The sequence below is a fragment of the Myxine glutinosa genome, chromosome 2 (assembly GCF_964187855.1).
Source record: "Myxine glutinosa chromosome 2, kmMyxGlut1.1, whole genome shotgun sequence".
Lineage (NCBI taxonomy): Eukaryota > Metazoa > Chordata > Myxini > Myxiniformes > Myxinidae > Myxine > Myxine glutinosa.
The window spans coordinates 29,869,840-29,937,502 of NC_136262.1; the positions used below are offsets into that span (position 1 = coordinate 29,869,840).

The 67,663-nt window shown below is 43.4% G+C and overlaps 1 protein-coding gene across 1 annotated transcript; it reads right to left on the minus strand.

Annotated features, from left to right (window-relative positions):
* Positions 1–10,540: 10,540 nt before the first annotated feature.
* NPR3 (natriuretic peptide receptor 3) lies at positions 10,541–55,769 on the minus strand. The gene is made up of 8 exons (XM_068108542.2): positions 52,949–55,769; positions 32,466–32,588; positions 25,227–25,390; positions 21,730–21,865; positions 15,156–15,250; positions 12,558–12,690; positions 12,313–12,397; positions 10,541–10,928 (listed from the first exon to the last, which is right to left on the minus strand). The coding sequence occupies exons 1-8, from the start codon at positions 53,610–53,612 to the stop codon at positions 10,817–10,819; spliced, it is 1,512 nt and encodes a 503-aa protein (XP_067964643.2). The 5' UTR covers positions 53,613–55,769; the 3' UTR covers positions 10,541–10,816.
* Positions 55,770–67,663: the final 11,894 nt, after the last annotated feature.

Below are 67,663 nucleotides of genomic sequence, written 5' to 3' on the forward strand. Positions count from 1 at the left end.
ACCCACAGTCATTCTGCAGATTATTTCTTTGCTCACTCACAAGGAACCCCCTCACTCGGAGTATGCAGGTAACGAGCTCATTAATTCCTTGATTGGCAGCCAGGTCTAGGTATAATGAGTTGATACTAATTACCTCCAGTAGGAGTGTCACTCGAAGAATAATTATCTCCTTGGACATCAATCTGAATTTAGATGCCCTCGACAGTGGCACGGACAGTATAATTATGGAGGAAAAGGTCACTGGGAAGGTCCTTAAATTTGCTCCAATCATGTCGCTGCAACCAAGCGTTTGTACATTGTTTTGCACAACAATGGCATCTTTGAAAGCGTATGAGTACGAGATTAAATAGACTTTGTTTTGCGCTCCTTCCTGGAAGTGGGGTGAGTAGTGGGGTAGGGGTGCAAGATAGTCCACTGAATTATGGTCCAAGCACCCCTCACTCACAGCTTGCTGGGTCAAGTCTGAGTGTGACCTTTTCATCTCGCCCCGACGTTAATTGCCTTCCAACAGCGCCTGGGAAAGGATTTGCGGGAGGAGACGAAATTGCAAATATTAACCCTTGCTTCGCCTTCACTCTGTCTTGGGGTTGGGGGCAGAGGGTGGGGAAGGGCCAAGGGTCTTAAACTTTGAAATTCTTTCAAAATTACCATGAAACGAGCTCCAGCTGCCAAAATCTCAGCAGAGCGAGAGGTTTCCTTTGGCTTTACCCAAGGCAGTGTTGAATATCATCTCATGACTGCCAAGGTAGCTCTTTCAACCATGTATGGGTTTGATTGTTGGCCCAGCTATAATCTGTGGGATCGGTGCTTTGCAGATAGCGAGGGCATTGTCGCAGACAACACAAACCGCACCATCCGTCAGATGTACGATAAGCATGGGTACTCGTAGCTGCAAGTATTTTTCTGATGGGCATTAGGTATCCCAAAGTACATATTTATACAAAAAAAGTAGTTGAAGTTATCACCAGCACCTTGGGCCAAAAAAATCAAAATTCCTGCCTTAATGGCTGCCAGTAGAATATGTCAGACTTGGCCAGTGAGTTCAGGAAACACTTGAGCCAATCATGTATTCTCTATCTGCCACCACCCCCACTATGTGGAGTAAGGGGTAAGAAGAGGTTCATTGTGGAAAGAAGGGTTTTAATAATAATCCCATTAGCATGCTTTCAGCAGGATGAATGTGTAAACTCAGAAGTTTCCAGCAGAGGCAACCTGATGCGAGTAGTTCCGGACAAAGCTCCACAGATGATGGCTAAAAAAAACGAGGTAGAATGAATGAATGATCGTTTTTAAGACCATTTTCCCCGTTAGAGCAGGGGTTAGCCTTGCGGGCCCCATGACAATCATGGTTCCCTGTTTGAGGCAATGTTTTATGGCCGGATGCCCTTCCTGACGCCAACCCTTAGTCGCCTCTTACAATGCGCAGGGATACGGTGTACCTATTCTAAATTGGGGTACACACCGGGATCTTTCTTCCCAGCAAGCTGGTACTCAATTTGCCGACCTCGGAAGGATGCACTGGCTGAGTCAACCCCCCCGGCGTTAATTCAACGATCGATCGGGATTCGAACTCAGGATCTTAAGATCCCAAGCCGGCACCCTAACCGCCAAGCCAACACCAGCCCTGGCCAACACCAGCCCTGGCCAACACCAGGTAGAAAAGAACATTATTGACATAATTTCAAAAAAATTAAATATTGCCCGACAGGATGGTGCAGAAGTATGATGCTGATTGTCCAAAAAAAACAACCTATATTATACCTCCACCACCGAAGGTGGAGGAGGTTGTATTTTCACCGCTCTTTGTCTGTCTGTCTATCTGTTTGAGCAGGATATCTCAAAAAGTTGTGGTCGGATTTGGCCGAAACTTGATGGATGAGTTGGGTAGGTGAGAAGGACAAGCCGATTAGATTTTGGTTCAGGTCCGAACCCAGATCCGCCCTATCATGGGATACAAAACACAAACAGTTCAGCATGGCGGAGGTACAGTGCATTCCGAAAGTATTCAGACCCCTTCACTTTTTTCACATTTTGTTACATTGCAGCCTTATGCTGAAATCGTTTATATTCATTTTTTTCCCTCATCAATCTACACTCGATACCCCATAATGACAAAGAGAAAACAGGATTTTAGAAAGTTTTGCAAATTTATTAAAAAGAAAAAACTATGAAATATCACATTGACATAAGTATTCAGACCCTTTGCTATGACACTTTAAATTTAGCTCAGGTGCCTCCCATGTCTCTTGATCATCTTTGAGATGTTTCTACACCTTTATTGGAGTCCACCTGTGGTAAATTCAATTGATTGGACATGATTTGGAAAGGCACACACCTGTCTATATAAGGTCTCACAGCTGACAATGCATATCAGAGCAAAAACCAAGCCATGAGGTCGAAGGAACTGCCTGGAGAGATCAGAGACAGGATTGTGTCGAGGCACAGATCTGGGGAAGCCTACAAAAAAATTTCTGCTGCATTGAATGTTCCCACGAGCACAATGGCCTCCATAATTCTTAAATGGAAGAAGTTTGGAACAACCAGGGCTCTTCCTAGAGCTGGCCGCCTGGCCAAACTGAGCAATCGGGGGAGAAGGGCCTTTGTAAGAGAGGTGACCAGGAACCTGATGGTCACTGGCTGAGCTCCAGAGATCCTGTGTGGAGATGGGAGAAACTTCCAGAAGGACAACCATCACTGCAACACTCCACCGATCTGTGCTTTATGGCAGAGTGGCCAGACGGAAGCCTCTCTTCAGTGAAAGACACATGAAAGCCCGCTTGGAGTTTGCAAAAAAGCACCTAAAGGACTCTCAGACTGTGAGAAACAAGATTCTGTGGTCTGATGAAACCAAGATTGAACTGTTTGGCTTCGTTTAACGCATATACTTTAAGCATATACTTTCGGATAAGCATATACTTTAAGAAGTTTAACGCTAAAAAATGTTTCTTCCCTTTCAGTTTACAGTTAAACAGCAGTAGCAACTGTGTAAAAAGGCAATCACATGTGTTTGAGGTTTATAATATATTTTCCGGGCTTGTTTGATACTGTTAAGTTTGTGGGGTAGTGATATGTAGAGTCAGGTAGATTTGTATAGGTAGGTGCTCCGATGATCGTGATAGGAACCATCACCATGTAATATGTTTTGTTTAGCCAAATGTTCGATTAAGGTGCATCTTCGTCCTCATTACGAGGAGGCGGGGCATGTTATTTTGCTTCGGGAATAAGGATAAATTATCCCTTGTACGTCTCACCCTTGGTGATTTATCCTTTGTCCCTTTTAGCACCACACAATAAACACTAGTTAGAATTGCCCATTAAAACACACATAACAATAAAAACCAACCGGAAGCCAGACAACAACACCAAGGGCTAACAATCACGCCTGGCAGGCACACATCGCTCGGGCAGGCCGAGAGCCAAGCCCAGAAGGAAAGTGATTGTGCGGGAGTTGACCAACAGGAAGGCCGAGGTAAGAAAGGACTCGCTGATTGGCCAGGGTGGAACAAGAAGGCACCGACTGATTGGCAGAGAGAAGGGCGAGCAAGAAGCAGCACGCCGATTGGTGGAGAGCTGAGCAGGCAGTGGTGGCCTGCGGGCTGATTGGTGGAGAAGCACCGATGACATCACGACCCAACGTTAAAAAGAACTCTCGGACCGACATTTTCTCTCTTGCTTTCACTCTTGCCTTCTCTTCTTGTCTCTCTTGTTTTTTTTTGCCCTCGACGACCTCTGGCCCCTTGTTCTTCTCCCTCGCGCTATTGTGCTTGGACCAACCGTGTTCAGAGACGCCATCAGAGATGTACAGAGGCTGCAGAAACAGCCGCGGACCGGGAACTGCGGTTTTCCGTGCGTGGACGAGTGTACGAGCACTGCAGCAGGAAAGGGTGCAACAAGGCTGGTTCCCGCCAACGCGCGAGCTCCGCGAGCAACGCCGGACCCATTCGTAGACCATGATGAGACCTCACCAGTGATCAGAGCTAAGCACACCCACACACAGAATTTATTTTACAGTTCTTCCATCCCTTTTGTCTGTGTTTGGTTATGTGTGCCGGAGCGCTCCATATAGGAAATTGTTTATCGTCGCGCTTTTCTTATCCCGGCATCTGTTTTAATAAACCCTTTTGTTATTTGTCTGTACATTTCTAAACCCGGTTTTTGTTTGAGTTATTTTCTGCAGTTTGAAGACTGCCCAGTGGGATCGCTCAGGTAAGCGCTTCAGCTTCCTCCTCTTTTCCCTTTCTTTCCCTGCATGTATCAAGTCCGCAATTGAACTGAACGCTTCAGAGTTAAAGCTCACTATTGGCCATTCGTGATCCCTGCGGTGTTCACCTGGGGAACCACACGACAATGCTTTAGTTGAAGAGGATAGCACGACCTGGGTGGGGATACCAGTTAGCAAATAATGTAAGTATTAATATTTTTGTGACTTCAGGTATGGACAGCTGGTTCGTGAATGACTTGGGTTAAAAAAAAAAGAAGGTACTGGCAGACGATGAACCAATAAATTCCACCTTCAGTCAAATGTCAGGCATTGACAGCACATTCTCTATATTTTGATTCCAACCAGCATCATTCATCATCCGTATTCGGATCTTCAAAATAGAATCAATTTGTCCTTATCACACACTCAACCAGTCTACTAAGTTTCGTTCAAATCCATCCTTAACTTTTTGAGATATCGTGCTATATATCGGTTTTCACACACACAAACATATATATACGTATATATATATGTATATATATATATATATATATAATTATATATAATAAAATCTAAATCATATCTCATCTATATCTACATCTAATCTACATCTAATCTACATCTAATCTACACCTACACCTACATATACACCTACATCTAATCTACATCTAAATTTACATCTAATCTAAATCTAATCTATATTTCATCTATATCTAATCTATATCTAATCTATATCTAATCTAAATCTAATCTATATCTAATGTACATCTACATCTAATCTAAATCTAATCTAAATCGAATCCAAATCTAATCTAAATCTAATCTCTATCTAATCTATATCCAATCTAAATCTAATCTATATCTAATGTACATCTAATCTATATATAATCTATATCTAATGTACATCTAATGTACATGTAATCGACATCTAATCTACATCTACATCTAATCTAAATACAATCTAAATCTAATCTAAATCTATTCTAAATCTAATCAAAACCATATCTAATCCATATCTAATCTATATCTAATCTACATCTAATTTAATCTAAATCTAATCTAATCTAAATCGAATCTATATCTAATCTCTATCTAATCTATATCCAAGCTAAATCTAATCTAATCTACATCTCATCTAAATCGAATCTAATCTAATCTAAATCGAATTTATATCTAGTCTATATCTAATCTATATCTAATCTATCTATATCTAATCTATATCTAATCGAAATCTAAGCAAAATCCAATCGAAACTAAATCTAATCAAAATCTAATATAATTAAATCTAAATCTAATCTAATCTAAATCTAATCTATATCTAATCTATATCCAATCTAAATCCAATCTAAATCTAATCTAAATCTAATCTACATCTAAATCGAATCTAAATCTAATCTAAATCTATATCTAAGCTAAATCTAATCTAAATCTAATCTAAATCTAATCTATATCTAGTCTATATCTAATCTATATCTCATCTATATCTAATCTATATCTAATCTAAATATATATCTAATCTATATCTAATCTAAGCTAAATCTAATCTAAATCTATATCCAATCTATATCTAATCTAAATCTAATCTATATCTAATCTAAGCTAAATCTAATCTAAATCTATATCCAATCTATATCTAATCTAAATCTAATCTATATCGAATCTAAGCTAAATCTAATCTAATCTAAATCTATATGTAATCTATATCTAATCTAAATCTAATCTAATCTAATCTAATCTAAATCTATATCTAATCTATATCTAATCTAAATCTAATCTAAATCTAATCTAAATCTATATCTAATCTATATCTAATCTAAGCTAAATCTAATCTCAATCTAATCTAAATCTATATGTAATCTATATCTAATCTAAATCTAATCTAAATCTATATCTAATCTAAATCTAATCTAAATCTAATCTAATCTAATCTAAATCTATATCTAATCTAAGCTAAATCTAATCTAAATCTAATCTATATCTAATCTATATCTAATCTAAGCTAAATCTAATCTAAATCTATATGTAATCTATATCTAATCTAAATCTAATCTAAATCTATATCTAATATATATCTAATCTAAATCTAATCTAAATCTAATCTATATCTAATCTAAGCTAAATCTAATCTATATCTAATCTAAATCTATATGTAATCTATATCTAATCTAAATCTAATCTAAATCTATATCTAATCTATATCTAATCTAAATCTATATCTAATCTAATCTAAATCTAATCTAAATCTATATGTAATCTATATCTAATCTAAGCTAAATCTAATCTAAATCTAATCTAAATCTATATGTAATCTATATCTAATCTAAATCTATATCTAATCTAAATCTATATCTAATCTAATCTAAATCTAATCTATATCTAATCTAAGCTAAATCTAATCTATATCTAATCTAAATCTATATGTAATCTATATCTAATCTAAATCTAATCTAAATCTATATCTAATCTATATCTAATCTAAATCTAATCTAAATCTATATCTAATCTAATCTAAATCTAATCTAAATCTATATCTAATCTATATCTATATTCAGTGCTCCCACAAAAATCATCCAACCAGCAGCTAATTGCTGCATTTGCATGAATGAACAAGCCAAATACACCTCCTCGATCGTGTCACTTTGTTCTGAATCAAGATGGATATTGTTTTTAATTTATGAGAGAGTGAGGTACTATAGCTTAAATGTATCAATCCAATAAGCGGTGTATGGGGAGGAGGGGGTTTGACTGGAGGATGTAAAGATAATGCCTTTTTTTACCACACTATAAAGGCAGTGTTTCACTGGAAAGAAGAAAAAAACAGTCAAAGTGTTGCCAGGGATTGCAAATATGTATTCCTGGTGGACGAATGTAAATGAAACACCAGTCAAGCATGAAAAGTGATGAATTACTGGCAATGTAGCACATCAACATCACCCAGACGTCAGAAACTATATGATGTTTTGTTTTTCTCATCAGCACACAATGATGGTTTGTAAAGTATATGCAACACAAGAAAATGTTCTTCTCTTTTGACACAAAGGCGTATAATGAGCGGGCATTTGATAGGCTCCAAATGCGTATGTACGAAGCATTTTTACAGTTTCCCGAGCACATGAGCGCTCGTACAAAATGGGAAATCACGGGACAAATGTTCCCATCTCGTGACATTGTGCTCAATAATCGCCTTGCACGGTCCGGACATACTGTATTATTATTTTTGTGAGCAATTCGCTTTACATCAACAACTGCCTTCATCAACATTCATAATGGACACACGTTCTACATTCGTGGGAATGAGGAGATATCATCGGAGTGGAAAAAGGAAAATTAAAATTAAAAAAATGTCGGGATTAGTACAACCAGGATATCCAAAGTTCATCAATGCCCTCAACAAATGTTACAAGAAAACAATGTTGCGGAACTTTCACCATCTAACAGTCTATTTACACCTATCGCACTGCTCCTTAGAGAACCAGGTAATCCCATGTTCCTTTTAGTATGGGAAATAAAATAATTTAATAGCAGCCATACCTTATAACGGTTTAATTAGAATATTTTATTTATGTCATCAACATATGCCGATGCTACTAAGAATGACGTCATGATCACTAAAACAGTCATAACTTCAAACCGGTGCATACAAACTTGAACATCCCTTTCATTTTCAAGGCAAGTACAAATTAATGAATAAATACGTTTTTTTGTTTGTTTGTTTTTTTTCCTTTTGGTGTGACAAAGGTATTACAAAAATATGTACGCAGGCCTCAAATGTAATTATTTATCAAAGGCTAAAATCCATTGCTGATCAATGAGATGATTCCCACGTACCCCCTAACTCCCACAACCCCCCTTACCCTCACCACACTCTCCTTTTACTGGACAACAAAAAACGTTGAGAGGTGCTTTCTCAAACTTTTCTATTTACTTCATATTCCAGTTCTCCCAAGATGTACGCACAGACATAGACATATATGCCGATAAACTAACAGACAGATACACACACAATCAGACAGAACTAGCCGGCACTCAGTAGTGCGCATATACCTCCGCCAGGTTGAACAGTTTGCGTTTTCTATCCCACTGATAGGCCGGATCTGCATCCAGACATTAAACAAAATCTAATCCCCTTGTTCTTATCACCCACCCAACTCATTCACCTACTTTTGTCATAACTCGTCCACAACTTTTTGAAATATCATGCTATGTATCGTTTTTGGCCCTATCTCCCAATGGTGAAGCATCAATTAAGAAATTAAATAATTCTCATATCCGAATCCATATTCAGATCTTCACCAAAATCGAATCGAATCGTCCTTGTCAGACACCCAACGGGTCCACCATGTTTTGTCCAAATCCGTCCACAACTTTTTGAAATATGCTATATATCGTTTTTGGCCCGATCTCCCAATGGTGAAGCATCAATTAAGAAATTAAATAATTCTCATATCCGAATCCATATTCAGATCTTCACCAAAATCGAATCGAATCGCCCTTGTCAGACACCCAACGGGTCCACCAAGTTTTGTCCAAATCCGTCCACAACTTTTTGAAATATGCTATGTATCGTTTTTGGCCCGATCTCCCAATGGTGAAGCATCAATTAAGAAATTAAAGAATTCTCATATCCGAATCCATATTCAGATCTTCACCAAAATCGAATCGAATCGTTCTTGTCAGACACCCAACCGGTCCACCAAGTTTCGTCTAAATCCGTCCGCAACTTTTTGAAATATCATGCTATGTATCGTTTTTGGCCCCATCTCCCAATGGTGGAGAATCACTTTGACAAATTAGATTAAAAGTTTGCATATCCCAATCTGAATCCAGATTTTCACCAAAATCTAATCAATCCGTCGTTGTCAGACACCCAACCTGTCCACCAGGTTTTGTCCGAATCCACCCATAACTTTTTGAGATATCCTGCTCACAGACAGACAAACAGACAGATTGGGGAACACAACTCGGAAGCTAATATTTGGACATGAGTGACCAAGTGATGTGGCTATCAAGGATATTTTTGATTTATTGATTAATCAATTAATCGATTAATTATTTAATTATTCGATTAATTACTTCGATCACCTTCAGTGGCGGACATAATAACAGACAGACGCACACAAGCAGATTTCCAGACAGACATGCAGACAAAGAAATACGCCCCCCAACTACGCTTCATCCTCTGGACTGCATTCACACCCTCCACACATGAACCTCATGACTCCTCCAAGCGCCATTGATGATAAAATAAGCTGTTAAAATGTAGAACAATACTGGACTTCTTCTTGGTCAGTGTGAGGCTGCATCAGCCGACAATTCCATCGATAGGTTTTATCAGTTAAGAGTCGATGAAAGTTATGCCAGCCGCCATGGGGAGCAAAGTGAAGCTAACGTTTCGGCCATTAGTCCTTCATCTTTCTCGGCTTTACCTTCCTTCCCACAGTGGCGATTGACATACCTTCGTCAGGTCTCGGTTGAAAAACCCTATTGTCGAAAAGCATATATTTTGTGCATTGTAACAATTAATTTCACAATCGCACAAATACGTACAAAGACACACAAGGAAGAGGCGACACAGAATCAGAAAGCACCATTTACATCGCTCGTTTGTCACCCCCATGTGCTAAAAGCGTTTAACGACCATCGTTACATTTGTCATGGCAATAACAACTAGAACGACACTCAGTAGAGAGCATACCTCCACCTGGTTGGCCATATCACTCAATGGTGAAGAATCAAAATTTCGTCAAAAATTAAATAATACTCATATCCGAATCCATATTCAGATCTTCACCAAAATTGAATCGAATCGTCCTTGTCACATACACAACCGGTCCACCAAGTTTCGTCCAAATCCGTCCATAACGTTTTGAGATATCCCGCAATGTATTGTTTTTGGCCCGATCTACCAACGGTGAAGAATCACTTAAGAAATTAAATAATTCTCATATCCGAATCCATATTCAGATCTTCACCAAAATCGAATCGATTCTTCCTTGTCACATACACAACCTGTCCACCAAGTTTCGTCCAAATCCGTCCATAACTCTTTGAGATATCCCGCAATGTATCATTTTTGGCCCTATCTCCCAATGGTGAAGAATCACTTAGAAAATTCTAGTACCCGGATCCGGATCTGGATCTTCAACAAAATGTAATCATTTCGTCCTTGTCACATACGCTACATCTCTGTCAAATTTCATCCGAATCCGTCCACAACCTTTTGAGATATTTTGTTCACAAACGGACAAACAAACAAATGACAGACGGGTGAAAACATAACCTCCATCCACCTTTGGTGGCGGAGGTAATAAATATGAAGGGGGGGGGGGAGAAGGGGGGAGGTACGTACCTAACCGTGTAATTAAAATTTGGTGGAATTTCGAATGGAATGCACGTATGTGGAATCAATGAAAAATTGCCACTATGGCGGCATCCGGATTTTCCCCCAAAAAACATGATAATTACCCAAAATCGATTCAAATTGAAAAGTCACTTAATGTCAGGAAAGCACAGACTGGGTTAATGTCGTGGCTGCGTCTTGCTTTTTCACTGGACAAGCATGACGTCTAAAGTGTTTGCCCTTGCTGTGCCATTTCGAGGTCAACGTTGAGATCCTCAAGCAGTGCTGCAGTTTGATTCGATGGAGTCTTCCCTCAGGTAATGATGTTTCTCTGAGCTCTGTTCGGCCCAATTCTTCTTCTTCACTATAAATACCTTGTACTTCCTCCTAGTATGCAAGGGGAAAACAACAACACCAAATATTAAAGAGTTTAAGTGTAAACATTGGTAGAAGACATGACAAACCCCATTTGTCTTCAAAAAGGAAAAGGTTTATTATTACCTCCCCCACCAAAGGTGGATGGAGGTTATGTTTTCACCCCTGTCTGTTTGTTACTTGCCGGAAAAGATTCCGGCAAGTATGTTGGTTGGTTGGTTTGTCTGTCTGTCTGTCTGTCTGTTTGTGCGCAGTACTACGTCTACATCGTTGTGCATAGCATCGCCATACTTTACACACATATTTGCCTTGCCCTGGAATAGACTGCCCAATTTTTAACTCTCTAGGCCCAAGGTCAAGGTCAAGGTCAAGGTCACCCAAAACGTGAAATCAGGGGGGTCGAGTTTTCATTTAAAATATATTTCAAACCACTATAACTCTGAAAGTACAAGAGATATGCATACACTTACTGTTACTGACATATAGGAAGTCACATACAACATTTCATTTGGCACCATGACCTTTGACCTTGAGTGACCTTGCAAGGTCAAACTCAAGGTCAAAAATTGTTGTTTTTTTTACTAATAACTCTGTCAAACATTATCCGATTCCCTTCTAACCAACACCTCTGAAAAAAAGTACATTCCGGCAAGTCCTCAGTCTCTGACCGATTTCTAATCTGTCCGTCCGTTTGTTTGTTTGTGAACAAGATATCTCAAAAAGTTGTGGACGGATTCGGACGAAATTTGGCAGAGATGTAGCGTATGTGACAAGGACGAAATGATTAGATTTTGGTGAAGATCCAGATTTGTATCCGGCTACTATAATTTTTTAAGCGATTCTTCACCATTGGGAGATAGGGCCAAAAACGATACATTGCGGGATATCTCAAAAAGTTGTGGACGGATTTGGACGAAACGTGTTGGACAGGTTGTTTGTGTGACGTAGACAAATAGATTGGATTTTTGTGAAGATCTGAATATGGATTCGGATATGAGAGTTATTAATTTTTTTAAGTGCTTCTTCACAATTGGGAGAAAGGGCCAAAAACGATACATTGTGGGATATCTCAAAAAGTTATGGATGGACTTGGACGAAACTTGGTAGACAGGTTGTGTGTCTGACAAGGAAGAATCGATTCAATTTTGGTGAAGATCTGAATATGGATTCGGATATGATAATTATTTAATTTTTAAGTGATTCTTCACCATTGAGTGATATGGCCAACCAGGTGGAGGTATGTATGCTCTCTACTGAGTGCCGTTCTAGTTTTATTAAGCAAACAGGGCAAGAGAAGGTCGTTTCAAGTTCACTGCCCTTTGTGCTAAAGTGACACAATTTTGGGGAGTAATTTTGCTACACATGTGCATGGAATAAACTTTTGTTTGAAACTCACAGAAAGAAGAATATTCCAAGGAGTATCAGGCAGAGCAGCAATGTTCCGATCACGATAGCAACCGTCTTCACGTAAGTCAAGCCATCTATGAAGAATAACAAAAAACATTAAACAAAAGCAATAAATTTAATGGTCTGTTCACAGAAAGCTATTTAAGCGACAGTAAATTAATAAGAATATCGGACGTAATGACGTCACCAAATGGTTAACATTGGCGGTACAACAAAGCTGAACTCACGACTAACATGATTGGCACATGGAGCTGGTGTCGGAGACTCCCTGAGGAGTTGTTTTTCTGGAGAGGTTTCGGGGCCACCAGTCTTCCATCCCCGGTGTTTCCTCAAACTTCGCCAAGTGACCATAGTAATTCCCAATGACCTTTAAAAAGTGCATGGATCAGTTTCTAGGATTGCTATGAATTCCTCCAAAACAAGCATCCAGATAAAATACGAATCGTTTATGGGGATTTGAGTTGTTGTCCGAGCTATATGTAAATTTTATTTATAAATATCGAGATAAAAATTTTGCATCAATAGTGGGACGAAAAAGTATGGGGAGTTGACAATTTTTTTTGCTCTTGACAACTTTTATGGTCATAACCTAATTATAGAAATTTTTACATTTTTAAATCCCGACTCGACAAGGTTTGTCTGATCAGAAGGAAATTGCCCTCCGTAGATAGCGTACAGCAAGGCGCATTTACACAAAATTTACATCATACCCCTCCGTGTTAAAGGTCAAGGTCAAATGGTGGTCTGAAAATAATAACACGTTTTTTTGTCATCGCTCAATTTTGTCAACTAGGGCATGCCCGTACTATATCTATATCTAAAATTATATCCCCCCCCTCTATTTACATGAAATGGTTTGGTCCAAAGCGAACGGCTTGCGAGTACGGTGACAATCCCCCCCCTCTATTTACATGAAATGGTTTGGTCCAAAGCGAACGGCTTGCGGAGTTTGGTAAAGAAATCGCCATAGCATGCACAAACGCGCAGGAAAGCGAAAGAATCGCAAATTAGTTTTAATTAGTTTTAAAACATCGTTTAACGCCAACATAGCGGCAACATAGTTTGCCAACGTGAAATAAATGAATACGCTCTCAAATGTGCCGTCCGAGGCAGAGTCTGTTCACCACGTTCGGCACACGTGATAGCTCGCTGCTCTCTGATTGGTTGAATCGTTTTTTGGACATAGCTCGGTAACTACTTCTCCGATTAATATGAAACCTTGAAAAGGCACATCCTCGGGTCCCCAGCAATATACCTGGCAAGTTGCAAGTATATCGGACCGGTAGTTGTCGCGAAACAGCGGTCACAGACAAACACACAGACACACACACAGACACACAGACACACAGAGATTACTGGAATTATAGATAGATGATGAATGTCAAAGACCACTTCCAGGATGTTCTTGCATTATAATAGGGTACCTGCATTGAAGTTGTGCTTGTTGTTTAATGTTCTTGACCTACTTTTCCAGAATGTGACCTAATGAACAAAAACACCTTTTTATGCCTCCGCCGACAATGTTGCCGGAGGCATTATGTTTTCGGGTTGTCCGTCCATCCGTCCATCCGTCCGGGCTAAACCTCGTTTTTCTCAGCAACCATATTTGCAAAGATTGAGCAAAGATTGAGACGAAACTTTAAGGGTAGGAGTGACACCCATCAGAATGTTTTTTATGACAATTGTGACGTCATAGGTCACGTGGTATAGCAGCCATCTTGGATTAAAATCAAATAATTAAATTATTTCTCTGAAACCGCTGAATGGAAAATTTTGAAACTTGGCACAAGTACTCCCAATGGGAAACAAAAGCATGATAATGATGACATCATAGGTGAAGTGTTATACCAGTCAAAATGTTTTCATCGAATTCCTTATCCTAAACATCTGAAATTACATGCACATGATCTATGACCCATTTGTATTGAAATATTAAATTTATGGCATCATAGGTTACATGGTTTGGCAGCCACATTGGATTGAAGGAAAATATTAAATAATTATATCTCTGAATCCGCTCACCCTATCGATGCGAAATTATACAAATGTCATCGAACAGCACTGTTGCATATCGTTTGAAAATGATGATGTCATAGGTCACGTGGTTTGGCAGCCATCTTGGATAGAAAAACGAACCTTATCCGTTCAAACGAAACTTCACAAACGTGATCCCCTACCCATACATATGCCGAGTGATGGCATCTACCCGTTGTGGGACTATGCGGAGGCATATTGGCGACAGTCGCATTGTTCTAGTTTATCATAACTTGAATAATTTTCCACTGATTTTCCTGATGTTGAGTTTTATGGATAGAATGTAGATGGGGACACATTGTTTTCATTTACACTCTTTCCCTACATGTTGAAGGTCAAAAGGTCATGTGGCGGTCCAAAAATAATATGGCCATTATTGGATTGTGGGTGCCGGAGAAGGCTTACCCTTGGCGATAGCTTGGTGATTGCAGATATCTATTTTTTCCTGCCATTTTTGTTTTTTTCCTACAGATTATGTGTTTGGCAGGTCTGAGACCAGAGAGAGATAGAGATATCAAAAAATGTGGGTCATGTTTTTCACCCCAGCACTTGATGCACCTTGGAAGTTCCATATTATTTCTGCAGAAAAAGTTTTGGAATTGTTTTTGGAGAGATAAAATCACAGGTAAATCGTAATGAATCGAGTTATTTGTCGACAGTAACTAGTAGCTTGTATTTATCATTATACAGTTCTATGGCCTTCATGAAGAAATAGACATTTCAGGTTCAGATATAAATTAAATGTCCACAGACGGATGACAGTAATTAATCAATCTGGAATTTGTAATTTTTACATACCTTCTGAGTACCTTTCTCGGTGTCTGTCAAAGCAATGATGGAGTAATCGCCCTCGCTATCTCCATTGGCATCTATAATCACTGTGCCTGCAATACCTGTGACACAAGTATATATCATGTGTCTATTTGTGCTTATTCATTATAAACCAATTGATAAAAAAGGGAAATTGAGGTTGGAAAAGTTATGGGGGGTAGCTGGGGTCGGGAGGAAAAGTGAGGAAAGCAGGAAAAGGATCAATTCCATGTTTGAAGCACAATTTGTAAATAGTTCATAATGAAGAAGATTTAAGATAAACATTTGTTGAATGTGTTTGAATTTCAGCTGTATCTGTGTGCTGAAAATTAATGATACAAATCGAAGGTACCGTAAAATGGGGTGAATAGGAACAGCAAGGTGAATAGGGACACAAACTGAAAAAAAGTTCGGAAACCTTTTTCGCTAAAAATTGATAACCATACTGATTTGTTGATATTTGGGTTGAAAGTGTTCTCTTGTTTTTTTAAAAAGCAACTTATAGTCCCTATTAACCCCATATATGGGTTAAATAGGAATAAATAGGATTTTTTATGGCTGTCCCTATTCACCCCGTTTTACGGGTGAATAGGGACAGTCACTAATACAAAAAAATAGGAATATTTTTAGGATAGGAATAAAAAATAGGAATAAAAAATAGGAAAATAGAAAAATAGGAATAGGAAAAATAGGAAAAATAGGAATAAAATAGAAAAATAGGAAAAAATAGGAAAAAATAGGAACAAAAAAATAGGAAAAAAATAGGAAAATAGAAAAAATAGAAAAATAGGAAACGTGATTGAGTTTCCGTTTCCGGTCCCTGGAGCAAGGAAGCGTCTTCGATCTCTGCACGGCAGCAAAAGTTATAGTATTTTTTCCATTCGTGTCTTCGTCAATTTCTACTCGCTTTTTATTGTGCATGTGTTGCAGTGTGTTTTCCAGTTGGTGTTGATTTGCAATTCTTGCAAACTTTTGTATAATTTAATCGTTTTCTGTCCCACCGCGTGCGCGGCCTGGTTTCTCTCGGCTTCCCTACCCCCATAGGTGTTCTGTGAATTTAAGTTCTTTCCTTCGCTGTATTGCTTATTTCTTAGATTTTCTCTTCTCCCCCTAACTTCCCCGAAGATCGACCACTTGTCTAACGTTTTAAATCTCTTCAAAGTCTCTTCACGTCTCTTCTCGTCACGTCACGTCACGTCTCTTCAAAGCTGTCCATGCGCGCACGCTTTCGAAGTTAAGTAACTTTTCACAATTGTGTTTTTGTCGAAACTGTATCTTTCTTTCGGTGTGCGTAACTTTTGGTGTGTCTTTAATAGGATTCTTGGTGTTGGTTTTTCATACCTGTGTACAGAATCGTCGGTTAGTTCGTGTCGTGTATTCTGACGCCTAGTGTAGTACAAGTAGGCTACCGTGTCTGTAGTATAGTACAGTGTGTCAGTGTAGTACTGACGCTATCGTGTCAGTGTAGTACTGACGCCTAGTGTAGTACTAGTAGGCTACCGTGTCTGACCTTGGCTTGAGGCTTTGTTTCTGTCTCAGCGATTCTTCGATTGCGCTCGCAATTACTTTCGGTCTCTATTTTTCACGTTTCACGTTCGGTCTCTGTCTCTGTTTTCATCTCAACTCAACAAAAAAAAAAAAAAAAAAAAAAAAATCCCTTCTCTGTTCTTATCCGTTGTTCGTTCTTATTTGTTCGTTGGTTCTTCGACCACATTGTTCGTGATCACGTGTTCACGTCGTTAAAAAATGTTTCAACTGTCCCCTGAAGAACTGTATTCTGTCATATACTATAACACCTTTTTCTTCTTCTTCTATAAAAGGATGCTTTCGACTTGCTCACCAAATCTATTCATTCCAAAAAAAAATTCCATCTCTTACAGTTACAGTGCCTCTTTCATACATTCCCTAAACTCTCCAGAACTCCACCCATCCTTCAGCGTCCTCAAACGTATTTTTGACTCGAAGGTCTCAAGAAACTCATTTTGCAATAAATGTTCATTTCCCATTAATCGTACACTTTCTAAAATCCAATCTCACCCCTCCCCTCCAAATCTTCCCCATCACCCTTCCCTCCAAAACTTCCCCATCACCCCTTCCCTCAAAAACTTCCCCATCACCCCTCCCCTTCAAAACTTGCCCATCACCCCTCCCCTCCAAATCCACCGCCTTGCCCCTCCCCTCCAAATCTTCCCCATCACCCATCTCTTTCAAATATTCCCCCTTGCCCCTCCCCTCCAAATCTTCCCCATCACCCATCCCTTTCAAATCTTCCCCCTTGCCCCTCCCCTCCAAATCTTCCCCATCACCCATCCCTTTCAGATCTCCCCCCCTTGCCCCTTCCCTCCTAAACTCCCCCCACACCCCTCCCCTCCGAGACCCTCCCTCACTCCTCCCCTCCTAGACTCCCCTCTCACCCCTCCTCCTCAAAGCGTCCTCCCCGCTTCTTCCCCCTTCCAACTTTCACCTTCATCTCCCTCAACCTTCTGCCTCACTCTTGCCCCTCCTCAAATAACACCTCACTGCGCTTCACCCAATCACCATCAAACCTTTTGTCCGCCCCATTCTTCCCTTTCTCCAAGCTATTCTGAAATCTCTGACACACCTTCAACAACTCTCACTACCTCTTCCTCCTCTTCCACATCTTACCCTACCGCTCGCCGCCCCAGTTCTGTATCCGATGCTCCGCCTTCCTCTTCTTTAACAGTATGGACCTCAAACATCCGGGGCCTTCGCTCAAACTTGACTGATCTCTCCATACAGGTTGCTTCTGATAAACCAGACGTGATCTGCTTAACAGAAACTTTCCTCCTTCATGACGTCTCTGATTCCTTGGTATCTCTCCCAGGTTACTCCCTCCTCCGGTATGATAGACCTGAGCCTCGTCCTGGAGGGGGGGGGGGGGGCCGCTATCTTTATAAAAAAACTCTCTTCCTCACTCGCCCTGCACTGCCCTCTCTCCACCTCACCCCCAGGAATACCTTTGGCTACGGCTTCCCCTTCGCTCCCACCTTTTGTTCAGATGTGTGTTGTACCGTCCACCAAACAGTGATGACTCCATCTACATCTCGCTGTCTGATAATATGGACCAACTTCTATCTACCCATCCCAACTCTCTCTTCCTCATATGTGGTGATTTCAATTGTCACCATGTCAGTTGGCTGGGTGTGGGTACCTCTCTCACCAGCCATGGCTCTTCAGCAAAGGACTTCTGTGAATCACTGGGACTGACACAATCTGTCAGTTTCCCGACCCGGATCTCAGTCAACGGAGCATCTTCTCTTCTGGACTTGGTTATGACTAACTTCCCTGAAAATGTCTGCTGCTCTTCTTCTGCTCCAATCGGCTCATCTGATCATGTGCTTGTTAAAGTGGACATCTCTCTGACCATTCTCAGAGAGCCTCCTCAGCGTCGACGAGTCTGGCATTTCACTCAGGCCAACTGGCACGGTCTTCAAGCAGCCATCAATCATCTGGACTGGTCTCCCATCTCTACCGCCTCTGACATCAACTCATCCTGGGAATTCTTCCATAGTAAATTGCTCTCTCATGCACAGATTTATCCCTTCTCGTCTTCAGTTGTCATACCCTTCCTCCCGTCCATAGTACACGGAATCGTGTGGTGAGGCTATTGCCCAGAAACAACTTGCTTTCGTCTCCTGGAAAGCAAATCCAATGGAAGGAAATCTCATTTCCTTTCACAAAGCCCGAAACAAGTGTGTGTCCACCCTCAGGAGAGCCAGGAAACAATATCTCTCCGTTCTCAGGACAGAACTCTCTTATCTGTCTCCCTCTTCCAAATCCTGGTGGCGTCTGGTCAAATCTGTTTCTGGTGTTTGTTCCCCCTCCATCCCCTCCCTCACCTCAAATGGCTACACGGCTGACTCCGCACGTGAAAAAGCTGAATGCCTCAACTCTGTGTTTGCCTCTAAATCTTGTGTCCCAAACCCATCCCTCTCTGTACCCACTGTACCAAGTCGTACCCAGCTGCTCCTGGACTCTGTGTCCTTTCCTCCTGACAAGGTGGAAAAGTTTCTGTCAACCCTCGACTCTGATTCTGCAACTGGACCTGACAGCATCAGCCCACGGGTCCTAAAATCTTGTTCTTCCGCTCTTTCACTCCCTCTCTCTCTTCTCTTCACCCTCTCTTTTGCTCAAGGTCATCTGCCATCTGCTTGGAAATCTGCCAACATCACCGCTTTGCACAAAAAAGGTGCAAAAACAGATCCCAGCAACTACAGACCAATCAGCCTTCTCCCAATTATCAGCAAAGTCATGGAATCCATCATTGCTTCAGATATGAAATCTTTCCTCTTCTCCAATGGCTTGATCTCTGATCATCAATTTGGTTTCAGACCTGGTCACTCTACTCTGGACATGCTGCTTCTGCTTTCTCAAGAATGGATGGAGGTCCTCAATGCCAAACAGGAAATTAGAGCTGTCTCCCTTGACATATCACGTGCCTTCGATACGGTCTGGCACCCCGCTCTGCTCACCCAACTCTCCTCTTTTGGGATCCATGGAAATCTCCACACATGGCTGGCGGACTTCCTCTCTAGTCGTAGTCAACGTGTGGCCCTGAATGGGATTCTCTCATCTCCTCTTCCTGTTCAGGCTGGAGTTCCCCAAGGCAGTGTTCTGGGCCCTGTGCTTTTTCTGGTCTTCATCAATGATCTCTCTGACTCTCTTGAAAATCCCCTCTATCTCTTTGCTGATTACTCTACTCTCTGTCGCTCCATTCTTCATCCCTCAGATCGGCAGTCTGCAGCCTCCTCACTCTCTGCAGACCTGGACAAAATCACAGACTGGGCAAACAAGTGGAACATGTCTTTCAATACTGACAAATCTCACACTCTTACGATGTCTCTCCAAAAAGACCGACTGGACAACCCTCCCATCCACTTTCTGAATAATCCTCTCCAAGAAGTTCTGTCACTCAAGCTTTTGGGTCTCACTATCTGCCATGATCTTTCCTGGGAAAACCACATTTAAAATCTGGCCTCCAAAGCCAGTCGCCGACTGGGCATCCTCCGTCGTGCGAAGTCCTTCCTTGGCACACCTGAGCTCCTCACCACATACAAGGCTTTCATCTGCAGCTCAATGGAATACTGCTCTCCCCTCTGGGCTGGTGCTCCTGCCTCACACCTAGCTCGTCTTCACGCTGTTGAAACCAAAGCATTCAGAATCATTGGAATCTCCCACGATGAAGCTAACTCCAAGGGCCTCCCACTCACTCACCACAGGCAGGTTGGTGGTCTTTCAGTCTTCTACCGACTCCTCTCTGGCCTTGCCCCCCCCCCCCCCCCCCCCAGCTCTCTCTGGGCTCTGTCCAGCAAATATTCCTACAGGTCGCACAAGATCTGCCTGCAACCCTCTTATGGTTAAACTGCCAAAATCAAGACTCTCTGCTCACCTTCACTCCTTCATTCCTCTTTTCTCCCGCCTCTGGAACAAACTCCCTCACTCTCTTCAATCCCACTCCACCCTCCAGGTCTTTAAAACAGCTGTTCACCACCATCTCTTATTTTCCCCCATACAAAACCTTGATCTTTTCTATCCCCGCTAATTTCACCCCAATTCCACTTTTTTGAAATAGCAACTTCTGTCCTGGAAGTCCTTGGTGTCCTTGTGTTTTATACTCCTCCCACCCCCCCCCCCCACCCCCGTACCCACGCCTCCTCCCCCCAAGCCCTCTCCCTCCCACACATCTTCCTGCTCTTAAATGTTGTGTGCTCTCAAGTGTTTGTGTGCTTCCCCTTCTCTTGTCTTCCGCTCCCTCTTTTTATATATTTTGTTTGTCTGGTTGATTTGTTTGTGAAGTAAATGTCAGCTCTTTCACTAGCCTCGATTCAGTATACAAAAAAAACAAAACAAAAAAAAATCAAGAAACAATCCTGAGTTTCCAACTTATTGCTAAATTGATCGCTCAGATGGATGCACATAATATGCACCCATACTATAAACCACGGTGCCAATGAAAAAAAATATGGGATAAAAAGTTTCTCCAAACTGTCCCTATTTCTTGATTATTATTTTTTTTTATTAGTGACTGTCCCTATTCACCCGTAAAACGGGGTGAATAGGGACAGCCATAAAAATCCTATTTATTCCTATTTAACCCATATGTGGGGTTAATAGGGACTATAAGTTGCTTTTTAAAAAAACAAGAGAACACTTTCAACCCAAATATCAACAAATCAGGATGGTTATCAATTTTCAGCGAAAAAGGTTTCCGAACTTTTTTTCAGTTTGTGTCCCTATTCACCTTGCTGTCCCTATTCACCCCATTTTACGGTACCTGGATTGTTTTCCACCTTTACTAGTTGTGAAATCGTAGTGATGGGTGTTGATGAAAGTTGTCAGAAATGACAATGCTGCCTGATGTTGTGCTTGAGGTGGCCTATTTATATCATACACCTACTTTGTGCAAGATTGCTGTCAACTTGTTGGGCCTGAGTTGGGAAATATTTTTCTTTACCGTTACAGCACAAACGCAAAAGCAATGCGAAATGCGCAAGGTGTGGGGATTGCAAGGAGAGGTTCACGACATGCATCGTTAGCCTACCAGCAATGGTGCAGTTCCACATGTGTCGGGTAATTTCGTCACCACTGGGCATGTGATCTTCATACAGCATCGCTTGATGTAGTGCTTGTGTGTACAGTAACAGTGCGTTGTAGAATCCCTCCACAAACATGTTCACCTGCGCATCGAAATGTCACATGTAGGCTACTACCGAAAGACTGCTGATGTCACGTGACCTTCACTTACATCGCTGAGGTTTATTCTTTTTCATTTGTGTGGGTGTTGGAGGATGGCAAGATAGCCTAGCGGTACGCATACTCACACTTGGACAGTCTAGCCTGGGTTAGAATAGCGGCCTAGCTGTAAATTATCACTTTCACATGCAGTGCAGTTCATGAATGTGTGTGCCGTCTGCTACCCTTAGTTGCTGGAAGTTAAAGATCCCAACGATGTCCTTCACGAAGAATGGATGAACAATTGAAGAAATTAGAGCGTCCTGTGTCAGAGTGGAAACCTATCCAGGATTGTAATTATTCCCAAAGAAACTGCTTCAGTCAAACCAATGCTCTATTCTGAGCAGTAAATGAATATATCCATGTTCCATGAGGAGTGAACCATTCTCTAAATTTTGCAATTGTGCTTCTGGTGCAGTGCCCCCTTCAGGTTTAGGCTGGATTTGGATTGTTTCATGTCGGTGATGAAAGAGTATAAGGAGAAGGGATAACTTTGCACAAACCAGGAACTATGTCGCAGGAGGAGGTCATTCGGCCCATCATGACTGTGCTGCACTACCCTAGAAATCATCACACACACACACACACACACACACACACACACACACACACACACACACACGTCCTGCCAACATCTGCACACCCCTCTATCTCCAACACATCCAGGCACCGATGTGATTCATGTTTAAATCTTACTATATACCTCTTCCACTGCCACTTCCTTCTTAGGGAGACAATTCCATTCATTAACCATTCTCCAAGCCTGGTGTTGGCTTAGCGGTTAGGGTGCCGGCTTGGGATTTTAGGATACTGGGTTCGAATCCCGGTTGATCGCTGAATTAACACCAAGGGGGTTGACTCAGCCTGTCATCCTTCCCAGGTCGGCAAATTGAGTACCAGTTCACTGGTAATTCCCTGTGTGGCGCAAGAGGCGACTAACAGGGATGGCGGCAGGAAGGGCATCCGGCCATAAAACATTGCTTCAACAAGCGTTACGCCTAGGTCCCCTGTCGGGGAAGTGATGTGAGTTGACAAAGTGGAAGATGCAGAAAACATGCTATGATGTGATATTTCGCTCACAAGGTTCAGACATACATGGAGGCGGCCATCTTGGATTTTGACGTGACGAACCAATTTTCAATAGCGTTCGTCCTTATGCCTAGATACACCCACACGCCAGATTAGAAGTTGGTACTTCGCTTATTTTTCAAGATATTCCGCTCACAAGGTTCACACATACATGGCGGCGGCCATCTTGGATTTTGACGTGGTGACCAAATTTTCAATAGCGTTCTTCCTTATGCCTAGATACACCAACACACCAGATTAGAAGTTAGTAGTTCGTTTCTTTTTCAAGATATTTCGCTCACAAGGTTCAGACATATATATGGTGGCGGCCATCTTGGATTTTGACGTGGCGACCCAATTTTCAATAGGGTTCTTCCTTATGCCTAGGCCCTAGATACACGCACACACCAGATTAGAAGTTGGTACTTCACTTATTTTTCAAGATATTTCGTTCACAAGGTTCAGCGTTCGTCCTTATGCCTAGATACACCCTGGTGTGTGGTGGTGGCAGACATATATATGGTGGTGGCCATCTTGGATTTTGACGTGGCGACCCAATTTTCAATGGCGTTCTTCCGTATGCCTAGATACACCCACACACCAGATTAGAAGTTGGTACTTCGCTTATTTTTCAAGATATTCAGCTCACAAGGTTCAGACATACATGGCGGCGGCCATCTTGGATTTTGACGTGACGACCCAATTTTCAATAGGTTTCTTCTTTATGCCTAGATACACCCACACACCAGATTAGAAGTTGGTACTTCGCTTATTTTTCAAGATATTCCGCTCACAAGGTTCAGACATACATGGCATCAGACATACATGGCGGCGGCCATCTTGGATTTTGACGTGGGTTGCACTCACACACCAAATTCGAATGCGGTCCTTCACTTACGCACGCACGCACGTACGCACGCACGCACGCCCGCATGCACGGACACACGGACGGAGGGGAAAACCATAGTCCCCCTTTCGCTCCGCGGTGCGAAGGGGGACAAAAAGGGGACCACGGTGCCTGAAAAAGGCCAACCCCCGCTCTGCGGGGTAAAATGGCCTCCAAAGGAGGTTTTTTTGTTTGTTTTTTAACCATTCTCCAACTGAAAGACCCCCGCTTTAAAACTGTCCGAACTCTGATCTCATCTTCTTTACCCTTAAGATATTGCCTGTCCCTAACACTGTCTACTCTGCTGAAAACTCCACTGCTTCTATTATGTCCACAACCTTCATTATCTTAAACATCTCTATCAGATCCCCTTGCAATCTTCTTCTTTCAAAAAAAGAATTGTACACAAAGTCGATGCTCGTGGAAGAGCTTGAAAACAGAATGGATCAGGATGTAACAGAGCAAAAGGAACAATAGAAAGAGGGGTTGGTGAAACACCAACAGCAGGGTTGAGGGACAAAATAGAGGGAGATTTGGACAAATAAGGGATGCGTGGAAAAATCGTGGGGTAGAGGACGGTGCATGGGGTAGACAAGGTGCATACAGAAGGAAAGACTCAGGTGTGGTTGGAAAAAAAATCATGCTTTTGGATTGGGGATGATCTGAGAGGGTGGTGAACAGCTGTCTTGTAGACCTGGAGGGAAGGATGAGATTGAAGAGAATGTGGGAGTTCATGGACCAGATAGAAATCATTGCCTTGTGCCTGACCAGGAATGCAGGAGGGATCTTGGAGAATTGTTAGTGGAGTTTGGGAAAAGTCTATGGTTGGGGTTGCAGACCGTGGTGGTCCTGTTCACCCTCAAACGTTTAATGTGACCACCCGTACTCTAGTGGAGATTGTTAGGAAATCTCTCAATCGTCGCCCATACAGTCTGGAGATTTGCCACCTTGTGATTTTAATCTTTGGACCATTTATTGAACATCTGAGAGGCATTCCGTTTACGTATGAAGAAGACGTTGAAACATCTCCTGAAATTGCTGCATAACCGTCCCAAAGATTCATACCTGGATAACATCAAGGCCTTTCCACAGTTTATGGCACAAGTGTCTGTGCAGCAGGGAATAAATGAGACGTCCATGTTTCATCAGCATCCTTGTCCTTTTATATTTTCTAAAATAAAAGTCTACATCGTCGTCAAACTGTCTTTGTATGTGCAATCTTAGTTACCAACAACAGACAACGACAAATTTTGAAATGTCTTACTATTTATCTTACAAAGTATTTGTCCGTTTCTGCTTTTTGTAATTCCACTTAATGTACATTTCTCGCGATTGTTAAAATATATTCTCACGTTATCATCCCTGTAGCTGAAATTGAACATCTCCAGCGATCGCTGCTTCATCTCGATGGTAAATCTGTCAAACTCGGGGCTGTTGTAACGCAGCAGGGTGATGGTGCGAAGTGCCCGGTGGGCATGCCTGGCCTCTGCATCGAAGTCGTTCCACCTGCCATCACCTGCAGGCCTCAGACGATCATGAAAATGATCAATGATCATGAAAAGTGAACTTCAAAATATTTCATTTTACCTTCTGAATGTCATACCATGGTTACAATCTAGTTCATTTTAAAATCACAATTTCTCACAACGATTTTTTAACAGCTCCCTTTTTGCTTTTAGTATATTCATCTCCACCACCAAAGGTGGATTCTGTTGGAGGTTATGTTTCACCCCTGTCTGTCTATCTGTTTGCCCGTTTGTCAACAAGATATCTCAAAAAGTTGTAGACGGATTTGGGCTAAATTTGGCGAGAGGCAGCGTATGTGACGAGGACGAAACGATTAGATTTTGGTGACGTTCCGGATCTGGATCTGGATCTTAGAATTATTTAAGTGATTCTTCGCCATTGAGAGATAGGGCAAAAACGATGTATAGCATGATATCTCAAAAAGCTAAGGACGGATTCAGACGAAATTTGGCGGAAAGGTAGCGTATGTGACAAGGACAAAATGATTAGATTTTGGTGAAGATCTGGATCCGGATCTGGATCTTAGGATTATTTAAGTGATTCTTCACCATTGAGAGATAGGGCAAACAAGATATATAGCAGGATATCTCAAAAAGCTAAGGACGGATTCGGACGACATTTGGTGGAAAGGTAGCGTATGTGAGAAGCACGAAACGTTTAGATTTTGCTGAAGATCTGGATCCGGATCTGGATCTTGGAATTATTTAAGTGATTCTTCACCAATGAGAGATAAGGCAAAAAAGATATATAGCAGGATATCTCAAAAAGCTAAGGACGGATTCAGACGAAATTTGGTGGAAAGGTAGCGTATGTGACAAGCACGAAACGTTTAGATTTTGGTGACGTTCCGGATCCGGATCTGGATCTTGGAATTATTTAAGTGATTCTTCACCAATGAGAGATAAGGCAAAAAAGATATATAGCAGGATATCTCAAAAAGCTAAGGACGGATTCGGACGAAATTTGGTGGAAAGGTAGCGTATGTGAGAAGCACGAAACGTTTAGATTTTGCTGAAGATCTGGATCCGGATCTGGATCTTGGAATTATTTAAGTGATTCTTCACCAATGAGAGATAAGGCAAAAAAGATATATAGCAGGATATCTCAAAAAGCTAAGGACGGATTCAGACGAAATTTGGTGGAAAGGCAGCGTATGTGACAAGCACGAAACGTTTAGATTTTGGTGACGTTCCGGATCCAGATCTGGATCTTGGAATTATTTAAGTGATTCTTCACCAATGAGAGATAAGGCAAAAAAGATATATAGCAGGATATCTCAAAAAGCTAAGGACGGATTCAGACGAAATTTGGTGGAAAGGCAGCGTATGTGACAAGCACGAAACGTTTAGATTTTGGTGACGTTCCGGATCCAGATCTGGATCTTGGAATTATTTAAGTGATTCTTCACCAATGAGAGATAAGGCAAAAAAGATATATAGCAGGATATCTCAAAAAGCTAAGGACGGATTCGGACGAAATTTGGTGGAAAGGTAGCGTATGTGAGAAGCACGAAACGTTTAGATTTTGCTGAAGATCTGGATCCGGATCTGGATCTTGGAATTATTTAAGTGATTCTTCACCAATGAGAGATAAGGCAAAAAAGATATATAGCAGGATATCTCAAAAAGCTAAGGACGGATTCAGACGAAATTTGGTGGAAAGGCAGCGTATGTGACAAGCACGAAACGTTTAGATTTTGGTGACGTTCCGGATCCAGATCTGGATCTTGGAATTATTTAAGTGATTCTTCACCAATGAGAGATAAGGCAAAAAAGATATATAGCAGGATATCTCAAAAAGCTAAGGACGGATTCAGACGAAATTTGGTGGAAAGGTAGCGTATGTGACAAGCACGAAACGTTTAGATTTTGGTGACGTTCCGGATCCGGATCTGGATCTTAGAATTATTTAAGTGATTCTTCACCAATGAGAGATAAGGCAAAAACTATATATAGCAGGATATCTCAAAAAGTTGTGGACGGATTCGGACGAAATTTGGCGGAAAGGTAACGTATGTGACAAGGACAAAATGATTAGATTTTGGTGAAGCTCTGGATCCGGATCCGGGTAGTAGAATTTTTAAAGTGATTCTTCACCATTGAGAGAAAGGAGGAAAAACAATATAGAGCAGGATATCTCAAAAAGTTGTGGACAGATTTGGAAGAAACTTGGTGGAAAGGTTGCATATGTGACAAGGAAGAATTCATTCGGTTTGGGTGAAGATTTGAATCCGGATCCGGATCAGATAATTTTTAAAGTGATTTTTCACCATTGAGTGATAGGGCTAAAACCGATATACAGCACGATATCTCAAAAAGGTATGGACGGATTTGGGCGAAACTTGGTGGAGAGGTTGTGTGTGTGACAAGGACTAATCGGTTCGATTTTGGTGAATATCTGAATTCCGATTCGAATACGAGAATTATTTAATTTTTAAGTGATTTTTCACCATTGAGAGATCGGGCGAAAAGCGATATATAACATAAAGTTGTGGACAAGTTTTCACGAAACTTGGTAGATGCGTTGGTCAGGTGACGAAAACAAGCCGATTAGATTTTGGTTCAGGTCCGAATCCAGATCCGGCCTATCAGTGGGATACAAAATGTAAACTGTACAGCCTGGTGTACAGTATGCTCTCTACGGAGTGCCGGTCTTGTCTACAATTTGATTTGATCCCCCATTTTAAGGCTCCTCAGCTACAGAGTCTCTTGGTTCCGCCACAGTGGTTTTAATGTGAGGAAGGTCCAAATCAGATAAGGTCAGTCCTTTCTCCTTTGTGATATTTTTGCGTTTCCCCATTTGTGCAGCATTTGTTAAGGACTAGGGCATGCCCGTACTATATATATATCTAAAATTATATCCCCCCCCTCTATTTACATGAAATGGTTTGGTCCAAAGCGAACGGCTTGCGAGTACGGTGACAATCCCCCCCCCCCCCCCTCTATTTACATGAAATGGTTTGGTCCAAAGCGAACGGCTTGCGAGTACGGTGACAATCCCCCCCCTCTATTTACATGAAATGGTTTGGTCCAAAGCGAACGGCGGAGTTTGGTAAAGAAATCGCCATAGCGTGCACGTAATTAGTTTTAAAACATAGTTTAACGGCAACATAGTTTGCCAACGTGAAATAAATGAATACGCTCTCAAATGTGCCGTCCGAGGCAGAGTCTGTTCGCCACGTTCGGCACACGTGATAGCTCGCTGCTCTCTGATTGGTTGAATCGTTTTTTGGACATAGCTCGGTAACTACTTCTCCGATTAATATGAAACCTTGAAAAGGCACATCCTCGGGTCCCCAGCAATATACCTGGCAAGTTTCAAGTATATCGGACCGGTAGTTGTCGAGAAACAGCAGTCACAGACAAACATACATACATACATACATACATACATACATACATACAAACATACACACAGAGATTACTGGAATTATAGATAGACTAGGGCATGCCCGTACTATATATAAGCTAGGACGTGCCCGTACGTGGGTGCCCGTTCCTTGCCAAAAAAAAAAAAAAAAAAAAATTTGTGTAGGGGTGTGTGTGTGTAAACATCCTAGGGCGTGCCCGTACGTGGGTGCAAAAAAACATGCGTGCAAACAACAACAACAAAAAAAAACTTTGAAACCACGTGGCAGTAACGACCACAGAACCCCCCCCCCCCTCTATTTACATGAATGGTTTGGTCCATTCGCAACGACCACAGAACCCCCCCCCCCTCTATTTACATGCAATGGTTTGGTCCAAAGCGAACGGCTTGCGGTGTTTGGTAAAGAAATCGCCATAGCTCGGTAACTACTTGTCCGATTAATTTCAAACCTTGAAAAGGCACATCCTCGGGTCCCCAGCAATATACCTGGCAAGTTGCAAGTATATCGGACCCGTGGTTGTCGAGAAACAGCGGTCACAGACAAACATACATACATACATACAAACATACAAACATACAAACATACACACAGAGATTACTGGAATTATAGATAGATAAGGGGATGAATGAAATACAATCAGGACAACAGAACAAGCTTTCTCAGACTTCCTAACAAATGAAAACGTGGGCGCTTGTACACACGTTGCTCACAAAATGATGAAGTTTTGTTTCCCAAACTGTCTGAGAATACAGCTCTCAAACTCAATGCTTTGAGTGTTTGTGGTTGTGTCAAAGTAATGTAACACGAGCCATGAGGCACCATGCCAGCGTGATCACACTCTATTCATACAGACACTATGAATAATAAGCACAGGACATTCCTATTGATTCGATTACTTGATGTTATTTTTGTGCAAAGTGAAAATATATCTCGGCAATTGCCCGTGTGTGGCGACGAATTTTTAATATATCTCGGCATTTTCCCGTCTGTTATTTCAGGCGGTGTATGACTGACCATGCCGCGATTTAAAAAAAAATATATCTCGGCAATTTCCCGTGTGTGGCGACACGTGAACGAAGCTATGCTCCTCTCTCCACATTATTGTGACGACGTATAAATTAAATATTTCATCGTGACGATTGTCATCAAATGGACGAATTTTTAATATATCTCGGCATTTTCCCGTCTGTTATTTCGGGCGGTGTATGACTGAGCATGCCGCGATTTAAACAAAATATATATATATCTCGGCATTTTCCCGTCTCTTATTTCGGGCGGTGTATGATTGAGCATGCCGCGATTTAAAAAAAATATATGTCAATGGACTTTAAGTTACAGGCCTTTGAGAATTCATTTCGTTCTATAAAGGGCAACTTTCATCGGATTTTCTTCCCGTTTTTTTTCAACCGAGTCTAAAACTATGTTAGCGACTGTCAAAAATGAAATGATATATCGAATTTGATTTGAAAGAAAACTGTGTGAGAGGAAGACACCACGACCACGGGCCTACAAAACAGGCCTCAAAGCTATGCGAGTTAATAAAATGGTGGATATTTGTTTATATGAAGGCTCTCCCAGAATGGGTGGAGCTATGGTTCCCAGAATGGGTGGAGCTTTGAGGTTTTGTCTTCTCCGCAAGAACAAGAAGAAGAAGAAGAAGAAGAGGTGGTAACAACAACAACAGCAGCGTGCACTCGATGAGCAGCGTCTGCGACGCGGCTAAAAATTTGATCAATTTCAATATTAAGGTGTCAACTCCAAATCGTTGGTGCGTCTATTATATTTTCGTGATTTAAACGAGAAGATCCACAAGAAACTATTGGAGCTAAATTCCCCAAATCATAAAAATCTGTGCTTCTCGCATAAAACCCACTCAATGGCAATGCCAGACATTGACATTCCTTGCCTATTCCAGAGTATGCCGCGTAAAGCTTTAGCCTCCGGCAATTCCAGCCCGTACTAGCTAAAGTTTTAGACAGTAACTCATCTTGTCCCCACACATTGAAAAGTAAACTTCATGCAATGCATGAAAGTGAAAACATTTAACGTATTTTTTTTAAACATCCTAAAATACAATTTGTCAGTTTGGAGGTTTGGAGCTACAAGAGATGTATCAGATTAATCCTTGTGTCGAAGTACATGTTCTATTATTCATGGGGTATCCAATGCTCATGGCTCTTGGTTGGAGGAGGATATCAACGAGTGTGGAATATCAGGCGTTAAGCCTCCTGTGTGGGGTAGGAATATCAACTGCCTGGGAAATGACAATTAGGTGGTGGGATTTGGTTTGGAGGTACCTTCGCCCGGCCTGGACTCCTCAACGTGCCGCAGGTTGAACGGTTTTAAGCGACTGTTTGATTTTTGTATATAATGTCAAGGCTCATGGAGGAACACAGAATGGACCAGGACATAGCAAAACAAAAAGTTTGAAACAGCACTAAAAAGAACACCAAAGAGAGAGAGAGAGCGGGGAAGGGCATGGACGGGGGGGGGGACGGGGGGGCGGGGGACGGGGGGGGGGACGGGGGGGACGGGGGGGGACGGGGGGGGGGACGACATACCAACAGCAGAGTTGAGGGACAAAATAGGAAAGAGATTTGCAGACAAGGAAAGTGGGGAAGAATGAGAGCCAGGGAAGGACACAATAGTCAGGTTCACTATGTTAACAAATATAATTTCGTTCAAAATTTTGGGAGATTAGCAAACCTGTACATTTTTGGAATCACCAGAGCATGGAGAATCCGAAAATCAATGTTGGCATTTGCACAGACACCTGCATGCCGCCATTTTGGATTTTCAAAATGGCCGCCATAAAATACATATTTTGCGCTATCTCGGCTTCGAATCAACCTAGAAACTTAATTAAATATGCTAATCCTATGTTTTCTGGGTCAAGGAATCCAATAAAGGCCTCAAAATAGTGCTCAGGATTATAGAAAAGCGACAAACAAAGGTAAATGAAAACCATTGTCTTTATATTTGTGATATAACTGTATTACATAATACATGTTATTGCAAGTCCTTTGAAGTTATAGGTATGGGTTTATAAAGCAAGAAAGCAGCCTTGGTAGTATCAGATTGAACTATAAGTCCTATACACAGGATCTACTAGGTCTATACCGTTCAGGAATATGCTTTTACAGATCTTCATCACTGTCCTGAGTGTCATCTGGAAAGTCCTAAAAGTGAAGCAAGTGTTAGGATTAGAAGTCCAATGATCCCACCAATGGTTTTCTTGACCCAGAAAACATAGGATTAGCATATTTAAATAAGATTCTAGGTTGACTAGAAGCGGAGATAGCACAAATTATGTATTTTATGGAAAATCCAAAATGGCGGCCATGCAGGTGTCTACGCAAATGGCAACATTAATTTTTGGATTCCTCATGCTCTGAATATTCCAAAAATGTATAGTTTTGCTCATCTCCAAAAAATTTGAACGAAAAAACAGTGAACCTGACTACGGGGTGAACTAGATGGATACAGCCTCATTTAGTGGAATTGAAAGTTGAATATTGAAAAATGGAAAAATCCTCATATAATGGAATAACTAATTTGAATTTCACTTGACCCATTTATCTCCTTTTGGCCATCGGCATCTTTGAAAGTCATTTAACTCTTTTGGATTTACTAATATGATTTATTAAAGTTAAATAGTACTATAGACTGAAAGTAGCTTCGGCCTTGTCCATACCATACAAAGTGCTGTTGAAGAGTTCGATGTTGAAGAAGATGTAGTCCCCATTGGTCATGCCACTGCGGTGTGCAGCGAGCATGATTTTGTGCACAGCAGTTGCTTCAAAGCAAAGGACAGCGACTGCAAAAAGCACAGCATATTCAATATGTCAAAAACTTCTGAACAGTGATTGAAACAGGCATTGGAAGGTGTCAGTTATGACTCTGGAGCCCATAAGCAGCCCCACATGCCTTTTGCCTTGCAAGGGAATTTATCATGTCGCCCTGAAAAATTCTCTCTCGGACTCATAGAGAACCTTTACACCTCTACTCCTTCTCATTTAATGCATCCAATCACCCCTGGCCTACAATCCTGTCTTGGACACTTCCCTTGAGTCGTTGTTTTATTTCATGCTTAAAACCGCACATCGCCGATGATGTGTTGTTTTGCATATGAGGAATTCTGCCTCACTTTGCTTCTGGTGCCTTATAAGTGATGTGGTATAAAACAGCTCGGCATAACTAGAAAGGCACTCGGTAAAGCACATACCTCCACCAGGCTGAACAATTTACATTTTGTATCCCACTGATATGCCTGATCTGCATCCATATCTTCACCAAAATCGAATTTGCTTGTTCTTGTCACCTACCAAACTCATCCACCAAGTTTTGTCAGAATCTATCTATAACATTTTGAAATATTATGATATATACATATTGTTGCGGTTTTAGAACCCTCACTTGTAAATAATTCTTGTAAATAATATTCCATCATTTAAAAGGTTAAAGGTTGCACCCTTCGTTAGTCCATATGCAACACGTAGGCCACCATAGGAACTTTAGTTATTTCCTTATTATGTGTCAGATAAGGCTGTGTTCCCAATAGTTGAATCTGCGTTGTATCAATTAAATAAGAATAGGCCCTTCCGTTCATTTTGCAGCCACTCTCTCCAAGCTACGCCATAATGCGCCCCTACAGTTGGGGCTTGTCTCTCCCCAAATTGTCACGTGGTTTGATTAGCAGCGTTCGCTGCATTGAGCCTTAATCGCCTTAGCGCTCGCTCCAAACGCCATTGAACATGCAGTCTCAGGCTGAGGAAAAAGGGGGCGGGACACAAGAACGAGGTGTGGCCACGTCAACTCACCATCAAGGGCGGAGCCGGTGAGCCCTCACCAACCAACCAGCGCTGAGGTGAGCTCACTGGCGGGCGTGGTTTGATAAAGCGCGCATTTATCTGTGAGCGCATTATATAAGCGTGCGCGCAAAGCCCTTTGACGGACTTCTTTCCGTTTGACGGACTTCTTCATTCGGCGGGCTCCTTTTGCACGGAATTGGGAACTGGAGGAACTGCGTGAGGGAGCTCATTTGATACGAACTGCGTTTGATACGAACTGCCTTTGATACGAACTGCCTGTGATACGAACATTAATCGGGAGGGAGAGAGCGCTGGCATGAAATACGTTTTACGTCCGTAGCCTCACAGTCCCCCCGATATACGTAAGGTCCGTAAGGTCAACGTAAGGTCAACGTATACGTAAGGTCAACGACAACGACGCGCTGCCGGCCTGCTTCCACCACCACCGTGGCACGAGTCGGGACCGGACGAGGAGCCTGGACATCTGCCTGGACCTTCCTCCCCTATCAGCTACCATCCCGTGTGAGAGTGTCTGTTTGTCCTGGGGTCGTTAAGTTAAGACTGTTTAGATAAGCCTGCCCTATGTCCTGCTTCTTCTTCTTCTTCCTTGTATATTCCTTTCGTTTCCTCTTTGGTTTGTTAATAAATGTACCTTGTTCTTTCTTGGTTTTTCCCTCCGTCCTTTCTTTCCATTGAGTACCTGTGGCACGATTTCGGAACCGCTATAATCGGGTGTAGTAATTGTTAACGGCCCGAGTCGCGGCTCGCTTCGCTCAGCGTGTCCATTAACGCTGCGGCTCGGGTGGGAGTTATCTCCTCGCTTTACGGCCGGTGTTAATACTTAGGTACTAAGACTAATTCGGCTTACAACCCTACTTACCACCGACCGGAAGTGACGTTATAACTTCCCAAGGACTCGGGACGGCCAGCTTAAAAGACAAGGGGATTAACCCCCCCTTGATAAGGGGAGAGCCAACCCCCGAATCCGTAACAATATATATATATATATATATATAAATAAATAAATATAAATATAAATATATATACAGTCACGTGAAAAAGTAAGTACACCCAATGTAAAGTTTTGACTTTTTCAACATATTTCAACATACAGCTATTTGATCTTCATTTCAACAATATTGATAGATAAAGGTGATATAATAAAACAAATATCATGAAACAGTGACGGTGGCAGGGATTTTCAAAGCTCCACACGGTCTCCACGTTTTTCGAAGTTAAGTCTGTTCACAATTGTATTTTGTCGAAACTGTATTTATCTTTCGGTGTGTGAAGTTATTGTGTGCAACTTTGGTTGTTTCTCGGTGTTTATCTTTCATAAATTGATCGTCTGTTTCCCGCGTCGCGAGCAAGGCCTTTGCCGCGTCACGAACGATTTGAAATCGAAGTTAAGTAATTGTTCCCATTTGTATTTTCGTTAAAACTGTATTTATTTATGGTGTTGTACGTATATTGTGTCCCGACGATGATTTTTCGGTGCAAATCTTTCATACCTGTATTGAAAATCGTGTTAATTCGTGTCGTGTCTTGAGGCCTTGTACAGTGTACACTGTACAACCCTTGAGGCTTTGTTTTTCTCTCAGCGGTCCGTCGTTTGTGATCCAATAACTTTCGTTCTCTGTATTCCCAGTCTTTTCACCCATAGCCTACTTCCTTGTGTAAATCTCAACTCAAAAAAAATAAAAATAATAATTTCCTTCTCTGTTCTCATTCGTTTATTCATTCTTATTCGTTAGTTCGTTCTTCGACCACGTGTTTCTCCCCCATTTCCCCAGATAGTTTTCACTGTTATTAACCTTCAATGTTTACACTTTCCCCTCAAGTTATGTATTCCGTCATATATTATAACACCTTTTTCTTCTTCTTCTTTAAAAGGCTGCTTTCGACTTGCTCACCAAATCAATTCATCCCCAAAAAAATATCCATCTCCTATAGTGCCTTTTTTCTACATTCCCTAAACTCTCCTGCACTCCATCCACCATCCAGCGTCCTTAAACGTATTTTTAACTCGAAGGTCACAAGAAACTCATTTTGCAATAAATGTTCGTTTCCCATAAATCGTACACTTTCTAAAATCCAATCTCACCCCTCCCCTCCAAATCTTCCCCATAACCCCTCCCCTCCAAATCTTCCCCATCACCCCTCCCCTCCAAATCTTCCCCATCACCCATCCCTTTTAAATCTCCCCCCTTGCCCCCCTCCCTCCTAAACTACCCCCTCACCCCTCCCCGCCAAGACGCCCCTCGCCCCTCCCCTCCTAGACTCCTCCCTCACCCCTCCCCTCCAAATCTCCCCCATATCCCATCCCTTTCAAATCCCTCCCCTTGTCCCTTCCCTCCCAAACTCCCCCCTCGCCCCTCCCCTTCAAATCTCCCCACCCTCATTGCTTCTCAATTTTCTCCCTCTCACTCCCCCTCCTCAAAGCGTCCTCCCCGCTTCTTCCCCCTTCCAACTCTCACCTCCATCTCCCCGAACCTTCTGCCTCGCTCTTCCCCCTCCTCAAATAACACCTCATTGTGCCTCACCCAATCACCATCAAACCTTTTGTCCGCCCCATCCTTCCCTTTCTCCGAGCTATTCTGAAATCTCTGACACACCTTCAACAGCTCTCCCTACCTCTTCCACCTCTTCCACATCTTACCCTACCCCTCCTCCCCCCTGTTCTGTATCTGATGCTCCCCCTTCCTCTTCATTAACGGTATGGACCTCAAACATCCAGGGCCTTCGTTCAAACTTAACTGATCTCTCCATACAGGTTGCTTCTGTCAAACCAGACGTGATCTGCTTAACAGAAACTTTCCTCCTTTATGATGTCTCTGATTCCTTAGTATCTCTCCCGGGCTACTCCCTCCTCCGGTATGATAGACCTGAGCCTCGTCCTGGAGGTGGGGTTGCTATCTTTATCAAAAACTCTCTTCCTCACTCGCCCTGCACTGCACTCTCTCCACCTCACCCCCAGGAATACCTCTGGCTACGGCTTCCCCTTCGCTCCCACCTCTTGTTCATATGTGTGTTGTACCGTCCACCAAACAGTGATGACTCCATCTACATCTCGCTGTCTGATAATATGGACCAACTTCTATCTACTCATCCCAACTCTCTCTTCCTCATATGTGGTGATTTCAACTGTCATCATGCCAGTTGGCTGGGTGTGGGTACCTCTCTCACCAGCCATGGCTCCTCAGCAAAGGACTTCTGCGACTCACTGGGACTGACACAATCTGTCAATTTCCCGACCCGGATCTCAGTCAACGGAACATCTTCTCTTCTGGACTTGGTTATGACTAACTTCCCTGAAAATGTCTGCTGCTCTTCTTCTGCTCCAATCGGATCATCTGATCATGTCCTTGTTAAAGTGGACATCTCTCTGACCATCCTCAGGGCGCCTGCTCAGCGTCGACGAGTCTGGCATTTCACTCAGGCCAACTGGCACGGTCTTCAAGCAGCCATCAATCATCTGGACTGGTCTCCCATCTCTACCACCTCTGACATCAACTCATCCTGGGAATTCTTCCAAAGTAAATTGCTCTCTCTCATGCACAGATTTATCCCTTCTCGTCTTCAGTTGTCATACCCTTCCTCCCGTCCATGGTACACGGAATCTTGTGGTGAGGCTGTTGCCCAGAAACAACTTGCCTTCGTCTCCTGGAAAGCAAATCCAACGGAAGGAAATCTCATTTCCGTTCACAAAGCCCGAAACAAGTGTGTGTCCACCCTCAGGAGAGCCAGGAAACAATATCTCTCCGTTCTCAAGACCGAACTCTCTTATCTGTCTCCCTCTTCCAAATCCTGGTGGCATCTGGTCAAATCCGTTTCTGGTGTTTGTTCCCCCTCCATCCCCTCCCTTACCTCAAACGGCTACACATCTGACTCCGCACGTGAAAAAGCTGAATGCCTCAACTCTGTGTTTGCCTCCAAATCTTGTGTCCCAAACCCATCCCTCTCTGTACCCACCATACCCAGTCGTACCCAGCTGCTCCTGGACTCAGTGTCCTTTCCTCCTGACAAGGTGGAAAAGTTTCTGTCAACCCTCGACTCTGATTCTGCAACTGGACCCGACAGCATCAGCCCACGGGTCCTAAAATCCTGCTCTGCCGCTCTATCTCACCCTCTCTCTGTTCTCTTCACCCTCTCTTTTGCTCAAGGTCAACTGCCATCTGCTTGGAAATCAGCCAACATCACCGCTTTGCACAAAAAAGGTGCAAAAACAGATCCTAGCAACTACAGCCTTCTCCAAATTATCAGCAAAGTCATGGAATCCATCATTGCTTCGGATATGAAATCTTTCCTCTTCTCCAATGGCTTGATCTCTGATCATCAATTTGGTTTCAGACCAGGTCACTCTACTCTGGACATGCTGCTTCTGCTGTCTCAACAATGGATGGAGGTCCTCAATGCCAAACAGGAAATTAGAGCTGTCTTCCTCGACATATCACGTGCCTTCGACACGGTCTGGCACCCCGCTCTGCTCACCAAACTCTCCTCCTTTGGTATCCATGGAAATCTCCACGCATGGCTGGCGGACTTCCTCTCTTGTCGTCATCAACGTGTGGCCCTGAATGGGTTTCTCTCATCTCCTCTTCCTGTTCAGGCTGGAGTTCCACAAGGCAGTGTTCTGGGCCCCGTGCTTTTTCTGGTCTTCATCAATGATCTCTCTGACTCTCTTGAAAATCCTCTCTATCTCTTTGCTGATGACTCCACTCTCTGCCGCTCCAATCCTCTTCCCTCAGATCGGCAGTCTGCAGCCTCCTCACTCTCTGAAGACTTGGACAAAATCACAGACTGGTCAAACAAGTGGAACATGTCTTTCAATCCTGACAAATCTCACACTCTTACTATGTCTCTCCGAAAAGATCGACTGGACAACCCTCCCATCTACTTTCTCAACAATCCTCTCCAAGAAGTTCTGTCGCTCAAGCTTTTGGGTCTCACTATCTGCCATGATCTTTCTTGGGAAAACCACATTTCCAAGCTGGCCTCCAAAGCCAGTCGCCGACTGGGCATCCTCCGTCGTGCGAAGTCCTTCCTCGGCACACCTGAACTCCTCACCACATACAAGGCTTTCATCCGCAGCTCAATGGAATACTGTTCTCCCCTATGGGCCGGTGCTCCTGCCTCACACCTAGCTCGGCTTCACGCTGTTGAAACCAAAGCTTTCAGAATTATGGGAATCTCCCGCGATGAAGCTATCTCTGAGGGCCTTTCACTCACTCACCGCAGGCAGGTAGGTGGTCTTTCTGTCTTCTACCGACTCCTCTCCGGCCTTGCACCCCCAGCTCTCTCTGTGCTCTGTCCCCCAAATATTCCTACAGGTCGCACAAGATCTGCCAGCAACCCTCTGATGGTTAAACTGCCGAAATCTCGGCTCTCTGCTCACCTTCACTCTTTCATTCCTCTTTTCTCCCGCCTCTGGAACAAACTCCCTCACTCCCTTCAATCCCACTCCTCCCTCCAGGTCTTTAAAACAGCTGTTCACCACCATCTCTTATCTTCCCCCATCCAAAACCTTGATCTTTTCTACCCCCGCTAATTCACCCCAGATCCACCTTGTTTGAAATTCCAACTTCTTTCCTGGAAGTCCTGGCAGTGTCAATATGTTTTATACCTCTCCCACCGCCCTCTTCCCATGCCCCCCCCCACAAAGCCCTCGCCCTCTCTCAGATCTCTCGATGTCTCCATGTCTCTCGGTCCCTGCTCTCAAATGTTGTGTTTGTGTCCTTCCCCCTCTCTCCCCATCTTGTCTACCGCTCCCGATGTTATATGTTTTATGTGTCGGTTTGTCTTTCTGTGTGATTAATGTTCGCTCTTTCACGAGCCTCGATCTTGTATACAAAACAAAAAAAAAAAAAAAAAAAAAAAACATTTACATTTTGTAGTCCATTGTATAATTTAAATAAACATAAATGCAAATTTCGCATGTGGAAAAAGTAAGTACACCCTTAGCTCTAATAGGTGGTATTGCCCCTTTGGCAGAAACAACCTCAAGTAGGCATTTCTTATAACTGTCTACCAGTCTCTGACATTGACTGGTAGAAATTCTTGCCCACTCCTCCATGCAGAATTATTTCAGCTGTGCGATGTTTGAGGGGTTTCTTGCATGCACAGCTCGTTTCAAATCCCCCCACAACATCTCGATGGGATTTCGATCCGGGCTTTGACTTGGCCATTCCAGACCCTCCATTTCTTTCTTTTCAGCTGTTCCTTGGTGGATTTACTGGTATGTTTAGGGTCATTGTCATGTTGCAAGGTCCACGTTCGGTTGAGCTTCAACTTTCCGACAGATGGCCTCACATTATCCTCAAGCACCCTCTGGTACAATGAAGAATTCATAGTGGATTATATGACGGTGAGCTGCCCAGGTCTGCCATCACACCCTGATGCAGCAAAGCTGCCCCAAACCATAATATTTCCACCACCATGCTTTACAGTTGGTATCAGGTTCTTGTGGTCAAATGCTGTCTTTGGTTTTCGCCAAACATGTCTTCTGGTACTGTGGGCAAATAGCTCTACCTTTGACTCATCTGTCCAGAGCACATTGTTCCAGAAGTGCTGGTCTTTGCCTTGGTGTTCATTGGCAAACTTTTGTCTTGCCCTGATGTACTTTCTGGACAGCAAAGGTTTCCTCCTGGCACACCTCCCATGTAGATCAAATTTGTGCAGCGTCTTTCTTATGGTAGACTTGTGCACTTTGACATCAACCGTGGCAAGAGCTACCTGTAGGTCCCGTGATGACATTCTGGGGTTCTTAGAGACTTATTTCAGCATCTTGCGGTCTGCTCTCGGGCTGAACTTGCTGGGGCGGCCTGGCCTGAACAAGTTGGCAGTTGTTTTGAATCTTCTCCACTTGTAGATGATCTCCCGGACAGTCGAATGATTGATTTCAAATTGTTTGGAGATCTTTTTAAATCCCTTCCCAGACTCGTAGGCATCTATAACCTTCTTTCTGAAGGCCTCAGAGAACTCTTTTGATCTAGGCATGGTGACGCCGCACACTTCAACAACAAAGAGCAAACCAAACTAAATGTCTGAGGTTTAAATAAGACAGGTTCTCCAAGATCCTCTCCAACGATGTTCTAATCATTTGCACCTGAGCTGGTGCACCTGATTCTAATTTTAGGTATTTGAAGTAGTGATAAATGTAGTGATAAATCGTACTTACTTTTTCCACATGCGAAATTTGCATTTATGTTTATTTAAATGATACAATGGACTACAAAATGTAAATGTTTCATGATATTTGTTATATTATATCAGCTTTATCTCTCAATATTGTTGAAATGAAGATCAAATAGCTGTATGTTGAAATATGTTGAAAAAGTCAAAACTTTACATGGGGCGTGCTTACTTTTTCACGTGACTGCATATATATATATATATACTAGCAGGAGTACCCAAAGTACAGTGCATTCAGAAAGTATTCAGACCCCTTCACTTTTTTCACATTTTGTTACATTGCAGCCTTATGCTGAAATCGTTTAAATTCATTTTTTCCCTCATCAATCTACACTCAATACCCCATAATGACAAAGAGAAAACAGGATTTTAGAAAGTTTTGCAAATTTATTAAAAAGAAAAAAATTAAATATCACATTGACATAAGTATTCATACCCTTTGCTATGACACTTGAAATTTATCTCAGGTGCCTCCCATTTCTCTTGATCATCTTTGAGATGTTTCTACACCTTGATTGGAGTCCACCTGTGGTAAATTCAATTGATTGGACATGATTTGGAAAGGCACACACCTGTCTATATAAGGTCTCACAGCTGACAATGCATATCAGAGCAAAAACCAAGCCATGAGGTCGAAGGAACTGCCTGCAGAGCTCAGAGACAGGATTCTGTCGAGGCACAGATCTGGGGAAGCCCACAATAAAAATCTCTGCTGCATTGAAGGTTCCCAAGAGCACAGTGGCCTCCATAATTCTTAAATGGAAGAAGTTTGGAACAACCAGGAGTTTGTTTTTTTGTTTTTGTTTTTTGTATACAAGATCGAGGCTCGTGAAAGAGCGAACATTAATCACACAGAAAGACAAACCGACACATAAAACATACAACATCGGGAGCGGTAGACAAGATGGGGAGAGAGGGGGAAGGACACAAAACACAACATTTGAGAGCAGGGACCGAGAGACATGGAGACATCGAGAGATCTGAGAGAGGGCGAGGGCTTTGGGGGGGGGGGGCATGGGAAGGGGGCGGTGGGAGAGGTATAAAACATATGGACACTGCCAGGACTTCCAGGAAAGAAGTTGGAATTTCAAACAAGGTGGATCTGGGGTGAATTAGCGGGGGTAGAAAAGATCAAGGTTTTGGATGGGGGAAGATAAGAGATGGTGGTGAACAGCTGTTTTAAAGACCTGGAGGGAGGAGTGGGATTGAAGGGAGTGAGGGAGTTTGTTCCAGAGGCGGGAGAAAAGAGGAATGAAAGAGTGAAGGTGAGCAGAGAGCCGAGATTTCGGCAGTTTAACCATCAGAGGGTTGCTGGCAGATCTTGTGCGACCTGTAGGAATATTTGGGGGACAGAGCACAGAGAGAGCTGGGGGTGCAAGGCCGGAGAGGAGTCGGTAGAAGACAGAAAGACCACCTACCTGCCTGCGGTGAGTGAGTGAAAGGCCCTCAGAGATAGCTTCATCGCGGGAGATTCCAATAATTCTGAAAGCTTTGGTTTCAACAGCGTGAAGCTGAGCTAGGTGTGAGGCAGGAGCACCGGCCCATAGGGGAGAACAGTATTCCATTGAGCTGCGGATGAAAGCCTTGTATGTGGTGAGGAGCTCAGGTGTGCCGAGGAAGGACTTCGCACGACGGAGGATGCCCAGTCGGCGACTGGCTTTGGAGGCCAGCTTGGAAATGTGGTTTTCCCAGGAAAGATCATGGCAGATAGTGAGACCCAAAATCTTGAGCGACAGAACTTCTTGGAGAGGATTGTTGAGAAAGTAGATGGGAGGGTTGTCCAGTCGATCTTTTCGGAGAGACATAGTAAGAGTGTGAGATTTGTCAGGATTGAAAGACATGTTCCACTTGTTTGACCAGTCTGTGATTTTGTCCAGGTCTTCAGAGAGTGAGGAGGCAGCAGACTGCCGATCTGAGGGAAGAGGAATGGAGCAGCAGAGAGTGGAGTCATCAGCAAAGAGATAGAGAGGATTTTCGAGAGAGTCAGAGAGATCATTGATGAAGACCAGAAAAAGCACGGGGCCCAGAACACTGCCTTGGGGAACTCCAGCCTGAACAGGAAGAGGAGATGAGAGAAACCCATTCAGGGCCACACATTGACGACGACTAGAGAGGAAGTCCGCCAGCCATGCGTCTTCCTAGAGCTGGCCGCCCGTCCAAACTGAGCAATCGGGGGAGAAGGGCCTTGGTAAGAGAGGTGACCAATAATCCGATGGTCACTCTGGCTGAGCTCCAGAGATCCTGTGTGGAGATGGGAGAAACTTCCAGAAGGACAACCATCACTGCAACACTCCACCGATCTGGGCTTTATGGCAGAGTGGCCAAATGGAAGCCTCTCCTTAGTGAAAGACACATGAAAGCCCGCTTGGCATTTGCAAAAAAGCACCTAAAGGACTCTCAGACTGTGAGAAACAAGATTCTGTGATCTGATGAAACCAAGATTGAACCGTAATTTGGCAATTTCAAAAATTTGACCTATCAAGTCTTTTACATGATTGATTGTTATGAATAACAAATTTGGCTGATGAAATTTGTAAATGCGGCAAAATAGGTGTTTTGCATGTTTCGGATGGCCTTGACCATGACCTTGGACCAAGTTTGATTCAATCATCCTCACATATACTACACATACGTACAGATAATCTGTGTGAGCTTCAAGTTTACATGTTGAAAAATTATTGAGGTATAATATTACATTTTTTAAATCACAAAAAGTCCCATTTGATTATACAGTAATTGGGTAAAATTGCTGTCATGGAAACCGTTAACATGTCAAAACGGCTAAATTGATCGTTCTAATTTTTGGTGAACCAAGTCTGTAACCCAGTATATAGATCCTGGTCAAATTTCAAGTTAATAGGATGAAAATTCATGATTTTATGTGACCTTGAGCTTTGACCTTTGGACATAAAATAGTAGGATAAAGTGACACAATATGCAAATTATGTTCAAATTTCAAGTTAATCAGATGAAAATTGATGATTTTATGTGCCCATGACCTTTGACCCTTTGAGCTTTTGACCTCAAAAATAATATGCTTCTTGGTTTTGATCGGTGAACCAATTAAATGACCCAATATGCAAATTATTTTCAACCTGGCAGAGTAACCAGCCTCCGGATGGGTGGAGATTGAGCATTACTTGCTGAAAAATGTATTGTCTTTGTATTGCAAGTATACTCCATAGATGTTTGTGTGATTTGCAACCAAAGAGGTCGAATGGATCTGGAAGGTCTAAAGGTCTGCAGGTCTAAGTGTTTGAAGAGTGTAACGGTCCAAGGGTTTAAGTTGGCCAAAGGATTCCTTCGGCCCCTTAGGAGGTCTATAAGGCTCTTAAGGTATTTAAAGGTCTAAAGGGTATTTTCCAATAGTAGTTACGATCTACAGGGGTTTAATTGGTCTAAAAGTCCATAAGGGTCCAAACGTCTAAATGAGTCTAAATGGTCCAGGGGTCCAAGTTGTGTAAAGGGTGTAAGGGCTCTAAAGGGTATGTTCCAATAGTAGTTATGGTTCTAAATGGTCTACGCAGGCTATAGGGGTTTAAAGAAGATCTAAGGGTTTAAATGGTCTCAGGGTCAAGGGGTCTAAAGGATGAAAGGTTTAAAGGGTATGAATGGTCTTAATGATACAAAAGATAAAAATGGTCTGAAAATGTCCATAAGATATAGTCTGTTTAATTCCCTGTCTAGAAAGGTCTAAGGTGTCTAGAAAAGTCTAAAGGTGTCTAGAAAGGTCTAAGGAATCTAAAAGGTGTAAAGGGCTCGAAAGGTCTACAGGACCGGCTGGTACCGCTCCCAAAAACTCCAGATTTTTACTCCATGGTCATTGCGTAATCTGTTTGTCACTCGCCTACAGGTCACAATTCCAAACCAATCGTCATGAAACTTTGCCAACTTGTAGAGGTAGTCACAACGGAGAAGCCTATTGATGTTGAGGTCAAAGGTCATCTTGAGGTCAAATTTCTAAAATCGTCATTTTTCATCGCATGGACTTCAAAGTTGAACAGCATTTGCATGTTGTGTAAATTGGAAAAGCAACTATTTGAGGTTAAAAGGTCAAAGGTGACTCAAAGTGAAACTTCTAAAATCATCAATTTCCATCTGAAAAATCGTCAATTTTCATCCGATTGACTTGAAATTTGAGCAGGATTTGCAAATCTGGTCACTTAATTTAACCACCAATTATTTTTGAGGTCTAAAAGTGAAAAGGTCAACATACGTAGGCCAAATTTCTAAAGTCGTCACTTTTCTGGTTTGATCGTGTTTTGCATTTCGTGCAAATTTGTGGATTTGTCAGGCAGTTTGGTGGTGCGTGCTTTGGGGCTTGGTTAACCTCAAGGCCTGCTCAGTTGCCTCGAACAGTCTTTTGGTTATTCACGTTCGTTCTTTCTCTGGATTACCTTTTTTTCACACCCTACTTTCCCCCTAACACCGTGGTTCTTAACATGGGTTCGACCGAACCCCAGGGGTTCAGTGAGCCAGTCTCAGGGGTTCGGCGGAGGTCCTCCGAAACGCATTGGATTTTTTTGTTTTTTTTTTGGATCAATTTTGAATATATGTGTAATTATGCTTATTATTAATATTATTATTATTATTTTGCTATGTATGTTACAAACGAATGGAAATGTTATTTGTAATTGTATTCCCATCCCATTCATGGTTTCTCTGGTCTGTGTTTAAGATAAGTTGTTTCACACTGACTGTAGTAAGTTGAATCAATGAGCAACTTGCTAATTATTCTGTTGATGGTGCTTACTTGCTTACTTACTGGATTTTGGACTTTGCAGGTGTTCGGAAATTCCAGTGAATAGCCTCGATTAGCTTGCTGTGTGCCGTGCGTCATTGGTCGCGCCAACACTTCAAAAAACTGCATGGCGAGGGGCAGTACAAAGACGCAACGCTGGATGAATTCAAATTGAAGAGAGTCCAATTCGACACAAGTGCTACCTTGCCCACTCTCGGCTTTGTTCCAATTGACAAACCGATCCTCACCGTGTTGTATGAAGTTGCGTACCTGATCGCAAAGCAGGACAAACCGCACACCGTTGGCGAGACACTCATCAAACCGGCCGCGTTGAAGATGGCCAACATCATGCTGGGAAAAGCTGCTGAAAACAAGTTGTTACTGGTTCCACTCTCAAATGACACCATCAGATGCAGAATCGACGACATGAGCGACGACATCCTCACCCAGGTAGTTGCAGATTTAATCGCGAGCCCGACGAAATTCAGCCTTCAACTCGACGAGACCACCGACGTTTCGAATTTGAGCCAGCTCATCATATTTGTGCGTTACGTCAAAGGAGACGAGATCAAGGAAGACTTTCTGTTCTGCAAGCCTCTCACAACAACGACGAAGGCAGCTGACGTGAAGAAGCTTGTGGACGACTTCTTCAGAAGCAATGGCCTCTCGTGGGACATGGTGTCTGCAGTTTGCTCGGACGGAGCTCCAGCCATGCTGGGATGCAACTCCGGTTTTGGAGCGCTGGTGAAGGCCGATGCACCACACATCATGGTCATGCACTGCGTCCTGCACAGACATGCGCTGGCATCAAAAACCCTGCCTCCAAAACTGGCCAATGTTCTGAAAATCATCGTTGAAACTGTGAATTACATGCGAAGCCGTGCTCTGAATCATCGCATCTTCAAAGAGCTGTGCAATGAAATCGGCTCTGAATTCGAAGTCCTTCTCTACCACTCTAACGTTCGATGGTTATCACGAGGGAAGGTAGTGAGCCGTGTTTTTGCCTTGCGTGTAGAATTAGCCCTGTTTTTGCGAGAACACCAGCATTGCCATGCAACGCACTTCCAAGAGTCAGAGTTCATCCTCGCCTTGGCGTACTTGGCTGACATCTTCGACGCACTCAATCATCTCAATTGCCAGATGCAGGGCGGTGGAGTGAATGTCATCGAATCTGAAGAAAAGCTGAGCGCTTTCCGAAAGAAGTTACCGTTGTGGAGGCGGCGAACAGAGAACGACAACTTCGCGAACTTTTCGCTGCTGGATGAGTGCGTGAACGGGATCGAAGATGAGTCTGAAGTTGGAGGCACTGCTGTACCGGGGGAGCTGAAGCAAGCGATTGCCACGCACTTGGATGAGCTGGGAAAGTCATTCGACGGCTACTTCCTCGACCAAGAGCAATACCCAGCATGGGTGCGGCAGCTGTTTACTTTCGACGTTGCAACGGCAGATGTCAATGACCAATACCTCGACGACCTCATCAAACTCCAGCAGAGCCAGACTCAACAACAACTCTTCAGCACAACAACGCTTTCAATGTTTTGGTGCCGCCAAATGGAAGGGTATCCTCACATCGCTAAAATTGCCCTTGAGATCCTCACGCCGTTCGTTACAACATATCTCTGCGAGCATGCGTTTTCGAAACTGGTGGACATTAAAACAAAGAAAAGGAGCAGGCTTGCATGCGAAAATGATTTGAGGGTGGCCCTTGCCAAAACAAAACCACGCATTTCCCAGATCGCCTCCCGAAAAGAAGCACAGAAAACGCATTAAGATGCAATTCTTCTTAATTTTTTAATCAAATTTGAGGGGTTCTGCGAGTGTTCGGTGGGTTTCGTTAGGGTTCGGCGCCTTTAAAAAGGTTAAGAACCACTGCCCTAACATCTTACCCTTTGTTTGATGTGTTAAATACAATAAAGAAAAAATAAATAATAATAATAATAATTTCCTTCTCTCCTCGCGGTCTCCCATCCCCCACACAGGTCCACGTGTTGTCCCGCCCCTCCCATCTAGCCACCATGACTCTGTTATGAATTTGGTAGAGCAATATCTAGAGCTAGGTAGATCTGAATAGGTAGGTATTCGGCTGTCGTGACAGGGACTCTACATGTAATAAGTTCTTGATGTTTAGGCGTTTGTCGGGGTAAGATGTATGATTGTGGATCTACCTGGAGGTCCGAGTGTTAAAAAGTGAGGGATTAAAGGTAACGCCCCTGTGAGTCTCACCTGGTAGTCAAACCTTTGTCCATTATGGCACTGCAAACCACATAAACATTAGTTAGGTCCTTAGCGCAACATTAAATAATTCCCTTTCCCTGACATTGACTTCGTAATAAATAGACAGGAAACCAGGCCAAAAACACCGCCACGGTTGGCCGCCGCCGTTCGCACCTCAAAGGCCTACCAACCTCGCGTGTTACGTGTTACAAAACGACCGCGGGGGGGTCGCGGACGGGAGATGTCAGGAGTCGCATGCCGCAGAGGGCGTGACCTGGGCGAGTTGGGAGGCTGTGATTGGCTGAGGAGTGCGCCAATGTGACGTCATCGGCCACCAATATATGCGACGGTCGGACGCCATTTTCGTGGCAGACGCAGGCAGTCCAGAGAGTACACAGGGAGTTCGTTGGAGCACACAGTCGACGCGGAGACACAGTTGGTGGAAAAAGCTCCCCGAAGACAGTTGGTGGAAAAGCTCCCCGAAGGCAGTTGGTGGAGAGTTCGTTAGAACACCAAGCACACAGAGCACGCGGCAGTTCGCAGCAGTTCGTTGCAAGTCGAGCCCTCCGTTGAACCATTGGTGCACGGGCCTTGTGGAGATCGTCCTCGTGTGAAGCTGCTGGCCACGCGTCGGACGCGTGGTGCTTGGAGCGGGGCCTCGTAGAGCTTGGAGCGAAGGACCTGGTGGTGTGCGATCGGGCCAAAAGGAGCGGTGTTGGACGGCCGCCCCGAGAGACGACGAAAGACAGATAAGCCGCATCCGCGTACATTTGAACGACGTGACGTGTTATTTTTGTATCCATAATCTCCCTCGTATCGTGTTTGCTGTCAGTCGTGTGGGGACGTCCCGATTTAGAGTTATTAGATTTACCGGCGCGGCTTTTTCACTGTATTACTATTCGATAATAAATCCTTATATTATTTTCTGTATATATATCTGAACGCAGTTTTCCTGGGTGTTTGATTTTAGTAGGTAAGGTTGCGGAGCCTTCGCTGTGTCCCGCCATTCCGCGCGTTTGTGTTGAACTTGAGTCCGCCATTGAGTGTTCGCCTCGGGAGTTAAAGTCTCGCAAATCGGCCATCCGTAACTGTGGTGTTAATCACAGTTGCGTAACAACTCCTTCCGCTCCTCCCTCATCTTTACCTACCCCTCCCCTCCCTAGTCCTGTATTCAATGCTCCCCCTCCCTCTTCCGTAACGGTATAGACCTCAAATATACAGGAACTTTGCTCAAACCTGACTGATCTCTCCATTTAGTTGCTTCTGACACACCAGACTTAATCTGCTTAACAGAAACTTTCCTCCTTCAAGACATCTTCGATTTCTTAGTATCTCTCCCTGGTTACCCCCTCCTCCGGCATGATAGGCTTAAGCCTCATCCTGGTGGTGGGGTTGCTATCTTTAAAAACTCTCTTCCTTACTCTCCTTGCATTGCACTCTCTCGACCCCACCCCCAGGAGTACCTCTGGCTACGCTTCCTCTCCGCTCCCACCTTCTGTTCATATGTGTTCTGCACCATCCACCAAGCAGTGATGACTCCATTTACATCTCGCTGTCTGACAACATGGATCAACTTCTGTCCATTCATCCTAACTCTCTCTTCCTCATATGTGGCGACTTCAACTGTCACCATGCTAGCTGGCTGGGTGTGGGTACCTCTCACACCAGCCATGGCACCTCAGCAAAGGACTTCTGCGACTCACTGGGACTGACACAATCTGTCAACTCCCCGACCCGGATCTCAGTCAACCATACATCATCTGTTCTCGACTTGGTTATGGCAAACTTATCTGCAAATGTCTGCTGTTGTTCTTCAGCTCCAATCGGTTTGTATGATCATTTGCTCGTTAAAGTGGACATCTCTCTGGCCATTCTCAGAGAGCTTCTTCAGCGTCGACGAGTCTGGCATCTCACTCAAGCCAACTGACATGGTCTTCAAGCAGCCATCAAACATCTGGACTGGTCTCCCATCTCTATTGCCTCTGACATCAACTCATCCTGGGAATTCTTACAAAGACAATTGCTCTCTCTCATGCACAGATTTATCCCATCTCATCTTCAGTTGTCTTACCCTTCCTCCCATCCATGGTACACAGAATCTTGTGCTGAGGCAGTTGCCCTGAAACAACTTGCCTTTGCCTCATGGAAGGCAAATCCAACGGAAGGCAATGTCAGTTCCTTTCACAGAGCTCGGAACAAGAGTGTCTACTCTCAGGAGAACCAGGAAACTATGCGTCTACTCTCAAGACTGAACTCTCAAACCTGTCTCCCTACTCTGAATCCTGGTGGAGTCTGGTCAAATCTGTTTCTGATGTTTTTTCCCCTTCAATCCCCTCCCTTACCGCAAATGGCTGCACAGCCGACTCCGCACGTGAAAAAGCTGAATGCCTCAACTCTGTGTTTGCCTCCAAATCTTGTGTCCCAAACCCATCACTCTGTGTATCCACCAGTAGTACGCAGCTGCTCCTGGACTCTGTATCCTTCTCTCCTGACAAGGTGGAGAAGTTTGTGTCAAAACTAGACTCGGATTCTGCAACTGGACCAGACGGCATCAACCCACGGGTCCTAAAATCCAGCTCTGCTGCTCTATCTCACCCTCTTTCTGCTCTCTTCACCCTCTCTTTTGCTCAAGGTCATCTGACATCTGCTTGGAAATCAGCCAACATCACCGCTTTACACAAAAAGGTGCAAAAACAGATCCTTGCAACTACAGACCAATCAGCCTGCTCCCATTTATCAGCAAAGTTATGGAATCCATCATCACTTCTGACATCAAATCCTTCCTCTTCTCCAATGGCTTGATGTCTGATCATCAATTTGGATTCAGACCAGGCCACTCGACTATGGACATGCTTCTTCTACTATCTCAACAATGGATGGAGGTCATCAATGCCTACCAGGAAATCAGAGCCGTTTCCCTAGACATATCTCGTGCCTTCGATACGGTCTGGCACCCCACCCTGCTCCCAAACTCTCCTATGATATCCATTGAAATTCCACGCATGGCTTGCGGACTTCCTCACCGGTTGGGGTCAACATGTGGCCCTGGATGGAATCCTCTCATCTCCCCTTCCTGTTCAGGCTGGAAAAACTCAAGGCAGTGTTCAAGAAAATTTGGGGGACAGAGCACAGACAGAGCTGGGGGAGCAAGGTCGGAGAGGAGTCGGTGGAAGACAAAGACCACCAACCTGCCTGCGGTGAGAGAGAGAAAGGGCCTTAGAATCATCTTCATCGCAGGAGATTCCAATGATTCTGAAAGCTTTGGTTTCGACAGCGTGAAGCAGAGATAGGTGTGAGGCAGGAGCACCGGCCCAGAGGGGAGAGCAGTATTCCAATGAGCTGCGGATGAAAGCCTTGTATGTGGCGAGGAGCTCAGACATGCCCATAAAGGACTTTGTTTATGTTTTTGGTGTTTAATGTTACCTCTTACACAAGCCTCGATCTTGTATACAAAAAAATAGAAAAAAGAAAAAAGGTCAAACTTCTAAAATCTTCAATTTTCATTTGAAAAATAATAATCTTCCATCTGATTGAGCCGAGCTTTGGTAAAGATCATCAATTTAAATCGTAATGAAATGGATAATTTGATGTATCCATGGCAACTCATTTTTTGGGGGGAAGGGGGAATTTTGCACGTAAGTCTTTCTTGTCTGTTTAGCTGCCTGTGAATAAGATATGTCAAAAAGTTGTGGACCCATTTGGACGCAATTTGGAGGCGAGGTTGGATATGTGACACGGACAAAAGAATTCGATTTTGGTGACAATCCGGATCCGAGAATTTGAATGATTCTTCACCACTGAGAGATTCGGCAAAAAATAGCAGCAGGATATCTCAAAAAGTTGTGGACGAATTCAGGTGAAACTTGGTGGACAGGTTGGGTGTGTGACAAGGAAGAATTGTTTCAAATTTGGTGAAGGTTCGATTCCAGATCCGTTCTACCAGTAGAATACAAAACGTAAACTGCTGAGCCTGGTGGAGGTGTGCTCTCTACCTGGTGCCCTTCTAGTTGGTAATGGAGCAATCCCCAAAGGTACAATCGGGCAATGTTTATTTATTATATTCTCACTATTCATCAGGTAATTCTCCTTGAAAGTCCTGCTGCACACTATGTTCTTCTTCTTCTTGCGCATCTGTCCGATGCAGCACAAGGTAGCATGATTTGCAGCACAAAATAGCATGATTTGCAGCACAAGGTAGCATGATTTGCAGCACAAGGTAGCATGAGTTGCAGCACAAGGTAGCATGAGTTGCAGCACAAGGTAGCATGATTTGCAGCTCAAGGTAGCATGATTTGCAGCACAAGGTAGCATGATTTGCAGCACAAGGGAGCATGATTTGCAGCACAAGGTAGCATGATTTGCAGCACAAGGTAGCATGATTTGCAGCACAACGTAGCATGATTTGCAGCACAACGTAGCATGATTTTCAGCACAAGGTAGCATGATTTGCAGCACAAGGTAGCATGATTTGCAGTACAAAGTAGCATGATTTGCAGCACAAGGTAGCATTATTTGCAGCACAAGGTAGCATGATTTGCAGCACAAGGTAGCATGATTTGCAGCACAAGGTAGCATGATTTGCAGCACAAGGTAGCATGAGTTGCAGCACAAGGTAGCATGAGTTGCAGCACAAGGTAGCATGATTTGCAGCTCAAGGTAGCATGATTTGCAGCACAAGGTAGCATGATTTGCAGCACAAGGTAGCATGATTTGCAGCACAAGGTAGCATGATTTGCAGCACAACGTAGCATGATTTGCAGCACAAGGTAGCATGATTTGCAGCACAAGGTAGCATGATTTGCAGCACAAGGTAGCATGATTTGCAGCACAAGGTAGCATGATTTGCAGCACAAGGTAGCATGATTTGCAGCACAACGTAGCATGATTTGCAGCACAACGTAGCATGATTTGCTGGGGATGCCGCTGTGCCGCTGATGCAGTGTCCCCTGTAGGTTAGAGCAGGAATTTGTAATTCGTTCAGGGTGCCGACGATAACTCTCCGACTCATCGTGGACACCGACTAGTACTGGCTCTACGGTACACCTGGCTTAACGTCCATGCGACGGACGGTGCGCTCTCGTCGCTGCCTCGCCCTACCTGGGAAACAACGTGCAGGACGACAGTTTTACAGGTGCGCTTCCACATCGAGGTTTTGCACTTGCAAGCTCCATGGGAATTGCAAAGAGCGGGACCGCGCAGCACGCGTCCGTCTACCTTTACCTGTGGAGTGCATGCGGATGTGCTCGACGACCTCGCGGGAGAAGTTGTGGTGAGGAGTCACGAAGATGTCGGTCACGTAGATATCGACCTCGTTGCGCATGGCGGCGAAGATTCCCTCGACGGTGAAGTAGCAATCGCGCTCCATGCGGTCGTCGTGGTAGAGCAACACGGCGCTCTTCCAGCCGAAGCGGCGGAACATGGCCAGGAATAGACCTCCGAGCTTGGAGTACGGGGGAGAGACCCGCGTGAGGTACTCGTACTCCCCTCCTCTCTTATCCGCGAAGCCGTGAGCCAGGGCTCCGGCCGTGACCATGGGTACCTGCCAGTGCTTGGCGAGGCGCGCCACAGGTGCGGCGGCGTACACGCACACCGGACCCACGATCACGTCCGGCCGGCCATGCTGCTTCTCGAAGTCCAGGGTGTTGAAGAGCGCTTGGTTCCCGCAACCCGAGTCGGCGAACGTCACGCTGAGGGAGTGACCGCGCAGCAGCGACGAGTTCCGATGCACGGTCTCCACGGCGAACTCCACGGCGGGTCGCACCACAGACAGCGAGAACAGGTACGAATCGTTTGCGGGAAGCAGCGCCAGCACCTTGATCTGCCTGCAGACGCTCGGTGCGATCGGCAAGGACAGCAGGAGCAGCAGGTACGGGCACAGCCGCATGGTCGTCGTCGGCGGGACGCGCGCGGTGTCTCCACGTGCGGCCCCCGCGCCTCGCAGTATTATTACTCCCGCCGCACGTCGGTACCCGAGCCGCCTGTGGGAGGATTAGCGAATCGCCTTCGGGTCCCTCGATTCAAAATGCCCACTAGTGGACTGTGGTGAGGACGGTGGCTTGAGCCAATGAAAACGGCGAGCGAGTCCCACATTCACGTACCGTACGATGTATGGCGGCGGGATGACACGGGGCCGACGGGAGGTGCTGCATCGTGAAGCACGGCTTCCTAATTTGAAGGGGATATTAAGCGGGCTGTCCTGTCAGCACCTGTAACCGCCGAACTGGTCTCGTATGACTATATATCGGACTCCGGCTTGATATTCATTCGGAACCTTTCGGCGGAAATATATGTATAGTAATAGTATATTGATCCTCATCTTAATGGGAAAACTTTGAACTAGACCGGGCCAGGAATATTTGAAGCATCAACTAAATGCTAAACGCATCAACAACGCGAAACAACAAAACGCATCAACATCAATCTTTCCAATTATTAGAACTAGAAAGCATCTGAAAATGTGAAGACCGTCATTGTCCGTTTGCATTCAGACGTCTTCTTCTTCTTCCGTATGCTCAAAATAACGAAAACAGTTTTAAAAATATTATGTGACCCAATATGCAATTTCTTAAAATTTCAGGCTAATTGGCCAAAAATTGATGATTTTATGCAACCTTGACCTTTGAGCTTGAGATGTAAAAAAAAAACAATCAGCATTTACCGTTTGATTGGTGAACCAATTCATTGAACCAAAATGCAAATTCTTTAAATTTCAGGTCAATCCGATGAAAATTGACTTTTATGTGACGCTGACCTTTGACCTTTTGACCAGATTATTAATTTGTCTTCTCCATATTCTCATAACAAAGCTTTGTTGAAAATTTGATGACAAAACTCAAATGGTAAATTGAAATTTTCAGGTCAATCGGGTGAAAATTGGCAATTTTACACAACCTTGACCTTTGACCTTTTGATTAAAAAAAAACAATCAGCATTTACCGTTTGATTGGTGAACCAATTCATTGAACCAATATGCAAATTCTTAAAATTTAAAGGCAATCCGATGAAAATTGACTTTTATGTGACGCTGACCTTTGACCTTTTGACCAGATTATTAATTTGTCTTCTCCATATTCTCATAACAAAGCTTTGTTGAAAATTTGATGACAAAACTCAAATGGTAAATTGAAATTTTCAGGTCAATCGGGTGAAAATTGGCAATTTTACTCAACCTTTTTTTTTGAATTTTTTTTGAGGATTTGAGGATTTTGAGGATTTGAATTTGAAAAATTTTGAGGGAGAATCGAGATCACGGCGAGGTCACGTCTTTTCGAAGCTGTTCCATGTGCTCACGCTTTCGAAGCTAAGTGATCTTTCACATTTGTGTTTTTGGCGTATCTTTATCTTTCTTTCGGTGTATGTACCTATTGGGGTGACTTTAATAGGTTTCTCGGTGTTGGTTTTTCATACCTGTGTACAGAATCGTCGGTTTTTTTCGTATCGTGTATTCTGAGGCCTAGTGTAGTGCTAGTAGTAGTAGGCTACCGTGTCCTCAGACCTTGGCTTGAGGCTTTTGTTTTTTGGCTCAGCGGTTCTTCGATCGCGCTGCAATTACTGTCGGTCTCTGTTTTTCACGGTCTTTTCACCCATACTTCCTTGTTTTAAAATCTCAAAAAAAAAAAAGAAAATTTTTTTTCCCTTCCCTGTTCTTATCTGCTTGTACGTTCTTATTTGTTCTTTCGTTCTTCGTTCTTTTGCTCTTTCGTTCTTCGTTATTTGTTCTTTCGTTCTTCGACCACGTTGTTCGAGATCACGTGATCAAGTTGTTAATACATGTTTCATCTGTCCCCTGAAGAACTTTATTATTATGTCATATTCTATAACACTTTTTTCTACTTCTTCTATAAAAGGATGCTTTCGACTTGCTCACCAATTCTATTCATTCAAAAAAAAAATTCCATCTCTTACAGTGCATCTTTCATTCATTCCCTAAACTCTCCAGAACTCCACCCATCCTTCAGCGTCCTCAAACGTATTTTTGACTCGAATGTCTCAAGAAACTCATTTTGCAATAAATGTTCGTTTCCCATAAATCGTACACTTTTCAAAATCCAATCTCACCCCTCCCCTCCAAATCTTCCCCATCACCCATCTCTGTCAAATCTTCCCCCTTGCCCCTCCCCCCCAAATCTTCCCAAACACCCATCCCTTTCAAATCTCCCCCCCTGCCCCTTCCCTCCTAAACTCCCCCCACACCCCTCCCCTCCGAGACTCTCCCTCACTCCTCCCCTCCTAGACTCCCCTCTCACCCCTCCTCCTCAAAGCGTCCTCCCCGCTTCTTCCCCCTTCCAACTTTCACCTTCATCTTCCTCAACCTTCTGCCTCACTCTTCCCCCTCCTCAAATAACACCTCACTGTGCCTCACCCAAACACCATCAAACCTCTTGTCTGCCCCATTCTTCCCTTTCTCCAAGCTATTCTGTAATCTCTGACACACCTGCAACAGCTCTCCCTACCTCTTCCTCCTCTTCCACATCCTGCCCTACCGCTCCCCCCCCCCCTGTTCTGTATCCGATGCTCCCCCTTCCTCTTCCTTAACAGTATGGACCTCAAACATCCGGGGCCTTCGCTCAAACTTAACTGATCTCTCCATACAGGTTGCTTCTGACAAACCAGACGTGATCTGCTTAACAGAAACCTTCCTCCTTCATGATGTCTCTGATTCCTTGGTATCTCTCCCAGGTTACTCCCTCCTCCGGTATGATAGACCTGAGCCTCGTTCTGGAGGTGGGGTTGCTATCTTTATAAAAAACTCTCTTCCTCACTCGCCCTGCACTGCCCTCTCTCCACCTCACCCCCAGGAATACCTTTGGCTACGGCTTCCCCTTCGCTCCCACCTTTTGTTCATATGCGTGTTGTACCGTCCACCAAACAGTGATGACTCCATCTACATCTCGCTGTCTGATAATATGGACCAACTTCTATCTACCCATCCCAACTCTCTCTTCCTCATATGTGGTGATTTCAACTGTCACCATGCCAGTTGGCTGGGTGTGGGTACCTCTCTCACCAGCCATGGCTCTTCAGCAAAGGACTTCTGTGACTCACTGGGACTGACACAATCTGTCAATTTCCCAACCCAGATCTCAGTCAACGGAGAATCTTCTCTTCTGGACTTGGTTATGACTAACTTCCCTGAAAATGTCTGCTGCTCTTCTTCTGCTCCAATCTGCACTTCTGATCATGTGCTTGTTAAAGTGAACATCTCTCTGACCATTTTCAGAGAGCCTCCTCAGCGTCGACGAGTCTGGCATTTCACTCAGGCCAACTGGCACGGTCTTCAAGCAGCCATCAATCATCTGGACTGGTCTCCCATCTCTACTGCCTCTGACATCAACTCATCCTGGGAATTCTTCCAAAGTAAATTGCTCTCTCTCATGCACAGTTTTATCCCTTCTCGTCTTCAGTTGTCATACCCTTCCTCCCGTCCATGGTACACGGAATCTTGTGGTGAGGCTATTGCCCAGAAACAACTTGCTTTCGTCTCCTGGAAAGCAAATCCAACGGAAGGAAATCTCATTTCCTTTCACAAAGCCCGAAACAAGTGTGTGTCCACCCTCAGGAGAGCCAGGAAACAATATCTCTCCGTCCTCAGGACCGAACTCTCTTATCTGTCTCCCTCTTCCAAATCCTGGTGGCGTCTGGTAAAATCTGTTTCTGGTGTTTGTTCCCCCTCCATCCCCTCCCTCACCTTAAATGGCCACACGGCTGACTCCGCACGTGAAAAAGCCGAATGCCTCAACTCTGTGTTTGCCTCTAAATCTTGTGTCCCAAACGCATCCCTCTCTGTACCCACCGTACCCAGTCGTACCCAGCTGCTCCTGGACTCTGTGTCCTTTCCTCCTGACAAGGTGGAAAAGTGTCTGTCAACCCTCGACTCTGATTCTGCAACTGGACCTGACGGCATCAGCCCACGGGTCCTAAAATCATGTTCTTCCGCTCTTTCACTCCCTCTCTCTGTTCTCTTCACCCTCTCTTTTGCTCAAGGTCATCTTCCATCTGCTTGGAAATCTGCCAACATCACCGCTTTGCACAAAAAAGGTGCAAAAACAGATCCCAGCAACTACAGACCAATCAGCCTTCTCCCAATTATCAGCAAGGTCATGGAATCCATCATTGCTTCAGATATGAAATCTTTCCTCTTCTCCAATGGCTTGATCTCTGATCATCAATTTGGTTTCAGACCTGGACACTCCACTCTGGAGATGCTGCTTCTGCTTTCTCAACAATGGATGGAGGTCCTCAATGCCAAACAGGAAATTAGAGCAATCTCCCTTGACATATCACGTGCCTTCGATACAGTCTGGCACCCCGCTCTGCTCACCAAACTCTCCTCTTTTGGTATCCATGGAAATCTCCACGCATGGCTGGCGGACTTCCTCTCTAGTCGTAGTCAACGTGTGGCCCTGAATGGGTTTCTCTCATCTCCTCTTCCTGTTCAGGCTGGAGTTCCCCAAGGCAGTGTTCTGGGCCCTGTGCTTTTTCTGGTCTTCATCAATGATCTCTCTGACTCTCTTGAAAATCCTCTCTATCTCTTTGCTGACGACTCTACTCTCTGTCGCTCCATTCTTCATCCCTCAGATCGGTAGTCTGCAGCCTCCTCACTCTCTGCAGACCTTGACAAAATCACAGACTGGGCAAACAAGTGGAACATGTCTTTCAATCCTGACAAATCTCACACTCTTACGATGTCTCTCCGAAAAGACCGACTGGACAACCCTCCCATCCACTTTCTGAATAATCCTCTCCAAGAAGTTCTGTCACTCAAGCTTTTGGGTCTCACTATCTGCCATGATCTTTCCTGGAAAAACCACATTTCAAATCTGGCCTCCAAAGCCAGTCGCCGACTGGGCATCCTCCGTCGTGCAAAGTCCTTCCTTGGCACACCTGAGCTCCTCACCACAAACAAGGCTTTCATCCGCAGCTCAATGGAATACTGCTCTCCCCTCAGGGCTGGTGCTCCTGCCTCACACCTAGCTCGCCTTCGCGCTGTTGAAACCAAAGCATTCAGAATCATTGGAATCTCCCGCGATGAAGCTAACTCCAAGGGCCTCTCACTCACTCACCGCAGGCAGGTTGGTGGTCTTTCCGTCTTCTACCGACTCCTCTCTGGCCTTGCCCCCCCCCCCCCAGCTCTCTCTGGGCTCTGTCCCGCAAATATTCCTACAGGTCGCACAAGATCTGCCTGCAACCCTCTTTTGGTTAAACTGCCAAAATCAAGACTCTCTGCTCACCTTCACTCCTTCATTCCTCTTTTCTCCCGCCTCTGGAACAAACTCCCTCACTCTCTTCAATCCCACTCCACCCTCCAAGTCTTTAAAACAGCTGTTCACCACCATCTCTTATCTTCCCCCATCCAAAACCTTGATCTTTTCTACCCCCGCTAATTTCACCCCAATTCCCCTTTTTGAAATACCAACTTCTGTCCTGGAAGTCCTTGTGCTTTATACTTCTCCCTCCCCCCCCCCCCCTTCCCATGCCTCCTCCCCCCGGGCCCTCTCCCTTCCACACATCTCCCTGCTCTCGGATGTTGTGTTTGTGTGCTTCCCCTTTTCTCCCCATTTTGTCTTCCGCTCCCTCTTTTTGTGTATTTTGTTTGTCTGGTCGATTTGTTTGTGAAGTAAATGTTAGCTCTTTCACGAGCCTCGATTCAGTATACAACAAAAAAAAAAAAAAAAAAAAAAAACCCTTGACCTTTGACCTTTTGATCTAAAAAAAACAATCAGCTTTTACCTTTTGATTGGTGTACCAATACATTGAAACAATATGCAAATTCTTAAAATTTCAGGTCAATCGGATGAAAATTGATGATTTTATGTGATGGTGACCTTGGACCCTTTGACCAGATTAAGAATTTGTCTTCTCCATATTGTCATAACATAGCTGAAAATTTGATGACAAAACCCAAATGGTAAATTGAAATTTCAGGTCAATTGGCCAAAAACTGATGATTTTATACAACCTTGACCTTTGAGCTTCAGATGTAAAAAAAAAAATCAGATTTTAGCTTTTGATTGGTGAACCAATTCTGTGACCCAACATGCAAATACTTTACATTTCAGGTCAATCGGGTGAAAAGTGGCAATTTTACGCAACATTGACCTTTGACCTTTTGATCTAAAAAAGCAATCAGCTTTTACCTTTTGATTGGTGAACCAATACATTGAACCAATATGCAAAAATCTTTAAATCTCAGGTCAATCCGATGAAAATTGACGATTTTATGTGACGCTGACCTTTGACCTTTTGACCAGATTATTAATTTGTCTTATTATTTTTGTCTTCTTTGTTATTGTCATAACAAAGCTTTGTTGAAAATTTGATGACAAAACTCAAATGGTAAATTGAAATTTCAGGTCAATTGGCCAGAAATTGATGATTTTATGCAACCTTGACCTTTGAGCTTAAGATGTAAAAAAAAAAAAAAATCATCAGATTTTAGCTTTTGATTGGTGAACCAATTCTGTGATCCTACATGCAAATTCTTTAAATTTCAGGTTAATCGGGTGAAAATTGGCAATTTTACACAACCTTCACGTTTGACCTTTTGATTTAAAAAACAATCAGCATTTACCTTTTGATTGGTGAACCAATTCATTGAACCAATATGCAAATTCTTAAAATTTCAGGGCAATCCGATGAAAATGGACGATTTTATGTGACGCTGACCTTTGACCTTTTGACCAGATTATTAATTTGGCTTCTCCATATTCTCATAACAAAGCTTTGTTGAAAATTTGATGACAAAACTCAAATGGTAAATTGAAATTTCAGGTCAATCGGGTGAAAATTGGCAATTTTACGCAACCTTGACCTTTGACCTTTTGATCTAAAAAAAGTAATCAGCTTTTACCTTTTGATTGGTGAACAAATACATTGAACCAATATGCAAATTCTTGAAATTTCAGGTCAATTGGATGAAAATTGATGATTTTATGTGACACTGACCATTAACCTTCAGACAAAATTATTAATTTCATGAGCCTCGACCTTGTATACAAAAAACAACAACATTTGCCTTCTCCATATTATCATAATAAAGCTTTGGGGGGAATTTTATGACAAAACCCAAATGGTAAAAAGAGACACACAGAAATGATTACAAAACCCTGTCTCCAACAAGACATGGCATTTAACAATGCAGGCCAATGATGGAGTACATGGATTATTATAGTAGATCTGAGAACCAATATGGACTCACTCACTTACTCCTTGGGCTTTTGACCTTGGGATCCCAAAATCGAATCAGTTAATCTTTACATCATTATACATACCTGTACCAAGTTTAAATTTGATCACTTCAGCCGTTCTCAAGTTATCGTGGTAACAAAAACCTATCACGGACGGACGGATGGACAACCTGAAAACATAATGCCCCCGGCGACTTCGTCAACGGAGGCATAAAAACAGTGCATCCTAGAGAAGAAATTTCATTCACAGAAGGAGGTCAACCGGAGGAAATGTGGTATTAAAACACACACACAGAGGGGCCACTGACGTTTTCGCGGGGGATTCCAACAATGTTGAGAGCTTTGGATTGCACAGAACCCAGGAGGGCCAGATGTGATGCTGGGGTGCCAGCCCATAGTGGAGAGCAGTATTCCATTGAGCGACAGGCAAAGACCTTGTAGGCTGTAAGTAGTTCTGATTTGGTTCAGATCTTTTTCTACAACAACAACATCAAACTATATTTTTTACAATAACATCAGACCGACCAGTGAGTGGCATGCCATAGCAATGGAATAACCCCCCCCCCCCCCTTTTTTAGACTCCCATGCACGCCTTCGATTTGCTCAAGGGAGTTGGGTAATAATAAATTATTACTGCTGCTCAAGATGTCGAAACTGTTCGCTAGGAATGAGTGTAAGCAATGCCAAAGAGAGTGTGAACGAGTTATCCGCCACCTCCGCAGGGACTTTGCTGTTAATTGAACACCGCGGTTCTGCTGGGATGTTCATTCCGCTTTGAGGTCGCTCCAACGCCATTGCGCGCACTCTGCCATCTCTCCCCACTCTCCTCCCCCGTGCTCCACTTTCTTTCTCAACTGCTTCTTGTCGCAACATTTACACAATACATGCACAGTTGAGTGTATTCGTTTTTAGCAATGCGGATAATACATCCAGGTGTGAAAGTTAAGTGCTAACTCCTGCCCTGATGTAAAGCATAAATTACATTGAGATTAACGAGTTTATATCTGATGGTCGGGGGTATAGTCAAATAGGGTGGTGCAGAGTGAGTGCACCCATGGCTGAGGTGTCCTAGCTTGGGTTCGATTCCCAACCTCACTATATCTACTCCGACTGGTGCTTCACAGGTAAAAGGTACTCTGTCCCTCTGGTGGATGTTTAGCCTCTTATCCCTGTCGGTTGCACCATTTCCTGGAGGCCCCTGTTCCCAGTGAGCTGGTACTCATTTTGCCGACCTTGGAAGGATGACACACTGAATCAATCGACGTGGTCGTTATTTAAACAGCTGACGTGGGCTCGAACTAGAAGAAGAAGAACAATCTCCTTTGGAGGCCATTTTCCCCGCAGAGCAGGGGTTGGCCTTTTTTGGGCACCGTGGTCCCATTTTTTGAAGCAATGTTTTATGGCCGGATGCCCTCCCTGCCGCCAACCCTGTTAGTCGCCTCTTGCGACACACAGGGAACTACCAGTGAGAACTGGTACTCAATTTTCCGACCTCGGAAGGATGAACAGGCTGAGTCAACCCCCCTGGTGTTAATTCAGTGATCGACCGGGATTCGAACCCAGAATCTTAGGATCCCAAGCCGGCACACTAACCGCTAAGCCAACACCAGAACTGAAGACCCTAAAATCTTCAGCCAGCCACCTTACCTGTTCAGCCAACAACAGGCCCCGCTGGTAATAGTCGACGATGCATTGCTAAGGATCCCATTGTGGGTTTCCCGAAGAGAAGGCAAATTATTGGCGGCACCTTGGATAAATCACAAATTCGCGCAACTTTTGGTCGAACTGTCAGACATGGCCGGTTAATGCTCCCAAAATGATGGAACTAATTGAGGTCATTCGTCTGCTCTTTCTCCTTCTTGTTTGTTTCAAATTGGTGGAGTGGGGTCTAGTCGGAATTGTTTGGTTTGTTAGGGTTAGGGTTTAGGTAAAAATTTTGTTTTGTTCATGGCCTCTCCTTCTTGTTTGTTTCAAATTGGTGGAGTGGGTATAGTCGGAATTGTTTGGTTTGTTCATGGCAGTGCCTCATTTCTCAACAATATAAATGGTTCACACTATAATGAGAGCAATACAGTGCCAGACTGTGTGCGACGGTAATATACTCTTTCAAGTGCATATAGACTACCCCCTTTGTGACGTCACAGAGCACGGACGGTCTTCAGTACAAAGGAATTCTCTGTTAGGTGAAGTCCCGGAATGTTTTTCGACACCTTTTCACAATTTCATGATTCAGCACATCCAGCGGTTTCTGTCCGTATGAGAGTCCAAAATCCAGCCTGATGTTCCCTTGCGGACTTCGCTCGGTGAAAAACAATCCTTCCGTTAACATTTGGCCAAGAATCAAACGTTTCTTTTTCAAAAGACCATGTCCTCGTGTCGTGAACACGAGTGATCGTATTCCAAGCGCTCTTTCTTTCTCTCGCTTTACAAACTCCGCCACGGGGTTCTGAGCAAGTTCAACACCAGTTTGGTCACTTGCTTTTTCTTGGCTGCGCATGGTTGTTTAAGTTGAGAATACTTGCGGTCTTGCAAGCGGTTGTTAAGGAAGGTTCAGTTCCCAGATTGTTGACTCTCCCAGCAGGACTTGACTTTTGGAAAGTACATCACCTCGGGGTTCACCAGTGAAGGGATCTCACCCCAGCTTCCCTCCCCATCAAAAGGCACACCATGATCATGAAAAGGCACACCATCAAAAGGCAAGAAAAGATCCATGGACGTGCGAAAGGAATGCGCAAAGCACTAAAGGGAGATATAAAAGACTTCAATTTAATAATATGGGAAGTGGATAGATAAATATCACATTATTCACTAAGTACACAGTGGACAAGGATAAGAATGTTCATGTTAACTTTACAAGGAAAAGTAAGTTCACAAAAAGTCCATTTGTTAAAATAATTGGTTTGCAGATACTTTCCTCTTTAAAGAAAGACAGGTTTTTTTTTTGGTTTTTTTTTTGTATACAAGATCGAGGCTCGTGTAAGAGCGAATATTAATCACAAAAAAAAAACGGGCACACAAATACAATAAAGGGAGCGGGAGACAAGATGGGGGGGGAGAGAGGGAAGCACACAAGTACAAAAGCAGAGAACAGGGACATCAGGAGATCTGTGGGATGGAGAGGGCTTGGGGGAAGGAGGCTTGGGAAGGGGGGGTGGGGGGGGGGGTAGTGAGAGAGGTATAAAACACATGGACACTGCTAGGACTTCCAGGAAAGAAGTCGGTATTTCAAAAAAGTGCATCTGGGGTGAATTAACGGGGGTAGAAAAGATCAAGGTTTTGGATGGGGGAAGATAAGAGATGGTGGTGAACAGCTGTTTTAAAGACCTGGAGGGAGGAGAGGGATTGAAGAGAGTGAGGGAGTTTGTTCCAGAGGTGGGAGTAAAGAGGAATGAAAGAGTGAAGGTGAGCAGAGTCTTGATTTTGGCAATTTCACCAGAAGAGGGTTGCTGGCAGATCTTGTGCGACCTCTAGGAATATTTGGGGGACAGAGCACAGATAGAGCTGTGGGAGCAAGGCCGGATAGGAGTCGGTAGAAGACAGAAAGACCACCAACCTGTCTGCAGTGAGTGAGTGAAAGGCCCTCACAATCAGCTTCATCGCGGGAGATTCCAATGATTCTGAAAGGTTTGGTTTCAACAGCGTGAAGCCGAGCTAGGTGTGAGGCAGCAACATCAGCCCAGAGGGGAGAACAGTATTTCATTGAGCTGCGGATGAAAGCCTTCTATGTGGTGAGGAGCTCAGTTGTGCTATGGAAGGACTTCGCACGACGGAGGATGCCCAGTCGGCGACTGGCTTTGGAGGCCAGATTTGAAATGTGGTTTTCCCAGGAAAGATCATGGCAGATAGTGAGACCCAAAAGCTTGAGTGATAGAACTTCTTGGAGAGGATTGTTCAGAAAGTAGATGGGAGGGTTTTCCAGTCGGTCTTTTCGGAGAGACATTTCGGAGAGGCACATATAATTTTTCACTTTCCTTTTGTCTGGTACGATATCAACGTTGTATTAAAGAACAATATTGAACAATTTAGTGTGGAAGTTTGTTATTTATCAAATCATACATAAAGCTACAAACAGACAGTCTATGCAATTGAAAAACATTAAACAAAATCATTATTATTATTATTAGGTTTACTCTCCATGAAATGGAGAGTAACCTATTATTACTGCTAGAGTTTTTCTTATTATTAGGTTTACTCTCCATGAAATGGAGAGTAACCTATTATTACTGCTCGAGTTTTTCTTATTATTATTATTATTCTTCCACCCTATTTTGCACCTCCGAAAACTTCATAATTAAGTTTCTCAGCAACCGCTGGTCGGATTGACAGGAAATTTTCATCAAATGATCGGCTAGGCTTGTAGAATTTTTTAATGCTAATGATGACGTCATAGGTCACGTGGTATGGGCGCCATCTTGTAAAACACCTTCAACTTTGCCCCTCTGTATCTCCGAAATGGCTCAATGGAAAAATTTGAGGAATGGCTCATTCTAAAGAACTCTGCAATGGGAACAAAAAACATGTGTATTGAGTATATCAAAAATGCTAACGTTAAGAGGTTAGAATTCGTCAAACACAGTTTTTCTCCCACGAAAAAGAGATTTTTCCCACAGATGCTTAGTTAAAAAAAACTCAGAATGCGAAAATTTTCGAAGTCATACGTCACATGGTTCGGCCGCCATCTTGTTTTCCGTGAAAAAACACAAAAAACCCTTTTTCTCCGCAACGGCTGAACGGATCGAGCCCAAACTTGGCATGCGTATTCGGATACCCATGACAAACAAAAAAGTCAGCGAGCATGACGTCATCCGACACATGGTTTCAGAGTTATGACGTTTTCAAATCTCAAACTAGAAATGGAATCACCTCCATAATTTGTAGAGGTATCGAGTGGAAACTTTACACAAATGTTCCTCATGGGGGGATGTTTAATCGTTACTTGAGACGTTTTTTTAAGTCACATGGTTTGGCCACAATAAATAATGGAAGTTAAATTTAAAAAAGCTTGTAACTCTTGAACCACTGCATGGATCGACTTGAATTTTTAATACAATGTAGCTCTCATCGGTTGGAACAAGTGTGCAAAATTTCAAGATGATTGGATGTACGGTCGCGAAGCTAAAGTCTTTATTGTTGAAAGAAGAACAAACACACCATTTTGTCCTCCCAGGCCACATCTCCCAGTGCTTTTGCCATTTTCAGTTTTAATTTCCTTTAAAAAACATTTTCTCTGCAATAATAGGGCCGATTGAGATAAAATTTTCACCATAGGAGGGACTCGGTCAGTAGAATATTTTAATGGTAATTATGACGTCGCAGGTCACGTGGTTCGGCCGCCATCTTGTTTTTCGTGAAAACACGAAAACCCCTTTTTCTCTGCAACGGCTGAACAGATCGAGGCCAAACTTTGCAAGCAGAATCGCATGCCCATGACGAACAAAAAAGTCAGCGAGGGCCACATCATCCGACACATGGTTTCAGAGTTATGACGTTTTTAAGCATGAACCTTTAAAACCTAGCTCCTCCCTCATTTTTTATCCAATCGAGGAGAAAATTCACAGATCTGTTCAGCATGTCAGTCTACTAAAATGTAATTTTAGAATTTGCGACAGGTCACGTGGTTTGGCAGATATCGTTAATTAAACGATTTTTTTTATTTAAATGGATATCTCTTGAATCGCTTTCTTGATCGACGTGAAACTTCATACTCTAGTAGAAGTCATGACGAGTAACAAGTGTTCAAAATTTCAAGATGATTGGATGTACCGTCTCGAAGCTATAAGTCTTTATTGTTGAAAGAAGAAGAAACACACCATTTTGTCCTTCCAGGCCACGTTTCCCAGTGCTATTGCCATTTTCAGTTTTAATTTCCTTTAAAAAACATTTTCTCTGCAATAATAGGGCCGATTGAGATAAAAATTTTCACCATAGGAGGGACTCGGTCTGTAGAATATTTTAATGGTAATTATGACGTCGCAGGTCACGTGCTTCGGCCGCCATCTTGTTTTTCGTGAAAACACGAAAACCCCTTTTTCTCTGCAACGGCTGAACAGATCGAGGCCAAACTTTGCAAGCAGAATCGCATACCCATGACGAACAAAAAAGTCAGCGAGCACGACATCATCCGACACATGGTTTCAGAGTTATGACGTTTTTAAGCATGAACCTTTAAAACCTAGTTCCTCCCTCATTTTTGATCCAATCGAGGAGAAAATTCACAGGTCTGTTCAGCATGTCAGTCTACTAAAATGTCATTTTAGAATTTGCGATAGGTCACGTGGTTTGGCAGATATCGTTAATTAAACGATTTTTTAAAAAAAAATGGATATCTCTTGAATCGCTTTATTGATCGATGTGAAACTTCATACTGTAGTAGAAGTCATGAAGAGTAACAAGTGTGCAAAATTTCAAGATGATTGGATGTACGGTCGCGAAGCTATAAGTCTTTATTGTTGAAAGAAGAAGAAACACACCATTTTGTCCCTGCCAGAACGTGCTCACGATAACGCGATCTCCCGCGGTCATTTCAACAACAAATGGAATTCCAATTGCAGAATTATCAATAGGTGAGGCATATTAACAAACGAATGAAACAGATTTGCTCCAATTCTGACTATTTTTAACTCGATCGTATTTCACTCAAAGTTATGAGCGCCTGAAGAAGAAGAAGAAGCGTTTAGCTTCTCAGATAAAATAAATAATTCTGTCTGCAATTTCAGGGTAATTTTCTTTTTAAAATGGCTTTTTCTGC

Excerpts from the sequence above, each read along its gene's own strand:
- NPR3 (XM_068108542.2), bottom strand. The coding sequence starts at position 53,612 with ATGCGGCTGTGCCCGTACCTGCTGCTCCTGCTGTCCTTGCCGATCGCA. Across the intron at positions 32,589-52,948 it reads CATCCGCATGCACTCCACAG|TCGCTGTCCTTTGCTTTGAA; the intron begins GTAAAGGTAGAC and ends TGCTTTTTGCAG. Across the intron at positions 12,398-12,557 it reads CAGCTCCATGTGCCAATCAT|ATGGCTTGACTTACGTGAAG; the intron begins GTTAGTCGTGAG and ends TATTCTTCATAG.